General features: G+C 44.3%; 1 protein-coding gene across 2 annotated transcripts; it reads right to left on the bottom strand.

Annotated features, from left to right (window-relative positions):
• Nucleotides 1-20447: 20447 nt before the first annotated feature.
• Nucleotides 20448-59395, bottom strand: GAF1 (Polymerase/histidinol phosphatase-like protein). Of its 2 annotated transcripts, none has more exons than XM_086794044.1 (5): nt 58883-59390; nt 48668-48745; nt 48480-48560; nt 21035-21189; nt 20448-20957 (listed from the first exon to the last, which is right to left on the bottom strand). In XM_086794044.1, the coding sequence occupies exons 1-5, from the start codon at nt 59312-59314 to the stop codon at nt 20516-20518; spliced, it is 1188 nt and encodes a 395-aa protein (XP_086650170.1). In that variant the 5' UTR covers nt 59315-59390; the 3' UTR covers nt 20448-20515. The 2 variants fall into 2 exon arrangements, with proteins under 2 accessions (XP_086650170.1, XP_086650171.1); XM_086794045.1 differs by having other exon boundaries at nt 20733-20871; nt 58883-59395.
• Nucleotides 59396-72089: the final 12694 nt, after the last annotated feature.

Here is a 72089-nt window from a genome sequence, read left to right as displayed (position 1 = left end):
TTGGAATCACCCTTCGGAGCTAGAAATCTTTTGAAAGATGATGGTGCTAGCTTTGGTTGTGGGACCTTGACATCAAAGGCCTTGACGAAATCCTTCGCCATCCACACTGCTTCAGCTATGGAAACTGGCTTGGCATTCTTCACTAGGACATTCAAAGGTTCGTTCAGTCCTCGAATAAACCTGGCCATCAGCTGTTCTTCATCAAGCAGTAGTGGTGGCGAGTCGAGCACCGTATGGTCAGCACCCTCTAGGCTCCTTCGCAAGTCACTAGCGCTTCACTCATAGGCTGCTTCCTTAGTCCCTCATCCACTGTACCGGAAGCTCACCATTTAAATCGAACCGAGGCTGGTCAAGACCTCAGCCGACCTTGCTACGCGAGACGTCCTCCATTGACTCTTCGTCAACTGTTGCAACTTTGGTCTCCACGACCTCATTCACAAGATGGTCAAAATGCTTTCCCAGCACTCTTGACATAAAATAGTCATTTATTGAAAACAGGTTTCATAAATACAGTTTCTAATGAACTCTCATCTTTCCACATTGTGCGACATCATTTCTTGTTATTCCACATTCTTCTACATCAAGTCACATTGCTTATTCCACATCCAGTTATATGTATTCCCCATCCAGTTATATGTATTTCCCATCGCCCTTCATCCATTCTCATCCAATCACATCTCATCACATTGCTTATTCCACATCCAGTTATATGTATTCCCCATATCCCTTCATCCATTCTCATCCAATCACATCTCATCACATTGCTTATTCCACATCCAGTTATATGTATTGCCCATCTCCCTTCATCCATTCTCATCCAATCACAACATATTACATCTCATCACATCTATCCTCATCACATCACATCACAACATATCCACATTGCATCTCATCCATTCATATCACATCACATCCATCTACATTCATTCAGATCCACATCACATCCACATATCATCACATCACGTTCACATCTATTTACGTTACTTCACATCCATTCACATCTACCCAAGTCCACATCACATCTCATCTCATCTATCCACATCATATTTCATCCATTCATATCTAACCAGATCCACATCACATCACATCCATTCACATCTCATTACATCACATTCACATCTCACCACATCTCACCTCATCCATTTACATCCATCACACTCATTCACATCCCACATTCACATCTCACCTCATCCATTTACATCCATCACTCTCATTCACATCCCACATTCATTCACATGTATATCTATCACATCACATCTCATTCTCATCCATTTACATCACATCTCATTCTCATCCATTTACATCACATCACATCCTTTCACATTGCATTACCTCTTATTCACATCTACACACATCCACATCCACATCCATTTACATCACATCACATCTCATCCACATCTCATCACATCCACATCCTTATCCATTTACATCACATCACATGTCATCCACATCTCATCACATCCACATCCTCATCCATTTATATCACATCACATCTCATCACATCCACATCCACATCCATTTACATCACATCACATCTCATCACATCCACATCCACATCCACATCCACATCCATTTACAAACATCACATCTCATCACATCCACTCACATCGCATTCACATATTATTGACATCGCATTCACATTGAGTAACGTTTTCTACTTTCGTCGATACCGATAGGACTTTTCTAAGTTTCTGCCAATTGCTTGGCCTAGTTAAAGGTACTTTTCCTAGATGGATATTTTCATATTCTTTCTCAAATTTCTCAAGTGAAATATATTCAATATTCTTCTTTTGAGTAAAAGATTCATTAGATTTACAAAAATCAATTCTACCCATATTTTCCAATAAAATTAATAACGCTCAAAATTTCACTTTTGATAAATACTCATAATTTGAATTATTACTTGGATCTCAAATATCATGGGAATTCCTCTTTTTGCATAAAAATAAATTTACCAAAAAAAACTTCTTTTTGCATAAAAATAAATTTACCAAAAATTTCTCTTTTTGCATAAAAATAAATTTACCAAAATTTCTCTTTTACCATTTAATTACTTGGATCTCAAATATCATAGAAATTTCTCTGTTTGTATAAAAATAAATTTACCAGAATCTACTCTTTTTTTATAATCAATTAATTATGCATAATTACAAAAAAAAATTCTCATGAATATGATGAGAATCATTTTTTTTTTTTGCATAAGATGTCCAATCCTAGAATATGGTAGGAAGTCCTCTTTTAGCATTATGCATAAAAATAAGATATATGATTTTGTGAACCCATAGCTTTGTTTGCTATTACTGATAATTCTCAAAAAAAAAAATCTAAAGAATAAAAGCTTGTAATGAAAATATGATAGTAGTTCCTCTTTTATGCTTAAAATCAAACTATGAATTTAAATCATAATTTTGATCATAATCATAAACTTAATTATGATTATCTCATTAGATTAAGCTCATTTCATTATTTCTCTTTTCCTAAATTGATAGGATAGAATCAATCAAAGTAGTTTTTAACTACTTATAAATAATCTAAAAGAAATAATCGTTATTTTGTTAACACAAAATCAAAAAAATACCATTTTCTTAATCTCTAGCTTTGACAAGCCTAGAGTTTAGCTTTGAATTAAGAGACTATCATTGAGAAGCATCCTTTTTCAAGGGATTTAGCCATAAAGATGGCTATTCTTTCAGAGAGAGAGATTAAAAAAAGCATTATAAATAAGCATAAAGATTAACTTTATCTTAATTAAGCATTAAGACTTTAAGAAAAATCTTGATTTGAATTAAAACAATTATTTAGAAAGCTTCTCAAGCTTGAGAGGGATTGAGAAGAATAAAGTCATTGAGATAAATTGAAAAAAACCATAAAAATTAATTTTACCTCCAAGTTTGGCTTGATTCTCTATTAGCAGTGAAGCCCCCGACCAATCAATTGGTCCACCAAGTGGAGAAGAGCAACTCCGAGAGTTGTTGTAGAGAGAGAGAGAGCTCTAATATCTTAATAGAGAATATGATTATTTTAATAAAATACTGGCATAATATTACAAATGACTGAGGGTCTATTTATAGGTGAGGGAGGCCACTAACCAAATCCAATTGGGTTCTAGAATTTTTCAGGTTTAGTTTGACTCAATTTGGACTCAATTTGGACAAGATTTGGACCAGTTTGGCTCCCTTTTTATTTTGGTTTGATCCAGGAGAGATAAAAATATCATAATGTTTTTTGAATTAAAAACCCTTCCACACATGTGAAAGAGGCACCTTCCTCAAGAGTCTCCCTTTCCTTACCAAGGTGTCAAAAATGTATTATTATTTTAAAATATCTCATTTTATTAGTAATATCTCATAATTTTAAACTAATAAACCTTGTACTCAGTCAACTCTTCATCTTATGTGAGCATTTACTCATTTTTGGGGTTTTTTTGTTATTCTTTGGATTTATCTCATCCCAACACTTGGATTAATCCAATTGGCCCATTGGAACCTTAATTGAACCATAATCCAAAACTTTCTTAAAATGTAGACCCTTAGACTAGGGTCCCTTATACTATTTTCAATTAATTCCTAATGCACTTTAAAAAGTTCATTTTGAACTTCTGTTTCAAGGGAAACCATTTTAGACACTAGGAGGATTTTTATATCCAAAGATATCTTAATTTTGAATTATCTCTCTCTAGATATTTTCTCTCTCTAGGCCAAAACAGGGTAAAACAAGATCTTTCTTTTATTTCAGAGAGGGGAATAATTACAAGAACAGAAGGGGAGGTTCTTACACATTTACACCTCAAAAGCTGGAGGGAGGAATCTTACAAATAAGATGGGTTGAGTATTGCCAAAGCAATACCAGTTATATTACCACTTCGATCAAGGAGCTGGATAAGGACCCTAAAGGGAGAAATAAAGAAGTTCAGCAAAGAGACAAGGATAAAAGCCCCAAACCATAGGACTCAGTAATAACATTGTTCAGTTGGGTAGAAGGAAGAATCAAATACTCCCACATTGAACTAAAATGCATGCAGCAACACCTACCCAGAAGTGCCAAGGTGTCACCTTGGTTCCCATGGCAATAAAAGATGAAGGTATCCATTAGTCACACAATGGATACACGGTAAAATTGAGTATTATTCACTCATTCAATGCATGTTTGAATGATTAAGCATGAAGAGAAATAAAAGGTATCAATCTTGCACACTCATGATCCGAAAAAGTTCACGCCGTGAACTAATTCAAAACAGTTCACATCGTGAACCAATCCAAAACAGTTCACGCCGTGAACCAATCCAAAACAGTTCACGTCGTGAAGAAATAGTTACTACTTATAGGCCAATCGTAATATGCCATGTGGCATTCTTCATTAAGGCAGTCGCCCAGTCCAACGACTATGCTATAAATTCAAAAATCTTTCCTTTTTTTTTGTCATTTTGCATCGTGTTCTCTAACGCAAATCGCCTTCCATCGTGCGCTCCCGCAATCAATCTTGCATTGCATCCCCTCTTACTCCAACTCTAATCAACATTCACACATTAAGGTGGGAGCTTGGACCCTTCATTGTTTTTCTTTTCTTATTCTTTTTTCCTTTTTATCCTCTTTTTTGATTATGATCGACCAATGCCTTGCACAATAAAACCGTCTGCATTGTCATCACACGAGTTCCATGTTTTTCTAAACTCCGCTTGTGGATTCATCACTTGCATTAATTGATCCCTTAAAATAAAAACAAAACATAAAAACATAACCACCAAAAACCAGTAGTTTCATGAAACTACGAGAAACCTACAGTTTCATGGAACAGAACTTGCAGTCTCACGTCTTTAACTCTCACGAGATTCCGTCTCAAAAATCCTTCTCATGAGATTTTGTCTCACAGAAATCCCCTTCACGTTTTTAACTCTCACGTTTCTAACTCTCATGGGATTCTGTGTCACGAAAATCCTCTTCATGTTTTTAACTCTCATGTTTCTAACTCTCATGGGATTTCGTCTCATGAAAATCCCTCTTAGGATTTCGTCTCACGGAAATCCCCTTCACGTTTTTAACTCTCACGTTTCTAACTCTCATGGGATTCCGTCTCACAGGAATTCCTCTCATGGGATTCCATCTCACAGAAATTCCTTTCACATTTTTAACTCTCATGTTTCTAACTCTCACGGGATTCCGTCTCATGGAAATCCCCTTCACGTTTTTAACTCTCACGTTTCTAACTCTCATGGGATTCCGTCTCATGGAAATCCCCTTCACGTTTTTAACTCTCACGGAAATCCCTCTCACGGGATCCCTCCCCACGACCTGTAGTTTCACGGAACTACCAAAAACCTACACCTTCACGCTACATAATTCACCTGTTCAATTAACACACCTTGTTTATTGCTCCCACCACTAACATAGTTCTCATCTCGATTAACCATCTTGCCATTAAAATTAAAAAAAAAGGGAAAAAAAAAGAAAAAGAAAAGAAAAAGAAAAGAAAAGGAGTGGTACCTGTCCCACCAGTCTGGAGACTGATTTTCTTTACATGAACAAATTTTGACCTCAAACCCCGAAGAAGCGGTAGAGACCCCTGCAGTAACGTAGGCCAACACTACAGGCTCCCTGGTGAGTCACAAGAAGAAGCCGGCGTGGGGATGAAAGATGAATTACTTGGGTCCATCTGCCCAAGCCTTCCATGGTGCCATCATTAGCAAAAGGAGATCTGTACGGCCCATGGAAAGGTGGCGTTGCAGTATCACAGCCCCAGAGTGCCTCTAAATCTTGGAAGAGGTAGAAGTAAAAGAAAAGTTGGAGAAAGTGGGCCTCAGCATAATGGCATAGATTCTTCCCAAGAACATCGACACGGAGCTTTGTGCCGAGTACATTAAAACTTATGTGACAAAGCTACCAAGCGAGATGTAAGATTCCTCCCTCCAGCTTTTGAGGTGTACATGTATAAGAATCTCCCCTTCTGATCTTATAATTATTCCCTCTCTGAAATAAAAGAAAGATCATGTTTTACCCTATTTTGGCATGGAGAGAGAAAATGTCTAGAGGCATGTAATTCAAAATTGAGATATTTTTTGATATAAAAATCCTCCTAGTGTCTAAAATGGTTTTCCCTGAAACAAAAATTCAAAAAGAACTTTCCAATGTGCAATTGGAATTAGGTATAAAGGACCTTAGCCTAAGGGTCCATATTTCTAAAAAATTTTGAGCCCACCGTTTGTGCATTCTAAAAGAAATATTCTAATTTACTCCATGTACATATTCACCTATGAATATGCATGGATATCATTGATATTAAATATTAAAATTAATTTCTATGCATAGAAAGATGCATAATGGAAATTTTTATTATAAAAGTGTTGTTTTCATTGAATTTAATTTCTATGCATAGAAAGATGCATAAAGAATTTATTTTTATTTCAAAAGTGTTATTCTCATTAAAATTGGTTTTATGCATAGAAAGATGCATAAAGGATTTATTTTTATTTCAAAAGTGTTATTCTCATTAAAATTGGTTTTTATGCATAGAAAGATGCATAAAGGGTTTATTTTTATTTCAAAAGTGTTATTCCCATTAAAATTGATTTTATGCATAGAAAGATGCATAAAGGGTTTATTTTTATTTCAAAAGTGTTATTCCCATTAAAATTGATTTTATGCATAGAAAGATGCATAAAGGATTTATTTTTATTTGAAAAGTGTTATTCTCATCAAAGTTGATTTTTATGCATAAATAGATGTATAAAAGGATTTTTATAAAAGTATTATTCCCACTGAAATTGATTTTTATGCATAAATAGATGCGTAAAGAATCTTTATATCAAAACTAGAATTCTCTTAAATTCTATGAATAGATGTAATGAGATATGAGATGTGATGTTGTGAATCAGATGGATGTGATGTGAATAGAGGTGATGAGATGTGATGTGAATAGATGTGATGTGAATTAGGTAGATGTGAATGAATGGATGGATGGATGTGATGTGAATAGAGATGATGAGATGGATGGATGGATGGATGTGATGTGAATAGAGGTTATGAGATGTGAGGTGAATAGATGTGATGTGAATCAGATGGATGTGAATGAATGGATGGATGGATGTGATGTGAATAGAGGTGATGAGATGTGAGGTGAATAGATGTGGTGAGATGTGATGTGAATCAGGTAGATGTGAATGAATGGATGGATGCCCAGGAGTTGGATGCTCCACAGATGGTCCGCAAAATAGCCATATCAAACCTCCTTAGCATCGATGACTCACGTCAACAAGAATTGGAATGCTAATTAGCAATACAGGATTGCGGTCAAAGACGAGCCTACGAATGAGATGTGCCACTCCTTGAGTGAGCCTCGGAGATAGGTCAATTGCCAGTAACCTCTCAGGCCTCTCCTCAAACTCTTACTCTATTTTTGTCTACACACTAACCCTCTCCTTGCTTCAATACGATATAAATCTATCTGAGAACCTAGGCCTACGTGAACTAACCCTCATTAAACAAAATACTGAGCATGATACTGACCCCACTATCATAATGGGAATTTTGTGGGGGGAGACATAGTATTAACTAATTCACAAGATATCTACTTTTATCCATTACATCCTATTGTGTTAAACCTTCATAGTTGGTGTCAGGTACTACAAACTCTGAAATTCTGACAACAGTGTAAAAAAACTAGACCTGTTTGTTCCAGAGATGATATTCCCGAGACACCGGCCAACTACGAGGTGGTAGCACAAAGTTATCAATGGATTATAAGTCATGGGTGGCTAGAAGTCTACAATACTCACCAGCATTTAAACTTATGTGAGTCTTCTTTATATCACCCTTTTGGAATTCTAAAACTATACTCTAATATCTACAAACACTTAGACTCCATGTTAACACTGTACTTTACACTTTTGATGCCACCCATATTGAATATCCTAACATAAATCCAGAGGATATTCCTGACCTTCAAGATTTTATGAAATCTCACAAACTTAGCCACCCACCCCCTAGCTCAGGTCATAGTTAGGAAGAGACACCATCTTCATCTTCCATCTCCACTTTCCCAGTATATTCTAATGTTACTAGTAAACTACTTAATCCATATCCTAATGCCCCACCTACTAACAAGTCTCAAGATGACTGCATCTTTTCTACTCTCATTTCTCAACATATAGATTTTCCCACTAACCCTCTCACGTTGAGGAGATACTGGTGTCAGGCAAAAATCTGAGAAGTGTTTTGGGCTTGTGTACATATGGGATGCATGGCAGGTGAAAAAGCTTTGCCCTAAATGCCATGGCAAATGTACAGAGTGGGTGGTTTTATGTTTTTTTTTTAACGAGCTCTTGGTGATGCCTTTATGTGAAAGTATTACGGGAACCCCGAATGTGATGATGGTTGGTCAATCTGGGGCTGATTCTAGATGCAAAAATGGCGCTCCATTTTTAGCAAGCATGTGATGGTGATAGGCAGTGCATGGCACCGACTGCAATGGTTGTGTTTTGGTAATTATGATGCAGTTGATGGAGAGACGTGTGGGCAGTTCTTGCATTGTTTTGGAAAGTCGTGGGCGCTGCATATTCACCTGAAGCACAAGGTAATGAAGAGGAGTATTGTAGCCATCCTCTAGGCTTTAAAAAAAAGAATAAAATAAACATCAACGTGGCCAGCAATAAAAAGGTCCACATGGCCGTTTGCCTTGCTGCCAGCACAACACAGTTGTCCAAAAGGTTGGCGAAGGCAGAGGAAGCGAGGAGAGAGAAGCCGCTGCTGGTACCGAAGAAGGGAGGGTTGCTTTTGGGGTTTTAGGGTGGAAGGGTGTCAGAGCTAGTGAGGGAGCCGTGTCGACTGGATGCTGGAGAGAGGTTGGCTGTGAGACGGCCTCTGGTGTGTGCAGGCAAAGACCAGAGGAGCCTTGGGTTTTGGTTTCGTTTGCCAGAGCAGTAGTAGCTGGCAAAGGGCTGAGCGTGCAGGTGCTGACGAGTGGGGAGAGCCACCGAGGGGAGGCTTCTGTTTTTGGCGGCGAGAGGAGCTTCACCAAGAAAAGAGAGAGAGTGAAGCGGGTTGCTACGGGAGAAGCTGTCTGACGGGAGGCTGTTTAGCATGGAAGGATGGCACCGGGGATGCAGGGATGCGACTGGCGGGTAAGGCTGGCTATGGGCTGGCGACAAACAAAGACGGTAGCTGGTAGCTGGTAGCGAAGATGGCGCAGCTAGATGCACAAGTGAGGGAGGGTTGCCGGTGGGGCGCCCTCTGAAGAGAGAGAGAGAGTTGATGTAGGTGGCTAGGTTTTTTGCTTTGAGAATTGGCAGAGGCTGGTGGCAAAGCTGATTGAGAATTGGCAGAGGCTGGTGGCAAAGCTGATTGAGGAGGCTGGTGGCGACTGCAGGCAAGGCAGTAGAAGAGAAAGTTGGTGTCGGCTGTAAGCCGAAGACAGTAGAGAAGCACCAACTGCAGGGAAAGCTTTGGGGCTATTGTGGAGGACGAGCTGGTGGGCTGTTCTTAATGGCTACATTTACAGCTGTATGCATGGAGGTTTGGCTGCGTGTACAGGGGCTCAGGGATGTATCTTAGGAAAGATAGGAGACAGGCTTGTGTGGGTTTGTGAACTCGAGGCTGTTTGGTACTCCTTGTCTTGAGAATCAGGGACCTGGTCGGAACGCAGTGTTCATGTATTTACAGTTTGTGACAGCCTATGTAATTCAGCGAGGGCTCTTTGAGACTGTGTGTGTTGCAGGGTAATTATTTTGTTGTTGGTGCCCCTATTTTGGCTGTCTTTCTAGTGTGGGTGGTGTGGTGAACCGTGAGAAGTGTTCCAGCCGTCGGTGGTGGCTGGTGGTGCCCCCTTTTTGTAGTTGTTGTATCAAAGTTTGGGAGGTGAAGGGCTATAGAGGCATGGTCTTTTTTCTTGTTTTCACCTCACAACTAGCACCTCACCCATCTCCCCAACGGCAACCTTAGGAGGTACGCCATACTTTCCCCCAAGACAATATTGAAGCTTTTATTGATGATATAGTTTTGGAGTCATTTTCTGGTGCAAAATATGAAGGCTTCATTTGAGCTGGCAATCCATTGTTAAAGCCGAAGTTGATGTTTAAAGTGTTAATGCAAATAACACCATTTGAGTCAACTCGAAGAATTCTACCCGAGGCCTCCGAGGTCACGCCAACAAAATAGCATTATGTACCATACCTTCTATGAGCACCTCGCTCAGATTTAGAAGAACTACTCCCTATGGCTGGAGAGGGTACATTGTGGTCTAATGTGGCACGACATACAAAATTAGCCAATCCACAATTGGCCGACCTACTAGAAATCCGAATAGTTACCTTCATGATTAGTTATTACTTTCACAGGTGGAGAAAAGCTCATCCTATGAGATCCCACTACCCCCTCCGTGCACCGGATTCCCAGTTGCTTCTAGCAGCGGAAGTAGCTTCTTCTTACGTGGGGCAGGGTTTCCCACTCGGGGCCTCGCCCTCGAATGTCCGGACACGAGACTAATCTGGTGATCATTCCGAAACCAAAACTGGGAAAATTTCCCTTGCCCGAAAAATGGGGACCTTTTTGATTTCCTTAACGAATTTTCTAACGGGGTCAAGAGATTAAACTAACCTTCACCTGATTAAACCAGATAGAAGGAAAACTATTACAGACTTAACTTGAAGAAATCAATGCTTTTTTCCTAACTGAATCAGGCATAGCCGTTGTTGATCTATTCATTTGATTTATTCATTATTTGAGAAGTCTTCAGGTTTTTTATTTAACTACTCGAGTTCTAAGCGTATTCCTATTAATCAATTTCATTATTAAAACTCTACTAATTCCAGTCTATCCGGCTTATGGGTTAGCAACCACCCAACCACTAGAATTGGTAGAACCAAATTATTACTCACCCACCCATAATTGAATGCCTTTCTTATCTTTTGCTTTCGAATACAGATATACACACACTCCTCTTTAAAACTTTAACTTATAAAACAATCCATTGACAAACAATTATTGGTTACAGATGTCATAACTCAAAATTTCCATCCAATCCTTGTTTCTTAAAAAAAAATAGTATCACTTTGGACTCTCCGTTGAGACCAGCTGGTCAGCAAAACGAGATCTTAGTAATAGATTACAATAATCATTGGTCCATTATACAATCTTCCACAACATACGCATGGGTGTCCTAGGCACCACGAGCCTGTGCATCGCATGGTCAGAACCCTCCAGGATCCTCCTTAGGTGTCCTGGCACTTCACTCAGGGACCGCTTTGTCAGCCCTCATCCATCGTACCGAAAGCGCACCATTTTAACCGTGTCGAGGCTGGTCAAGACTTGGGCAGGCTTTGCCACCACGTGTGCTGTCCTTTGAACACTCCCCGCCAGCTGTTGCCAACCGAACTTCCCTTAGAAAAACACATATACCAAATGCTCCCTCTAGTATTCTGGCATAAGACAGTTCTTTAAGAAAACAGGGTTTCTATACAAGTTTTCAGTTATGAAATATCTCATTTTATTGATTTAAAATGGGAACCAATGATGAGAAAAAAGGCGCCTCCTTCATGAGGGGGAATCCCCACTCTGGTGTCAAAAATTCATTTTTTTAATGTTTCCTTTGGTCCTTAGTCCACTCTTCATCTTATGTGAGTATTTACTCATTTTTGGATGGTTTTTCTTTATTTTTTCAATTTATCTCCTCCCTACATTTGGATTAATCTTATTGGTCCCTCAGAACCTTAATCCAAAATTTTCAGAAAATCTGGATCCTTAGGCTAAGGTCTTTTGTGCAGATTATAATTTATTTCTAATGCACCTTAGGAAATTCTTTTTAAACTTCTGTTTTAGGGAAATTTATTTTAATAAGAAAGGATATTTTTCCATCCAAAGATATCTAAAAACTGAGTTACCTCTCTCTAGAATATTTTCTCTCTGTAGGCCAAAATAGGTAGAAAAAAGATCTTTTATTATTCTGAAAAGGTGATTGATTACAGGGAAAGAAACTGAAAATCTTGGGGGCTGGGGAGGAATCTTACATTCTCTCCCACTTGAAAAACGTGAGATGTCCTCATCTCGCAAACTGGGGGTAATCCCGCATCAGTTTGGCTTCTTTCTCCCAGGTGGCGTCTTCAAAAGGATAGAACTTCCATTTGACTAATAATTCTTTTAAAATTTTGTTCCTGAGAACCTTCTCTCAAACATCAAGGATTTCTTCAAGTTGGAGTTCCATCAGCCCTTGGGTTGAAGAAGTTAAGAGTTTATCATTAGGCACATGATTTGTGCTCGGTCGTCGGTACATACTTTTTAAGTAGGCTGACATGAAATACAATATGTACTTTGAGATGAGGAGGCAAAAGAAGTTCATAGGCTAAGTCACCTACTTTCTTTGTAATCAGATATAGCCCACAATATTTGGGGGATAACTTCTTGTACTTCCCAAGAGATAGAGAACTTCTTTTGGGGTTTACTCGAATGATCGCTTCTCTTATCCGCATATTGCTTCTGTCTATCCTGGGCAACTCTTGTATCCTTGCGGATTGATTGCATTTGCTGCTCCATGTCGTCAAGCATCTGTTTGGACATCTCGACCCTAATCAATGGGTCGGACCAAATTAATGGTGTTAGACAGTCTTGTCCATACAGAGCTTTGAAAGGGCTCATCCCGATGCTTCAGTGATAAGAGGCATTGTAGGCGAACTCGACTAGGTACAGATAGCTTAGCCACTTCTTTGGGTACCCTACCAGAGCATGACCGAAGTATATCTTTGATTACTTGGTTCATCCTTTCTGTTTGACCATCGATCTCGGGGTGGTAAGCTGTGCTGAGATCCCACTCTGGCCACATCCACTGCAGTGTAGGTTTCTTTTACTGGAATCACATGGGCAACTTTGGTTAGTCTATCAACTACCACGAAGATGGAGTTGTAACCTGATTGCACTGAAGGTAGTCCAGTAATAAAATCCATACTGATACATTTCCACTTCATCTGGGGGATGTCTAATGGATGTAACTTCCCAGGCATTTTTACTCTCTCAGCTTTGACTTTATGACAAATCAGGCATTGACGTACATGATTAAGTACATCCTTTTTTAGTCCAACCCAAAAGAAGCTTTTCTTTACAGGCATGTAGGTCTTGATGAAACCTGGATGTCCTGCAATAAGGCTGTCATGGGCTTCATGTAGGTCTTGATGAAACCTGGATGTCCTGCAATAAGGCTGTCATGGGCTTCATTTAGAATTTGACCCTTAGTTCCTTCATCATTGGGAATGCATAGCCTGCTATTATAATACATAATTCCACCATCTAGGCTGTACCCTTGAACTCGGTTCAACTCCTGGAGAGTTTTGCTTTCCTGCATAAGTAGGGTAGCAATAGGGCCAAAGAATCTATCCTGCATGATCTTCTCTCTTGCTTCATTAATCAATGGATTTGACACCACTGTGATTGCAAGCAAGGAAGCTTTTTTGATGAGGGCATCTGCTACCACATTTTCTTTGCCTGGGCGGTACTTGATTTCAAAATCAAATTCCTACAGGGTCTGCATCTACCTTCTTTGGCGTATGTTGAGATCCTTTTGAGTGAAGATCCACTTTAAGCTCAGATGATCTGTCATCAAAATGAATCTTTGACCCAGTAGGTAATGTCTCTATAACTTCAAGGCATATACTACTGAAAGTAGCTCCAGGTTGTGGACAGCTAATTTCTCTCATGAGTTCTGAGTTTTCGGGATTCATAGGCCACTGCATGACCTTCCTGCATGAGTGCACCTCCCAGGGCAAAACCACTGGCATCAGTTACTACCTCAAAGGGTAGAGAGAAATCTAGCAACTTCAGAATGGGATTGGTTACCAAAGCGGTCTTTAGCTTATCAAAAGCACTATGACACCTGGCAGACCATTGGAACGGGATATTCTTCTTGAGAAGATTAGTCAGGGGGGAAGCTATGAGAGCATACTTAGGTATACCATTCTATACCGACCAGTTAATCCCAAGAATCCTCTGACTTCTTTCATTGTCTTTGGTTCAGGCCAATCTATGACTGCTTGGACTTTTGCGAAATCTGGAGAAATTTCGTCTTTGGATACCAGAAAGCCCAAGTATTCAACATGGTCGACAGAGAAAGTGTATTTGCTCTTTTTTGCGAAGAGTTGGTGCTTCCTTAGAATCTCAAGAACTTTTTGGACGTGAGCTTCATGGTCAGCTGCATTCTTTGAGTAAATCAGAATATCATCAAAGAAAACAAGAACAAAATCATCCAAGTATTCTCTGAGAATGTCTTGCATTAGGCGATTGAATGTAGCTGGGGCATTTGTCAATCCAAACGGCATGATTGTAAATTCATAGTGCCCATATCGAGTATTGATGGCTGTCTTCGGGATATCTTGCTCATTAATCCTGATCTAGTAATACCCTAATTTGAGATCTAGCTTTGTGAAGATGTCAGCTCCACTTAGCTTGTCCAGAAGTTCATCAATTCTGGGGATAGGATACTTATTCTTAACTGTCAGCAGAGCTGATTGAGACCTCTGTAATCCACACAGAGTCTTAGCGCTCCATCCTTCTTTTTCTGAAAGCGCTCCCGAAAGGTGAAACACTGGGTCTTACAAACCCTTGTTCTAACAGCTGCCTAAGCTATTCCTTGAGTTCAATGGCTTCAGGGACTGGCATTTTGTACGTGCGCTGGGCTATTGGTTGAGCTCCGGGGGTCAATTCTATCACATGATCTACTTCCCGAATTAGAGGCATCTCTATTAGCTTTGCTGGGAATAAATCATCATACTCACTTAGCCATTTTGGTTCTTTAGCCTTTAACTTTGTGTCTACTGGATTCATTTTGACAACGTAAATGAGCTGCTTCTTTCTAAGTCCTTTCAATAACTTAGAAGCTTTTACTAATTGTAGATCTGGGGATCCTGAAATTCCGGTTTCTTGAACTTTGTTTCCATGAAGGTCACGGAAGGAAATGGTTCCATTGTGACAGTGAATCTCAGCTTGATTTTTGTGGAACCAATCCATTCCAAGAATCCCATCAAATACTCCCAAAGGTAGGACTCTAAAGAACTGACAGTCAGTTATATTCCCATCTAGATTAAACTGAATACGATTTGTCTCATGGTGAGTGAAAAGGATCTTCCCACTAGCCAATTCAACTTGCATAGGTTTCTCTGATTTCTGTTCTAAGACTAGCTTACGCAAGCATCCAGGGGAAATAAATGAATGAGTACTGCCTGGATCAATCAAAAGTTTGAATGACTTACCCTTATACTCAGTTGGAGTATGGAGAGAATTGACGATTTGGCCCTTGGTTTTCAATTGCGGCATAAATTTGACCTCTTTCCTCTTCCACTACATTTGCTATTGTAACTCGCTGCTGCTGCCTGTAGATTGGGGTGGAACTCTTTGTCTTTGGTTACCCCAGTTCTAGGAGGGAGTTTTGAGATTACTCTGAATAGAGGTAGATGGTTGAGCTGGATTCCTCCTGGGATTACCCTGATTTTATCGAGACGGACCCTGATTTGACTTATAAGAAGGGGCTGGTCTCTCCGTTCTGTGGGTCCTTGACTTCCCTGTCTCTAGATAGCACGCTATGAGATCCGAGTAACCTATGGCACGTCAAGACATCCCCGACTACCATCCAAACATGCAAATCATTACATACTGATCCTAGAGTTCATTCTGGGAATCATAGTGTCTCCATACTGTACATACCGCTTCTACCAACTACCTCATGATGATAAAAGATCCACACCACTTTCACAACCAACGGTGGCTTGACATAAGGAACCTCTATATCACCTATCACTATCCATGCTACCTTGACAAACTATTTGCCATTAGTCTACCCAAAGCTTCCCATCACTTTGCCATGTATCTCGCTATATATCTGTTAGGTACATACCTCTATGGTCGATCAGGGACACTTGTGATACCATTGTACCGTCTGATTGTATGAGCTCCCATAAGTATCAATGCAACTCAAATCACATCCACCTTTGACCAATGAAGTTCAAACATGCTAATTTTGGCTAATATCATGCTAAGCTCATGTAATTAACACTAATCCTAATGTGCAGAGATTATAAACAACTCCAAATCTAATCAGTTTTGCTGCTTGTGGATAAATCCATCTCATGGGCACCTTATCCTTCCTTTGGGCACTGAGATTAACTAGTATTCATGCCAATTTGATGGTCAACTCAGCTCATTTGAGCTTATTCACACTATATGTTTCTCTGCAGAAATCTGCGCTACCTGAATGTGCTCCAATTCCATTTTGTTTTTGTTGTTTGCAATCTTCACAACCTTGCCACAGCTCAATGGGATCTTTAGCAATCATCTTAAGTCTCTAATGAGGATGTCTAATGCTTGTATTCAACTCCGATACGCTCTATTACTCCATAGGAACTTTGCGCTACCCTACAGCGGGCTACTACAATTTTGATGATATAGGGGCCAAAACTACTAACTAGCTTCAAAGAGTGTTGATTAGAGCTTCCTAATGTTGCTAACAATGTCTCCAATGCATCACATACAACACATTCATGTATGCATAGCCATGGTGCAACTGCCTTCTTGTTGAGCTTCAAATTCCTGATTTTCTCTTCCACATGTGATTAATTTGTTGCTAGAGTTACAGATGCGAGTCCTCAAGTAATTGCTAATGAGTTATGCATCCCAACATCAAGCTCACACTGCCACATTCACTTTTGCAATGGCACAGCTTCCATGGAAAGCTTAAAAAATCTGATTTTTCCTTGTATGGGGAAGCCACCTCTTGGCTCCAATTTTCTTCAAATCACCTACAATCCACAAAGGAGAGATAGTACCACTCACCAATAGGGCCAAGCTCTCAGATCTGATTGATTTGGTGTGCTCCACAGAATTCAGCTTCTCTCCACACAGCTTCTTGTTCCTTTGCAGCTTCATCTTCTCTCTTTCTCACAAACCACTCTAATGAGCTACCTAGGCTCTGATACCATGAAAAGCGAGTAAAGGAGAACACAAGAGACACACCTAATCCATCATAGCTCTCGTTTTATTAACACACACTAAGTAGAGAAGCTCCATAGCTTTCCTTCATTGTTCACCACAAAACACAACACACAACCTAATGATAAGTTCACACTCAAAATAAACCTAATGCTAATGTCCACACACGGCGAGTTGGGCACAACCATTACTGTCTACACACACACACACTGCTAGGCTATTGTCCACACACTAATGTTATCCACCAATTCCTGATGAGCTTGCATTTTCAACGGAGAAGAGAAGAAAATTCAGCCATCCATCTCTCTCGTGTTTTGCTCTCTCTTGTGTGTGTGTGTGTGTGTGTGTGTGTGTGTGTGTGTGTGTGTTTGCTTGCAAGGAACTCAAGCTCTCCCTCTCCCTTGCATTCTCTTTATTCGTCTCCTCCTCTTGTTACCAACGATTCATGTTCCATATTGGCTTGCACCTTGGCTTCTAAAGATGTGTCTCTACCTCTACGTGTGTGAAATTTTCTTGAGTTCATATAGATGTCTGAAGTTGGTCATAGTCTTTTCCAAGCCCATTCAAAGTGATCAAGAACAAGCCATCACCATCGATTGGTGCTCCAATAGAGGCAAGGGCATCAACAAGCCCTTTAATCTTCAATATGTAATCATTGATACATCACTTATTCCTTTGCTCATTCTATAGCTCTTGCTTCTTCCTACTAGCCTTGGTACTTCTACTATACAACTTAACCAAAGTATCCCATATTCTTTGGTGTCACTGCATCCTATATATAATCAATCATAGAGTCGAACACAATAATAGAGAGCCAATACATAGCCTTACTTACCATCTCATGCCATGCCTTAAATACCTGTTGTGGAGTCATTTGCTATAAGAAAGTTTGTCATCTTGAACTTCCACGCTTGGAAGTTGTTTGTGTCCAGCTTCTTGCTCAAAATATGGGAGAGATTGTCTCACATTGTTAGTTGTAATAACTTACATGCACAAAAACATTGCACAACAAAAAATTATCACTGTCGACACTTCTGCAGAGTGTCTCCTACTACAAAAACCTTGCGAAGCTAAAACACGGTCCGAAATGACTCAAGATGGCTAAAATAGTATACATCACACTTTTGCTTCACCGAAGAGGGCTCACCAAGATATGACAATATCCCCTCCTCCTATGTCTACTATTGTTGTCCTTGACTAGTAGTATTCAAAGATTTGCTTCTAAATCAAAGGAAAAGAGATGGAGTTACCCTTACCCATGTGTTCTTGATCTCGTTACGCGAACTGATGCTCTAATACCATGAGAATAATGCGAGGGAGAGGATGAGCTTGAGTTCCTTTGCAACCAAACTTCTTTACACACACATAAAAAAGTAGACAAGTACATAAGAGAGAGATGGATGGCTGAATTTTCCTCTTTCTTCTTTCTTATGTATAACCTAATATAAAGACAAGAGTACATACTATAAGGAAAATCACTTTACTACTAAAACATACAAGGACGCAAGAGAGAGATGGATGGCTAAATTTTCTTCTTTCTTCTTATTTCTATACAACCTAACATAAAGATAAGAGTACATATTATAAGAAAAATTACTTTACTACGAAAACATAGAAGGTTTATAATGTGAACCAGACTATATGAGCTAGCACTATAACTATGCCATAACTCTAGTAAACCAAAATAGCTGCCACATAGCCTATAGATCACTAGCGAAATATTAACCATAATCTCCACAAAACTTGCTAGTGATATAAGTGTGGAGCTATTATCTAGGCGTCTTCTCAATATCTACACTAGTTGAGCTTGATATCTAAATAGAGACTACACCAAGGATGATGGTACTAACTTTAACCAAGAACCTACATGGTCATGTCATGGTTGCTCTGCATAGGTATGATAGATAGATTACCGATCTGCTTTCTACATGGTTCATTAGTCATCACTATCAATTTACTTCCTAGCTTCTACTACTATACAGCCTCCATCTCAACATTCCCACATCAACCATTGAAGCTATTTTCACAAGAGCACACGAGGGTGGGACTTTTCCACCTATTGTATGACATCAATAATATAGAATTGTTCTCTAACTTTATTATTGTGCAATTTGAGTCTTAAAGTTGTGTTATGAAAGATCCTACTTCTTGTGAGTGTTCTCTTCCATGCACCGTATGTGTATCCTCTTACAAGGATTATAATTATGGCCTTATGCACTCATAGCATCTGATTGCTCCTTTTTATGAGTTCACATGCAATCTTTAAAGTTCTTTTGAGACTATCAAATCTTGTATGAGCTATTTTGAGAGAAAATGAGCTCTTTACAACCTCCTTTGTGCTCAAAAGGCCTCATAAGAGCTATTTTGGAGCCCTAACTAGCTTTTATTGTGGGAAAGGTTGCAAAGGGGTTTTATGGGATCGAAATAAGAAGGCCAATATGTCTTGGCAAATTTATTAACTTCTTAAAAAGACTATAAGCCTAGGCATAATAGACCTCAAGTTTCAACTACATGAATATAAACTAATGTCCAATTTTTCTGCTCTATTGATTTTCCCTTTGGCAGTAATGTAAAAGACATTGCATTGTTATGTTTCAAAGTTGAAACAAATGCTAAAATTCAAAAACAGGTGAACAACATGGGTGGAGATTATAACCCAAATTAGTTGGTATGGAAGCAAAGGCTAGTTTGGAGCAAGTGCTAGAGCCTTTGCTTGTACTTGCCATATTTCTATGAGATGCAAAGAGTGTTGAGGTTCAAATAATAGCTATGGGACAAAGGGTCGTGGAAACCTTTCGTCCATGCCTTCTGTCACATAAAAGTAACTAATCGCTTTCATCTTGGAATAAATGGAGGACAATGATTTATTGTAGAATGCATTTAGTGGGATCTGTTGTTGAACCCTATCAGTCATAAGCAATGAAAAAGTGTGGTTGAACAATCTCTTCAGACCATTAGTCAACTAAACAAGAGACCTACATCCTCATTTATTTGATATAAGATGCTAGCGAGCTCCTTAATGTAAAATTTCAATCATACACATGCCGACCATGTTTGTCATGATACTATAAACCCAACCGGATAACAGATTGGCTATTAAGGAAAGAGATACTCTTTGACTTAATACTCACTATTAAAAACTTAGAAAAGAGCCAAAGCAACACTTAACATGAAAGAAATTTCTCAATCTGTGTTCCAAAAATTAATCCTTGAAATTGCAACCATGGCTGATACCTTATTTTAAGTCAACTATCAATCAACAGAATCTTATAATTGGAAAACCAGTTATGAGTAAAGCCTTTCTTTTATAAGAAAAAAAAATGTGCAAGGAGGTCAAAAATGATAACGTAAAGCCCTTGCATTAGGGCTTCATCAAGGTTCCTCACGGCCACGAGTGTCACCACCAGAAGGCGCTTGTATTCTGCCTTAAAAATGCTAAAGCTCTCTCTCTCTCTCTCTCTCTCTCTCTCTCTCTCTCTCCCCCCCCAACACACACAACTCTGAAAAAAGAAAACCATCCCCTCCCCTCCCCTCCCCTCCCAGTTGGTAGTGAGTAGAAAGTAGAGCTATCCCCTCTTCCTTTTTGATTGCTTTGCCTTAGGATTCTCTGTCTTGCCCTTGCCTCCTCTTCCTCTTTTGTGACTGCCCACAGCTGCTCCTTTTTTAGTCTCACCAAGATCAATGCTAAGAAAGCCTCCCTCTTCAATGTCTTCAAGCCCCTCTGAATCACCTACTTGAAACACTGATTTTGTACCATCTAACTGATGATGCCTTTCCCCACTAGTATGTACCTCCAACTCCTTTTGAATTTCAACTGCTAAATCCTTTTGCATCTTCTCAGGTAACAAAAATTCCTCACCCATCTTTATGTTGGACAGAGGATCCCAAACCTTAGGAATATCAAACCATGTTTCATCAGATCCTGCATGTCCCCATTCTGGAAGCGTGTCAACAATGATAGCAGATTTGTAGGTCTTTTTCCTCGCCAAGCCATGCAAAATTGCACCTCTGCAAATCTTAGACTACATGAATAACATGCCAAAATAAAATCATATAACACATGAGACGAAATGAGGAGAGATTACTCGCAATTCTTTGAAACTGAAGCCTTCGCAGCTTCCCTTGACAATCCAAACAAGGTGCCTATGTTGGCAATATCATTAGGCCCCCTCAGGTCCACAGATCGACGAGCTCCACTCGTAACAATGATATTCCGTCCTCGAGTCAAAACCTGCAACATCTGCCAACTATCCAAACAATTAGCATCGTTTGTGACGAGCAAGGCAAACCTGAACAACAAGCAGAAGCATGCTGTGCCGTGCATGTGTGCGCACACAACCGTTGAATAACTCTTTGAGGCATAACAATAGAGCTTGAATTATGTACTACAATTGTATGGCATAAAGGTGTGTATGTCAAAAAAGTAAAAGCAGAACTTAGAACACCCAGTGACCCTCTTGCAATGCTTCTTGAGTGCCAAGCTGGGGTACTTTCTCCAGTGTAACTCCTCGATGGCAAAGGCAGAAACCCTAAAAGTGCAGATGCGGTTCAGCCTAGCTCTGATACCATATTGGTTTCTACGATCACACACATGCAGCTATGGAGGATTAAAGATGTCCATGATAGGTGTGTAGGAGTAGAAACCCTAAAAATGCAAAAACCTGAAAAACACAGATGTGGTTCAGCCTAGCTCTGATACCAGATTGGTTTTCAGGATAACACATATGCAGCTATGAAGGATGAAAGATATCCATGATAGGTGTGTAGGAGTAGAGTGCAAGAAGAGAAAGGAGATAAAAGCTCAAGCCATGACAATGATATGGGCCTATGAGACAAAAGATGATTACAAGTATCCATGGAGTATCATCATCATGGGAAAATGAAACAAAACTGAAACTGAAACTGGAAACCTAGTAGCTGAAGATGAGTCCTAGGTAAATGCACAGAACAAATGGGGGAGCATGCTATAAAGTACATGAGAATGATCATAATGAACTCTATCCCAAATCATGGAGGGGATGGAGGAGATCCATCATCAAGCAAGAGAGGATGGCCGCAAGATCTGAAATAGTGAAGAGAGGCTAAGAAGAAGAGGCCTCCATGCCTCCATCGGGCGTAGTGTACACAGGGCTGGTAATAATTTATAAGTGAGTTTTGGCTGCCCAAACTTATTGAAGTGTGAATACGCTCACTTATAAATGAACACCAAGTCCTAAGAGATAAATTAACGCAATTTGACCAATACTTACCACCTGTCCACATGCAACATAACCATGTTAACAGACAGTTTCACATGCACGGTTCACGGGCAACATCCCTTGTCAGAATGTACAGCGGAAATGAAGACAAGTGCTGTAGAGAGCAAAACGCAAATGAAAGAGAGAGAGAGAGAGAGAGAGAGAGAGAGAGAGCTGTGTAACTCTGTTATATACACATAAGAAAATCCCAGAACTACAATTGGAGAGTGTGGGGGGCAAGGGGCCATTTTATATGGCCCCAGGCTGCTGGTCGGCCAGTCTAAAACAGGCCGACAGCAGCAAAAGCTCACGACCAGCAATATGTGTGCCCATGACCTGAAAAAGCCCTAGTTGGCCAGGTCAGCAAATGATAAGTCGGGTAGCAACACCCAGTCGGCCAGCAAAAAGAGACAGCCAACTGCCCAAACACACCTTAGAAAAATAGGAAAAAGGGCACACCCACAACAGAGGCCCTAGTGTAATATACAGACAGGAGGTGACTGCTAACACCTCCTCTCAGCTCCTAGATGTGGAACCAACCCCAGTGCCCTGGAGTGCCGCCAGAGCATAGCCTGAGGTAGAGACTTCGTGAAGAGGTCCACCGCATTGTCCTCCGTCGAACAATAAAGAAGCAAGCTGTCACCAGTGTAAACCGGCCTTCAGAAAGCAAAGGGTGGTGAAACAAACACTCGCACATAAAACACTTCAACACCATTGAGAACCTAGAAAAGGAAAACAAATAGGGGGAGCTAGAGTGCTCCTGCAAATAGTACACGGACACCGATTGGCCCCAAATCGCAGTGGCGCCCCTTGCGATATTTCTTTAATTGATTATAAGAGCTTTGATTACAATGTAAGGCTGGCAACTCAACCGTCCCAGTAGAACTCCTGAAGCCTGCAAAGAATTTGTATCTGGCTTCTAATCCACACGGCATCCACAAACAAGTCCAGCCATTGTTCACATCGAAAGACTCTTCTCACATTGAGTCTGCATACAGAAGCTTTCTCCCATGATCAAGGCTGCCACAACCATCCATAGCCCTCTCACACTATGAACAGCATCACACCCTAACACATCCAGTGCTTCTGCATCGCAACACAGACTCCCAAACTGTCTCTCAAAAGAGAACTCGCATCACAGCACAGCATACCATACAGTTGACACACCTGTACCAACCCTCTCTACCTTCCAAGGGTACTATCCATCTCTGTCATGGATTCCCTGTCCCTTGTCCTATCAGTAGCAAGGCTGTACCAAACATGTGTCCACTCCTGTACCTTCTGCCTGCATGTGACCTATCTCCTGGAAAAACCCAAAAACATGTCTCTTCGAGAAAACCTACGACCTGTTTCCACATGAAACCCTTAGGCCTGTTTCCCTTTGAAACTTCTGTCATGTTTCCCATACATCTAGTTACCTGTTCCCTCATGAAACATCTGGCAACATAGAGATGCCCATAACTGTAGGTCCCTCTGTTCCTTTCTGGCAGGAAGAAAGCAATCTGCTCCATGAGCACGCAGCCATGCGAGCTTGCATCACTCCCATGCCAAGAAACATAACCAAGTGACCTTGTACTTGCAGCCAAAAACCCAAGCACATAGCTGAATTTGCAGCCACACAAAAACAGCCCGTAAACTGTCCCAAAACAGTCCTGAATCCAAAGCAAAGAGAAGCTGAAAGTTCCATCAGATGAACGCCATCAACATGATGTCTATGTTCATGAATAACCAGCCTCTGTTCAGTCCAGTCCTCCGCTTTTGCACCAAGAAAAAGATAGAAAAGCGCCTGCAGCCATGCGCTTTTTCTCCTATCAATAGGTGCCCTGAAAACTGCCCAAGCAACACACAGTCCAGCCTCCTGTATGCTGCGCCTGAAATCCAACCCACCTGGTGGCAAGGAAAAGAGAGAGAGAGAGCACGCCCAGCTCTGTGCGCCTCAGCCGCCTGCAAGAAACACAGCCCTGCAGCCCCTGCCTGTATGCGCCTCTTTTTCAGAAGACTCCCCACGCACAGCAGCCTGTATGCGCCTGTTTTCTGTCTTGTCCGTACAGCTGTCCGTACAGTCGTACAGACCTGCAAGCAATCCCCTGTGCGCAGCCAGCATACAGTCCAGTTCTACGCAGCCAACATACATCTTCAAGCGACCAGCCCTCCTCAGCGAAAAAGCACTCACTTCCACCAGAGAGATAGGCGCCTCCTCCTTTTTCTGCCCAACAGCCCCTCTTTTACCAAAAAGCTCACACGTGGCCCCAAAAATAGGATAAGGGCCACGTTTCTTTAATGATAGGCTTTATAAATAATTTTTAAAGGTTTTTAAACCTTTTAAGCTAAAATCTCTTTGCCCCCTTTCACACATGGGGTTATCCACACATGGGCTTCCATCTTCACTCCCACCTGATGCCATTCACACTGTCCACCATGTCCCCGTGCACATCTGCATCTTGTCCAGAGAAAAACACAGGGTCGTGACATACCCCCCTCTTGAAAAATGGCAAGCGTCCTCGATTGCACTCAATGGCACAGTAAAGCATCTTATGAGCAAAGACACCCCATATGGCAAAAACAATGGCCTTCCAATGCATCTGGATGATAGAACAATCAGCCTGCACAATAAGCCACACTGTCCTCTTGCTTGTTCCTTCAGAACCTACAGCAAAAGTCTAAAACCAAATGGAAACACGTTACCCGTGTTAGCCAAAAACAAAACCATGCATCATTTTACATATGGCACACATATGCATGACACACATGCATTCGCAAACAATATGCTCCTCAAAATGCTCTACCTACTCCAAAGTAACAGTCTAAGGGCTGCTCGCAAGCCTTACGCCGCAGGACCCACGACTGAAGGTAAAACATGAGCATATGCAAGCACTCAATGCATCCAAACACTACATTCACTAAGTACTTTCCCACATATGTCTCATGGCCATCCCGCAGGAGTTACACCTAATGGTGCATCCATGACATAATAAAGCACTTGATGTATCATACCAACATACATGCAGCACATGACACAATGCAGAGTATTTCCCAATGTATTCTCAATGATACCAGGATCCAATGGCACCAGAATACAAAAATACCTCTACCTCAAAAAGTGTATGCATACATGCACAAATAGAGTTCGATCCATATAGCCATGAACCAAACCAACTCTAGGACTGCTCGCAAGACTCATGTCCTCCATAGAGTTATCCATAGTTGCAGTTATAGTTCCAGGTGCGCGCGACTGTGAACCATACTCAACCATCATCTCATGTGTCTAGAACACAAGATCTTAGAAGTCCCATAAGCAGATGTACTGTCAGCCTCAGTACCTTCGGGTGAATACAAAGATGTCACCAAGCGACTCCTAGATAACAACTGAGCCTATCTGAACAAGGAAGCGGAGGTGCTACCCCCCTCTTGAGCATCAGGCAATGCTCTAGACCTATGCTCTGCTGAACCTGAATGAGCCGTAACAAGAGTCGACTCCAACTCAGAGGCATCAAGATAAAGCTGCAAATCCTGAGGTGAATCTGCTAAGTCACCCTCCTCCATCCACTTCGCATCCATCAGTGAACCTCCTCCATCCACTTCGTATCCATCAGTGAACAGCTCTTGAACTTCACAGGATAGCGACGGGAAACCTTACCTTGTACCTTTCTTTCCTTATGTGCCAGTATATGCTCAGGAATAAGAACCTCGTCAAGTTCCTCCACTTCCATCTGAGCCTCATCTGATACATCCTCAGGCACCCAAAACCTGCTTGCACTCCACCCAAGTGATAAGCACAAGTCCTCGATGAAGCATAGTAGATCACCACTAACATAGAAAGAAACTGTCTTCCGAACCCATGAAGCCTCCGTGAAGATACCACCGGTGACAAACTGTCAAAAGCCATAGCCTTCAACGCATCTCCTGCACCATAACACTTCAACTGCTTCTTGTTCCTGGCCGACTACTTCTTGTCCTTGGTGTCTTTTCTCCTGAACTTCATCTTCAGCTCTTGCTCTTCACCTCATATAGGCAAAGACACAAAATCCTGTACTGTGTCCTGCACTTCCTTTTCACTTTCCTCATGTTGAAGCTTTTGATGTGACTCTCATGAGACAACCACGAGCTCGCCCCCTTAGGAAAGTTAGCGATTGTCCCGACCAAAGCAACCCCGGACTCGCCTCCTTGAGAAAGTCGACGATGTGTCCCAGCAAACGGAACCTTGTAAACCGGCCTTCACAAAGCAAAGGGCGGTGAAACAAACACTCGCACATAAAACACTTCAACACCATTGAGAACCTAGAAAAGGAAAACAAACAGGGGGAGCTAGAGTGCTCCTGCAAATAGTACACGGACACCGATTGGCCCCAAATCGCAGTGACGCCCCTTGCGGTATTTCTTTAATTGATTATAAGAGCTTTGATTACAATATAAGGCTGACAACTCAGCCGTCCCAGTAGAACTCCTGAAGCTTGCAAAGAACCTGCATCTGGCTTCTAATCCACACGACATCCACAAACAAGTCCAGCCATTGTTCACATCGAAAGACTCTTCTCACATTGAGTCTGCATACAGAAGCTTTCTCCCATGATCAAGGCTGCCACAACCATCCATAGCCTCTCACACTATGAACAGCATCACACCCTGACACATCCAGTGCTTTTGCATTGCAACACAGACTCCCAAGCTGTCTCTCAAAAGAGAACTCGCATCACAGCACAGCATACCATACAGTTGACACACCTGTACCAACCCTCTCTACCTTCCAAGGGTACTATCCATCTCTGTCATGGATTCCCTGTCCCTTGTCCTATCAGTAGCAAGGCTGTACCAAACATGTGTCCACTCCTGTACCTTCTCCCTGCATGTGACCTATCTCCTGGAAAAACCCAAAAACATGTCTCTTCGAGAAAACCTACGACCTGTTTCCACATGAAACCCTTAGGCCTGTTTCCCTTTGAAACTTCTGTCATGTTTCCCATACATCTAGTTACCTGTTCCCTCATGAAACATCTGGCAACATAGAGATGCCCATAACTGTAGGTCCCTCTGTTCCTTTCTGGCAGGAAGAAAGCAATCTGCTCCATGAGCACGCAGCCATGCGAGCTTGCATCACTCCCATGCCAAGAAACATAACCAAGTGACCTTGTACTTGCAGCCAAAAACCCAAGCACATAGCTGAATTTGCAGCCACACAAAAACAGCCCGTAAACTGTCCCAAAACAGTCCTGAATCCAAAGCAAAGAGAAGCTGAAAGTTCCATCAAATGAACGCCATCGACATGATGTCTATGTTCATGAATAACCAGCCTCTGTTCAGTCCAGTCCTCCGCTTTTGCACCAACAAAAAGATAGAAAAGCGCCTGCAGCCATGCGCTTTTTCTCCTATCAATAGGTGCCCTGAAAACTGCCCAAGCAACACACAGTCCAGCCTCCTGTATGCTGCGCCTGAAATCCAGCCCACCTGGTGGCAAGGAAAAGAGAGAGAGAGAGAGCACGCCCAGCTCTGTGCGCCTCAGCCGCCTGCAAGAAACACAGCCCTGCAGCCCCTGCCTGTATGCGCCTCTTTTTCAGAAGACTCCCCACGCACAGCAGCCTGTATGCGCCTGTTTTCTGTCCTGTCCGTACAGCTGTCCGTACAGTCGTACAGACCTACAAGCAATCCCCTGTGCGCAGCCAGCATACAGTCCAGTTCTACGCAGCCAACATACATCTTCAGGCGACCAGCCCTCCTCAGTGAAAAAGCACTCACTTCCACCAGAGAGATAGGCGCCTCCTCCTTTTTCTGCCCAACAGCCCCTCTTTTACCAAAAAGCTCACACGTGGCCCCAAAAATAGCATAAGGGCCACGTTTCTTTAATGAAAGGCTTTATAAATAATTTTTAAAGGTTTTTAAACCTTTTAAGCTAAAATCTCTTTGCCCCCTTTCACACATGGGTTTATCCACACATGGGCTTCCATCTTCACTCCCACCTGATGCCATTCACACTGTCCACCATGTCCCCGTGCACATCTGCATCTTGTCCAGAGAAAAACACAGGGTCGTGACAACCAGCCAAGATCTTCTCACAAAAAAAGCGATATTGTATCTCTATGTGCTTGGTCCGGGCATTGAAGACCGGGTTTCGAGCAATAGCGATACAGCTCTGGTTATCGCACTGGATGATCGTGGGCTTCTTCTGTGAAAACCTCGCAAGTAGCACCACAAGCAGCCCGGTACTCTGCCTCTGTAGACGACAAGGGCCTCTTGTTGCTCCTTGAAACAGCACCTGAGCCAAGGGTAGAACTGTAGCCTGATATAGATCTCCTCATCTCTGGATCTCCTCCCCAATCTGAGTCACTTCAACCTTGGAGTTGGCCTCGGTCCTTCGTTTCACCTCCAGTGTCGTAGAAGAGTCCAAGATCCTTCGTACCCTGTAGATACCGCAAGATCTGCAATCCTGCATCCCAATGAGACTTCAAAGTTGTCCGCATGAACGAGCTCAACAGCCCCTCAGGAAAGCTCAAGTCCAATCTGGTGTTCAGCAACCAGATCAATGAACCAACCAACTTCCGATACAGAGAGGCATCAACTGGCTCACAAGCATCATTCACTGTAAGCTTTGTGTTCGGGTCCATCGATGACGTAATAGGCTTGCAGTTCTCCATCCTTAAGGCCTCAAGCAACTCATGGACATACCGCTGCCGAGAGACAAAGAACCCCTCTAGGTCTGCCAGATCTCCAATCCTAAGAAGAAGTGGAGTAAGCCTAAGTTGGTCATCTCAAACTCCTTTGACAAGGCAGCCTTCGTCACTACAATGTGCTCCACATGACCGCCAGTGAAAATGAGGTCATCCACATAAAGGATGATCAACGTGACCATGCCGCGTTCCCGAAAGAGATATAAGTTGGGATCTGCAATTGATCTCTGAAATCCAATCCGTAGAAAGAAGGAATCAATCTTCTGATTCCAAGCCCTGGGAGCATGCTTAAGACCATACAAGGCCTTCCGCAACCTATAAACCATCCCCTTTGATCCTGGAACCTCAAAGCCTCGAGGCTCCTCAACATACACCTCCTCCTGCAAGTCACCATTAAGGAACGTGGATTTTACATCCATCTGATATATGGGCCACCACTGAGAAGAGGCAAGGACAAGAACGGTCCGAATCATGGTCATCCTCGCTGTCGATGCAAAGGTATCCTCATAGTTGATGCCAGGCCGCTGAGCATAACCCTTAGCCACAAGTCTGGCTTTGTGTTTTGTCCATCGACCCGTCTGACGTATACTTGGTCTCTCTTAAGATCTGCTTGACACCAATGATTTTGATAGCGTAGGAACCAACTCCCAAGTTTTATTCTTCTCTATGACATCCAATTCCACCTGCATGGCTTTCCTCCAAATATCCTGTGAAAGGGCTTCATTTACGGAAGTGGGCTCTTTGTTCCGCATGATACGAGAAATCAAAGCATAGTTTACCTGTAAGAGCTCCGCTGAATGATTTTTTGTCACGAACTCTATGCAATCTTCAAGGTTCATCCTTTGTAGTCCACTCAGAGGGAAGCTCCATAACACCTGATTCCCGAAGGGTGTCTAACAACCACCTGATTCCCGAAGGGTGTCTAACAACCACCTGGGTACTCGAACAGAACGCGGAGCCTCCTACTGCCGCGGGGGCTCATCTCCAGCCGCGGGCTCAACCTCCTCAACTGGCTGAGGCTGTCCAGCTAGAACAATCGACTACGAATCATCATATCAGACTCATCTGGATCTCCAAGAAGTGACGGCTCATCAACAATGGAAGACGGAACATGCTCATCAAAAACCACATCTCTGCTAACGACAACCTTGTTCCGCTTTGGGTCATACAACCTGTATCCTTTGGAAAGAGAGTTATATCCCACAAAAACAAGCTTCTAGGACTTCGAGTCAAGCTTTCTCCTTTGCTTCTTTGGAGTGTGAACATAGGCATCACTCCCAAACACACGGAAATGGGAGATATCTGGTTTCCTGCCAATAATAAGCCTCAAAGGAAGTCGTGTTTGGTACTAAAGTCGTCGAAGATCGGTTGAGGATATGGACAGCCGTAGCCACAACCTCTCCCCATAGCGGATGAGGAAGATCACGATGCTCCAACATCATCCTCGCCATGTCCACCACAGTCCGGTTCTTACGCTCAACTACTCCATTCTCTCTTGTACTTTCCAAATATTTAGACATCCTGGAGTCCATCAGACCCCTTTCATACTAGGAAATGTCAAGGCTGGTGACACAGCCTCTCCCCAAAGTGGACGAGGAAGATCGCGATACTCCAACATCGTCCTCGCCATCTCCACCACAGTCCTGTTTGTACGTTCAACTACTCCTTTCTCTGACGGCAAACCTGTATTGGCCAACTCCCGCTTGATGCCAAGTTCTGCACAAAATCTCACAAAAGCATTGGAAGAAAATTCTCCTCCTTTGTTAGCCCGAAGAGTCTTCACCTGCAAGCTAGATTCTTTCTCCACCATCACATGCCACTCCTAGAACCGAGCAAAAGCTTGGTCCTTCTGTGAAATAAACCCATGTGAATCTGGAACAATCATCAACAAGCAGCATAAAGTACAAGAACCTCCCAAGGATATAGTCTGCATATGTCCACACAAGTCAGTGTGTACCAACTCCAAAGATTTCGAAGCTTGCCTGGAAGCCTGCTCCAGAAAAGATTCCCTGTGCTGCTTACCCCACGAATGCAAGAACTATAGCGTCCTTGCTTGCTGCCAACATCTGGCAAGCCAACCACCATTTGGTCCCGGAAAGCTCGCCGCAACGCATCCACATTCAAGTGGCCAAACCGAAAGTGCCACAAATCACCAATCTAAGAACCTGTCAAAGAGGAGAGTGCGGAGAGTTCGTATATACCATTCTCCACGCCGCCTTCCCAAACAACCTGGCCAGTCTCGCGGTCCCGTAGAGCAACAGAATGCTCCTCAAACTCCACCTGGAAGCCAGTCTTGCACACCTCATGCACTGACAACAGATGAAAACCAAGTGCTGGGACGTAAAGAACCTAAGAGGAATGCTTCCCCCCTTTGCCATCGGGAATGATCTCCATCCGGCCCTCACTATGTATTGGTATGGTGGAATTGTCGCCAATGAAAATGCGACCTAATTGCCGTTTTAGATCTAGAAAGAAGTCACGGGAAGGAGTCATGTGCAAGGAAGCACCACTATCAAGAATCCATTCTCGAGTATCCTTTGCGGTGAAGCCAACTGCCTCCTCGCTCGAAGAAGATGAAGCATCCGTGTCCAGCATCTCCGAGTGCACAAAGGCTGGAGTCTTTGCAGCTCAAGCTGCAGAATCAACACTCTTCCCAGTCCGCTTGGGACACTTTCTCCAATAGTGGCCTTTCTCGCCACAATCATTACAGGTCTTCTCGGCCTTCAATTTCTCTCGGTCTGAGTCAAGCTTCTTCTCAAAAGACTTCTCCGATGAAGCCTTCCCTTTGCCCTTGTTGTTATTACGGCCTTTCGACCGTTGGCCAGTTAAGGCCTCGAAACCTCCGCCCTGTGGAGGGTTCGTGAATCGCCCCCCTGGTCAAAGGCCATGGGCACAAGCTCCTCCCATGTGATGTTGCTGAGCCTGCCACTAGTGATCAACGAAGAGTAAAAGGCTTGAGTACTGAGAGGGCAAATGTGACAGCAACGTTATGGCCATATCCTCTGATGATATCTCTTTCCCTACCTAGAGAACTTCCTGCTGAAGAGCCTGCAGTTTGTTGATGTACTCCCGCATCGTCGACGACTTTGCAGGATTCATCACCCGCATCTGAACTTCCAAGGAGATTCTCTTCATGGGTGATACCCTATTATAGAGAGAAGCCAAATGCTGCCAAATACCTCTGGCCAGCGTCATATGCTTTATGTGATTGATCACCTGTGGTGTGCAATTGAGAAAGATGAAAGAACGAACTCTGGCATTGACACGATCCCATAACTGTGCCTGTGCCCCCCCCCCCCCCCCCCCGGCCGTTCCTTACGAATAGAGGGTAACTCCCCGTCCTCTAACTCTGGCCGTGGAACCCCAACAACAATGAAATCAGCCAAGTCATAAGACTCCAAAACAGATTCCATCATTACCTTCCATATGCCGTAGTTGTTCCCGTCCAACTGGCGGTCCACCGGGAACGTGGGGAGTGTCGCGATCTTCACGTGCTTCTCAGCCATCTCAAGCAAATCTGCCCTCTCAAGGGTTCACAAGGTCTTGTGAAGGAGGGTGGGGGGGAAAAAAGAAGAAGAGGTTGCAAATAGACTACAAGGTGGCTGTCCAACGATGATGGCCGCCTTCTACCCGATCTCCAAGTCCCATACAGGCCAAAACAGTCTCCAATCAGCACCTAAATCAGCAAGCCCTTGACGTCCCACTGTCTCCAAGCTTCAAGCCACCTGGGGCTCTGATACCATGTCAAAATGCACAGCGAAAATGAAGACAGCTGCTGTAGAGAGCAATACACAGATGCAAGAGAGAAAGAAGCTAGTGTAACTCTGCTATATACACCAATGAAATCCTGAAATATACAATGAACAGTGTGGGGGGGGCAAGGGGCCATTTTATATGACCCCAGGTTGCTAGTCGGTCAGCACTAACACAGCCAACAGCAGCCCACGACTTGTCCTAGCCAGGTCGGCCAGCAAATGGCCAATCGGCCAAGGCAGTTGTAATATGCGGAAGCTTCGGAGAAGAATCGGTAACTTCAATACTCAAAATTCAGCACTCTTTTCGCAACGGAAATTAACGCACAAACTGAAAGGAGAAGTGCAGAAAATAGAGAGAGAGAGAGAGAGAGGGAGAGGTGGAGAGGACAGTATTGGGTCCCACTTACCCTCTGTAGGGCCCCTACCACGGATGGTGTATTTGCTTTATTAGAATGATGAGAAATCTGAAAGAAAATACAGCAATCTTGGACCTTTTCTTGGCTGGGAATACCCTGCCCTTGACCTGAATTCTTCACCCCTTAGCTTAGCACCCTCTTGGCTTTGTCTAGCCTCTTATGCTTGAGCTCTTGGTGGAGAATGAGATGAATGAATGGGATTGTGGGCTCTCCCTTATTTAGTACTCAAACTGCAGCAGTCGGCTAGCACAAAGCCAGGCGGCCAGCATTTAATGTCCCACGACTGTGAATATTCAGCAATAAATGCTGAATAAAATCCCATAAAATGCTGCGTTTTTCCCTATCCAGCTGAAAGGTGATGCGCCTGCTTCCAGAGGGCTGGGCACAGCTTTTGCCCACAATCCAAGGGCTAGGCAGCCCGTATGGGCTGCCCCATACCTGCCCTGCAACCATGCAAAGGCTGTAAACTCTTGGAATCTGCCTTTTGCTTGCCCTAGGGCTGTCCTACAGCCCCTTCATGGCTGGTGGGTTCAGCCTGGGCCTTCCTGGCCCTCATGGGGGTGGTTCCACACCATTCCCATGCCCACACTAAGATCTGGGGTAGCCCTATGGGCTGGCCCCTTGTCTTAACACTAACTACTCAGTGATCTAACATCTAGTACCATACCAGATACACAGAATCACTGACATCATTCTAGAGGGAGACTCACAGCGCCGACTGGCACTGTTTCATGTGCAGGACAATGCACACCTGACCTTGGACTCATGTGCACGACAATGCACACCTCACCTCGGACGTCTGAGATGGATCCCTGGCTAACTTGTCCCGTACTGGGCTCACATGGGACCAGTTCACCATCCCAGGTCCTGCACCTTCTGTACAGAAATGTCTACGTGGCATCCAAGTGCGGGATGCACGTGACATCCCTTTCTGCTTAACTTGACGGAAGCTGCATAGCCTCCAAATAACCCGTCAATAATGCCGGATAGTCTTCGAAAAACTCTTTGTCAAGCCATACCGCTTCATGGGTTCCTCGGTCCTGAAACTTCGTGAGGAACTGTCGTAGTCTTCGGCTGAAGCCATGCTTGAAACAGTGCAGAAGGATCTGTTCTGGAACCATAACTTCTGCTTCATCCACAATGTCTGGTTCCGCTTCGTCTTTGATCTCTGAAGGGGGTGGACCTGCATATGGCTTTAACCAACTGACATGAAATACATCGTGCATAGTCCAACTCGGAGGTAGCTTTAATTGCATAGACACCTCATTAATCTTTTTCCTGATGGGAAAAGGTCCGAAGCTCCTGAAAGACAACTTTGGGCATCGCTTGCCCACCTGCTTCAATCTTTGCTTCATAATCCGAAGATAAACCCAATCCCCTTCTGAAAACTTCATATCCCTTCGGTCTTTATTGGCCTGTCGAGTGTAGGCCTCTTGCGCTTTAGCCAATCTGTCTTTTACTAACTCTAAGATGGTAAGACTCTGTCACTCTGTTCGCCTCCGGTATTGAAGACGAAGTCCTGGTTAACAACGACTGGAAAGGTCTTCCAAACGCTGCCTCATATGGAGTCCTGCCAATAGCTGAAGAAAAAGAATCATTCAAAACAGCTTGAACTAAAGGCAAATACGATTCCCACTTACCTTGCTGATCGTGGACATAACACTTCAGCACATCAAAGGCCAACTGGTTGTATATCTCTGTCTCGCCGTCCATCTGTGGGTGGAATGCACTGAAAAAATTCAACTTAGTACCAAAATTATCAAACAATGCCCTCCAAAAATGACTGGTAAACTTGGCATCTCGATTTGACACTATGGTCCTAGGAATCCCGCCAATCGGGTACCAATGCCGAATGAACAACTGGGCAACATCCTCGGCGGTCACATTGGCCCTGCAAGGAATAAGCATTACAAATTTGCTAAACCTATCAACAATAGTTAAGCACTGCGTATTACGCTTACTCGGACTGGGAGGCAGATTCGTGACAAAGTCCATGGAAATGTCTTGGAAAGGACTCTCAGGAATTCGCAAGGGCTGTAACAACCCTATCTTCTTTCCACGAGGAGCTTTCACCTTCTCACAAATGTCACAGCGTTGTACATATGTAAACACATCACGCCTCATCTTTGGCCAATAGTATTGCCGTTCTAATTTTTCTCCAGAGTCGAATTCATGCCCCTATGACCACCTGTAATGGCATCATGGGCATCATGGAGAAGAGCTGCCCGGAATGACTTCATGACACATAGTCGGCCTTTGTAGAAAAGCAAACCATCGCGTATCAGAAAACGGCATGGTCCTGTGGCATCCAATGCTTGTTCCCACTGTGTACCAAATTCCTCGGAATCCAAGACGTGTGCTTCATGTCCTCTAGTCCTGTACCAACAAGATCAAGTCTAGTGGTTTGAATCGTAGACACTTGTCCCTTCCTGCTCAAAGCATCGGCCACTGGGTTGGCCTTTCCTAGAAGGTACTCAATCATATCACCGAATTGCTGGAATATCCGACTCCAGCGGTGTTGTCGATCACTCCACTGTGCACTTGGCATCGTCTGAATCCAGCGTAATGCCTGATGGTCAGTGCAAACCTCAAAGTCACGGCCATATAGAAAATGTTTCCAATGTTTCAAGGCTTGTATAACCGCTAGGAGTTCACGATCATAGACTGAGTAGTTCTTCTCGGCGGGCAGTAACTTACGTTACGAGAGCTACTGGATGACCATTTTGTTGTAATACACCTCCAATTGCGATGTTACTCGCATCGGTGATCACCTGAAATGGGTCTTTCCACGAGGCAAGTGCTAAACAAGGCGCTTCTGACAAAGCCACCTTGAGGTTCTGGAATGCCTCCAACGCTCGTGGAGTCATTCGAATCTTTTGCCTTCTTGTCTTCGCTCCCTTTAGCAGATCGGTGAGATCTGCCGAGAGGTCAGAAAACTTATCGATGTGGGTGGAATATACCTGGCATATACCCACAAATGATCTAATATCATAGGCTGTCTGAGGTACTTCCCAGTTGACAATCTCAACCACTTTAGCCGGATCAAGTCGAATGCCTTCAGCACTAATTATATATCCCAAGTAATGCACCTGGAACAGATAAAATTCCGACTTCTTTTCATTGACGTAGAGCTCGTTGCTTTCCATCAACTTAAGGACTTGCTCCACATCAACGTCATGCTGCTCAACCGTAGCTAAAAATATTAGTATGTCGTCCAGAAATATAAACACACACTTTCCAATCAAATCCCGGAAAACACGCATCATCATGCAGTTAAATGTAGCTGGGACGTTCGTCAAGCCAAATGGCATGACCACAAATTCATAGTGGGCCCGTTCCGTACGAAAGGCTATGTTCGGGACGTCCCCCTCCACAATCTGCACCTAGTGGTACCCACTCTTTAAATCCAGTTTCGAGAACACCTTTGCTCCATTCAGCCTCTCGAGAATATAGTCAATTCGAGGCATCGGGAATCTGCTCTTGATAGTCAGCTTGTTGAGTGCACGATAATCGACACACAAACGGAAAGACCCATCCTTTTTCTTGACAAATAAGATCGGTGCTGCAAATGGCGACATAGGATGAGCCAAGCCGAGGAAGATGAGTTGGCTAAATAACTCGAAGATTATTTGAGGATGGGCCAGATCCGTCCAAGTAAATCACCTTGGGGTGCACCTGTGTTGCTTAGGAGAAAGAAGGACAATACTTGGAGAATGTGTATAGATTACAAGAGATTGAACAAGCTGACCATTAAGAACCGTTATCCTCTCCCTAGATCAGATGACCTGATTGACCGGTTAGCAGGAGCGAAATATTTCACGAAGATAGATTTACGTACTGGCTATCACCAGATACGTATTCATGAAAGGCATGTCGAAAGAACCGCCTTTCGGACTAGGTATGGCCATTATGAGTTTCTCGTATTACCTTTTGGGTTAACCAATGCTCCAGCCGCTTTCCAGCAAATGATGAACGATCTTTTTCGTGAATATTTGGGGAAATTTGTGGTGGTGTTCCTGGATGATAATTTGATATATAGTCGTACCCTTGAGGATCATGTCAGACACCTCACGATTGTCTTATCTATTTTGAGACAGAATCGACTATATGCTAAGTTGAGTAAATGTGAGTTCTTTATGACCGACATCATTTACTTGGGACACAAGATCACTAGAGATGGATTGAGCATTGACTATGACCAAGTTCAGAAGGTTCTGGACTGGCCTATACCGCGAACAGTGAAACAACTTCGTTCTTTTCTCGGTTTTGTTGTTTTTCTTCGAAAATCTGTACGGGAGTACTCTCAGCTCACACTACCGATGACCGACTTATTGAAAGGTCGGGGACGTAAGTCGAATCAGCCTATCACTTAGAATAACGATTTGGATATGGCCTTCAGACTTTTGAAAGATAAAGTCAAGGAAGCACCTATCTTAGCATTACCTGATCCTAGTCGGCCTTATGTTCTTGAAACTGATGCCAATGACTATGCTATCGGGGCTGCTTTATTTCAGGATGGTAGACCGGTTGCTTTTGAAAGTAAAAAGCTAGACGACACTCAATCTCGTTGGCCAACCCTTGAGAAGGAGCTTTATGCTGTGATTCATGCTCTCAAGGTTTGGAGACATTATTTATATGGCTCCAAGTTTGTGGTATTGACTGATCATCAGTCAATCAAGTATGTGTGTGATGCGGATGATTTGAGAGGCAGGAAAGCTCGTTGGGCAGAGTTAATGCAAGATTTTGATTTTGAGATCCGTTATCGATAAGGGTCCATGAATAGTATCGCAGATGCGCTTAGTCAGATTATAGAGGTGAATTCTTTGTCGTTCACCGAGATTTCTACTGACTTATTTCAGTCATTGAGAGGGCCAGGACTGATAGTTATTTTGGTCCATTTTGGCAGAAGATCCAAGACGGAAGCTCATTGATTGACCAAGACTCGGTGACTGAGCAGTCTACTATTCAGGCTGCAGGAGGCCAGTGGATGATTCGGAATGGTTTACTATTCCGTAATGGCAAAATTTGTGTACCACACATCCCGGACATTAGGTCCAAGATTCTTAAGAAGTGTCACGACGCCCCTTCTGCTCGACACCCTGGGGTACACAGGACACTATCATTAGTGAAACACACTTTTTATTGGCCAAAGATGAAAGGGTATGTAGAAGATTATGTTCTCAAGTGTCAAATTTGTCAGGCAAATAAAGCTGAACGCTTTAGACAGGCTGGGTTGTTGCATCCTTTGCAAATCCCAGGTAATAAATGCGAAAGTATTTCCATGGATTTTATTACCGGATTGCCAAGAACACATCAAGGCCATGATTCTATTTGGGTTGTGGTAGATCGCTTGACAAAAATGGCTAGATTTTTACCGACCCGGAAGACTATTACAGCTATGCAATTAGCTCGGCAGTTTATCGAGCAATTGTTTAGACTGTACGGGTTACCGCATGACATAGTCAGTGATAGGGACTCTAAGTTTACGAGTGATTTTTGGAAACTTGTTTTTGAGAAGTTGGAAACCAACTTTGAATTTGAGTTCCTCTGATCATCCTCAATCTGATGGCCAGACTGAAAGAGTGAATCAGATTTTGGAGGATAGGCTTCGGGCATATGTATCCAAAAGACAGAGTTCATGGGAGGATTATCTTCCTATGTTAGAATTTGCATATAACAGTACTAAGCATACGAGTACAAGGTTTAGTCCTTTCATGCTTATGTATGGTTTTCAACCAAGATCACCTGTTACAGTAGGATTCTCATGACTTCAGCATGATGCAGCTCGTAATTTTTTGCAAGATATGCAAGAAATGTTACAAGTTGCGAAGGAATCTATTACAAGTGCTCAAGACCGCGACAGGTTTTATTCTAATAGACATAGTTCACCTAGAGAGTTCTCTGAAGGAACGATGGTGTATTTGCGAGTTCCGAAAGATTCCGAGACTTTACGGACAGGTAGATCTCCGAAATTATCCCCTAGATACTGTGGACCATTTCGTGTTACACGACGGATTGGTTCAGTTGCATATGAATTGGGTTTGCCTTCTCATGTGAAAGTTCATCCTGTATTTCATGTCAGTAGACTTAAGGAAGTACTGGGTGGAGCAGATCAGTTAGTTACTCCTCAAGAAATTATAGATGTCGAGGACATGACATTTGTTCCGCACGAACCTGAAAAGATTCTTGGATTTCGTGAACGAAGATTGCGTAGTACGCTTATCACGGAATACAAGATCAAGTGGAAGGATCGTGTTGAGGAGGACGCTACATGGGAGACATTGACTACTCTTCAGAGAGATTACCCTGGCTTTTTAGTGAGCTTAGGAGTAAGCTCTTAGAGGAAGGGGAGTATGTCATGTGCACAGTGCGTATCTACCGTGTGCTACACGCATGCAAGACTAGTTTTGAGGCTTGGGAAAGCTTGGAACTAGGCAGGCTGATTGACGAGCTGAGTTAGGGATATACTAACGGGCGGGCACCCAAGTATGGACGGACGGGCGCCCAAGTGTGGATGCCCGATGACCGGCCAAGAGCCTATAAAAGAAGGTTAGTTATTGTAGTATAGAGAGTCTCGCGAGTTTGTGAGAGCTCTATGGTCTTGGAGCCTGGATCTAGTGTAGACGTGCACCTGCTTTGTGCAGTCGAGGCCAGCAGCACTCTCGAGGCCCGCGAGGGCAGCTTCGTGGCGGTGTGGGACGTCTCGCGAGGGGGAGATTGGTCGGTACGTCAACCTAGTTAGCTCAGCTCGTGGCTCGGTGGGGACAGCCAAGACTGTGGGCTTGCCCACGGCTGTCATGGTTGGGAGGTGAGTCAGGCCTGCACCCCCTTTGTTTGTTTGTTTGTTCGTTTGTTTGCAGGATTCGAGTTTCGAACCAAGATCGATCACGAGGGGATCTGTGGGGATTTGACAAGGAGGTCAATCTTGTGGTCCTCCGGTCTGGACGGGGGGAGCTAGGGAGGGAGACTGTCCCGAAGAAAAATCTTCTGGAACTTTTCATGGAGAACCGAGTACTTCTCGGAAGCACTGGCCACCGTCTGGGCTGTCTGGATGTAAATCATGGCACACTGTGCGCCTTTCTTGACTGGTCGCTTAGCTTGCAAGTGGCTTATGAGCGGAAAGTTCGGAATTCCTGGCTCACACTTAATGGTCACCGGGGCGTTCAACACATTCCGATTGATCTGGAACGTGTGCTTGTCCCACTTGACATCAGGAAGAAACTTGTGAAACCACTGAATACCCAAAATTATGTCTGCTCCGACAAGAGGGGCAACCATAAAGTCACGCACAAACTCTATGCCCTGAATCACTAACTTAGCACCTAGAGCTTCATACTTGACGCTCGTTGTCGTGCCTGTGCTAAAACCCTCAACCTGTTTGTCCACCGAAGTCAGCTCGAAACGGGCACGCCTAGCGACCTGTTCCGTGACCACATCCTCCGTGCTGCCGCTGTCAAACAAGACAACGACTCTCTGGCCACCTGTGTAGCCAAAGGACTTGCGCAATTCGTTGCGCTCATACTCCTGGTCATGGGCGCCCTTCTGCTTATCTTCGAGCTCCCGGCTAATAATTGCTCCAACTGAAGCACCGGAGTTTGAAGAACTAGGGATAGCCGCTGGGGTCTATGTGGGAGCTAAGCTCACCACGGAAGCTGTGGAGCAGAGGCTCCCAGGCTCTGTCCTGGGAAAGACCATGTCTGGTTCTGGCTTTTGCCCCCCGAGACATTAGCCATGGAAGAAGCCGACTGGGAAGTCTTGGGCTTGCCACCATTATGTTTCATTTCTGCACTCTACGCAAGTGAGAGTGCGTCTTCAAAGGTGGCTGGCCTAAACATACACACCTCCCATTGGATTTGCGTGTCCAGGCCATACAAAAACTGCCCTTTCTTGTCCGTATCAGATAAGCCTAATTGCAGACATAAAGTCGAAATTCTATTGGCAAACTGAAGGACTGGTTGCGTGTTCTGACGCGCTCCCCTGAACTCGTCTTTGAGTCGCTCAAGGTAGTGAGAAACCGCTACTTAAGGTCGCGGACAAACTCGTCCCACACATAAGCTGCCATACCTGCTCTGGTGTGGGCATGAGCCCACTAAGTCCACCAAGGAATAGCCTCACCTTCCAAGTACCAACTGGCTAAGATCACTCTGTCAGTATCTGTTTTCCTAATTGCGGCAAAGTAAGCTTCAAATTGATGTAACCATGAATAAAGAGTTGTGGGATCGAGTTTACCATTACACTTACTAAAGTTCATTTTCTCGGGAAAATGATTCGAGAGCGCCACCAGTGTCATTCTAGCGTCCAAGGCTCTGAGGTAACGCTCGTGTTCCACGCGTCACATGGCGTCGTCTTCTCGTTGTCGGATCTCCAAAGCACGCATCTGCAACTCAAGCAAGGAGCTTGGCTGCGGCGGCTGTGACCCTGCGAGAGGGTCCCTGTGTGTCGAGGATATGGTATCTGGGATACGGAAGGAGAGGGAGGAGGAGATGGAAAACGCGACGCTAGAGAGCGGATACGCTCCTCCAGAGCCAAGATTGTCAGAATATGCAGCGGAGATGATGACCAAATCTGGGAACACAAGAGCAAAAGCAAAAACGCAGGCAGAAAAAACAGCACAAGAGAGAGACAGATGTAGGCGTGTAACTCTGCTCTATATACACAAGAAGATCCCGAGGAATGATACAAATGAGGTATGGGGGCTGAGGACCTATATATACCCCCCTAGAGGGCAGTCGGCCAGCATAAGGAAAAGGCCCACGACTGATAAAAAGGTCCACGACTGCATAAATGCAGTCAGCCAGCAATCTGGTGCCCAAAACTGATCAAAACCAGTCGGCCAGCAGCAAGAGTGCCCACGACTGATAAACACCCAGTCAGCCAGCACTGTACTGCTCTTGGCACCCTCTGGCAGCCCTCCCAAGCCTCAGAAAAAATGGGAAAAATAGGGGAAAAATACGGAGAGTGAGGAAAAATGGGAAAACACCTCATAAGGGCGGGCACACCCACAACAAAGGCCCTGGTGTATAAATCTAGACAGGAGATGACTTCTAACACCCCCTCTCAGCTCCTGGCTGTGTAACCAACCATTGGGAGCTGGGGTGCCGCCTGAGCAAATCCTGAGAGCGACTTCGTGAAGAGGTCCACCGTACTGTCCTCCGTCGAACAGAACTCCAGCAAGATGTCATCAGCAACGATCTGTTCACGAACAAAGTGCCTCTGGATGACCATGGGTTCCTCCAATGGAAGCCCAAACCTGCAATGTAACCTCCCCCTGCTGCTCCGTAAAACTGCTCCTGGGCCTGAAGTAGATCCCCTCGTGTCCGGATCTCCTCCCCAAACTGAGTCACTCCATCCGCGGAGTCGGACTCCATCCAACAATCCCCCTCCTGTGTACAAGAGTCCATGATCCTTCGCATGCTGCAGAAACCGCAGGAAACGCAATCCTGCCTCACAAAGAGACATGTGCAACCAAGAGCTCAACTGCCTCATCAGGAAGCTCCCGTCCAATCCGGTGTCCATCAACCAGATCCATGAACCATACAGCTTCTGAATCTCAGAGACATCACACTGCTCACAAGGATCAACACCTGTTACGGTGCACAAGCAAGTCCTGGAAACCTGATGAAACCTGTCAACCACCCCCTCTGAATCTGGAACCACAAAGCCTGGAGAAACCACCTCCTTCTGCAAGTAAGCACCTGTCACCTGCCTGGCTTTCCGAAAGGTCCCCGTGGAAAGAACATCCTCAACTACTGGAAGTTCTATGTCCCAAACACGACGAGACATCAGAGCATAAGTGACCTGTTCAGCTTCCTCTGACTCACGAACACAAGAACTACCAACCTCAGTACTAGAAAGTTCCTGCCAACTGCTGCCATCTACTGGCAAGCTATCCACCACCTGGTCTCGGAAAGCTTGTACCTGCAGCGTATCCACACTTGAGTAGCCATTACCAGACTGCCACTCATCACAATCCTGAGGACCTGGGAGAGAGAGTGCTGAAAGCCTGTAAACTCCATTCTCCACTCCACCTTCCCAAACCACTTGGCCTGTTGCTTTGTCCCGGAGAGCAACAAAATGCTCATCAAACTCCACCCGTACGCCAGTCTTGCAAACCTGATGCACTGATAACAGATGAAAACCAAGTGCCCGAACATACAACACCTGGGAGGAATGCTTCCCCCCTTTGCCATCGGGAACTATCTCCATCCTGCCCTCACTGTGAACTGGGATAGTGGACGTATCCCCAGTAAGAATATGACCAGAAAGCCTGCAGAGATCCTGTAAACCGGAACGGGAAGGAGTCATGTGCCTGGAAGCACCACTATCGAGAATCCACTCCCGAGTATCCGTTGCGGAGAATCCTCCAATCTCCTCCCTGCCTGAAGAAAATGAAGCATCGGTGTCCATCACCTCCAGGTGCACAAAAGCCGGAGTCTTCATGATTGCTGCTGAGGAGTCTTCACCCTTCTCGGTCTTCCGCTTGGGACACTGCCTCCAATAGTGGCCTTTCTCGCCACAATCATTACAGGTCCTCTCTGCCTTCAGTTTCTCGCGGTCACTAACGGACATCTTCTCAAAAGACTTCTCCGACGAAGCCTTCCCCTTGCCCGTGTTACGGCCTTTCGACCGTTGGCCAGTTAAGGCCTCCGAACCTCCACCCTAAGGAGGGTTCGTGAATCGTTCCTCCTGGTCCAGGACCATGGGCACAAGCTCCTCCCACGTGATGGTGCTGAGCCTGCCAACTGGTAATCAAAGAGGAGTAGAATGCTGAGTACGAAGAGGGCAAATGTGACAACAACGTTATGGCCATGTCCTCTGACGATATCTCCTTCCCAGCCTGAAGAACTTCTTGCTGAAGAGCCTGCAGCTTGTTAATATGCTCCCGCATCGTCGACGACTTTGCAGGGCTCATAACCCGCATCTGTACTTCCAAGGAAATCTTCATGGGCGATACCCTGTTGTAAAGTGAGGCCAAATGCTGCCATATACCTCTGGCCAGCGTCATGTGCTTGACATGATTGATTACCTGCGGTGTGCAGTTGAGGAAAATAAACGAACGGACCCTGGCGTTGACACGATCCCACATCTGTGTCTGGGCCTCCCGGTCCTTTCGGATCGACGGTAACTCCCCTTCCTCTACTTCCGGTCGTGGAACACCAACAATGACGAAATCGGCGAGGTCGTACGACTCCAAAACAGATTCCATCATCACCTTCCATATGCCGTAGTTGCTCCCATCCAACTGACGGTCCACCGGGAACGTGGGGAGTGTCGGGATCTTCACATGTCTCTCGGCCATCTCAAACAGATCTGCCAGGTGGGTGGGTGGGAACAAAGAAGAACTAAAATCTGCAAGTGGCTGTCCAGCAAATCAGCCCGCCTTCCTCTTGCACCTTCTCTTCCCGATCAGCCCAAAACAGTCCACCAATCAGCCACAAAACAGTCCCCCTCTTGCTCACACAAATCCCAAGACCTATCTAGAGCCTAGGGCTCTGATACCATGTCAGAATATGCAGCGGAGATGATGATCAAATCTGGGAACACAAGAGCAAAAGCAAAAACGCAAGCAAAAAAAACAGCACAAGAGAGAGACAGATGTAGGCGTGTAACTCTGCTCTATATACACAAGAAGATCCCGAGGAATGATACAAATGAGGTATGGGGACTGAGGACCTATATATACCCCCCTAGAGGGCAGTCGGCCAGCATAAGGAAAAGGCCCACGACTGATAAAAAGGTCCACGACTGCATAAATGCAGTCGGCCAGCAATCTAGTGCCCAAAACTGATCAAAACCAGTCGGCCAGCAGCAAGAGTGCCCACGACTGATAAACACCCAGTCGGCCAGCACTGTACTGCTCTTGGCACCCTCTAGCAGCCCTCCCAAGCCTCAGAAAAAATGGAAAAAATAGGGGAAAAATACGGAGAGTGAGGAAAAATGGGAAAACACCTCATAAGGGTGGGCACACCCACAACAAAGGCCCTGGTGTATAAATCTAGACACGAGATGACTTCTAACAAAGATCTGCGCCTTCTGCTCATCCATCTTGGCTGTCTGTTCTGCGATTGCTCACATCATCTGCTGGAACATGTCTGTGACACTCAAGCCTGGTGCCCTAGCTGGGCTGCCTGGTGCCCTAGCTGGGCTGCCTGGTGCACTCTGGTCCCATGGTTCTTGGTCTCTCTCGTCATCCAAGCTCGCCATAGCAGGAAAATGCAATTCCTTTCTGGAACGCAATCTGACCATCCACTATCTGTGTGGGAGACTTCCGGAGGCTTCCGGAGGCTAAAAACCAACCGTTCTTCGAGGGACAGGAGTCACTCCGAAAGGGGTAGTCCACCGGCGTCTAAAAACCAACCACACGAGCGAGAAAAAATTCTGGTTTCTTTGCTGAATCTTTGTACTTGAAGTAGGCTCTGACACCACTGTAATATGCGGAAGCTTCGGAGAAGAATCGGTAACTTCAATACTCAGAATTCAGCACTCTTTTCGCGACGGAAATTAACGCACAAACTAAAAGGAGAAGTGCAGAAAATAGAGAGAGAGAGAGGGAGAGGTGGAGAGGACACAGTATTGGGTCCAATTACCCTCTGTAGGGCCCCCACCACGGATGGTGTATTTGCTTTATTAGAATGATGAGAAATCTGAAAGAAAATACAACAATCTTGGACCTTTTCTTGGCTGGGAATACCCTGCCTTTGACCTGAATTCTTCACCCCTTAGCTTAGCACCCTCTTGGCTTTGTCTAGCCTCTTATGCTTGAGCTCTTGGTGGAGAATGAGATGAATGAATGGGATTGTGGGCTCTCCCTTATTTAGTACTCAAACTGCAGCAGTCGGCCAGCACAAAACCAGGCGGCCAGCATTTAATGTCCCACGACTGTGAATATTCAGCAATAAATGCTGAATAAAATCCCATAAAATGCTGCGTTTTTCCCTATCCAGCTGAAAGGTGATGCGCCTGCTTCCAGAGAGCTGGGCACAGCTTTTGCCCACAATCCAAGGGATGGGCAGCCTGTATGGGCTGGCCCTACAGCCATGCAAAGGCTGTAAACTCTTGGAATCTGCCTTTTGCTTGCCCTAGGGCTGTCCTACAGCCCCTTCATGGCTGGTGGGTTCAGCCTGGGCCTTCCTGGCCCTCATGGGGGTGGTTCCACACCATTCCCATGCCCACACTAAGATATGGGGTAGCCCTATGGGCTGGTCCCTTGTCCTAAACACTAACTACTCAGTGATCTGGCATTTGGTACCATACCAGATACACAGAATCACTGACATCATTCTAGAGGGAGACTCACAGCGCGGACTAGCACTGTTTCATGTGCAGGACAGTGCACACCTGACCTTTGACTCATGTGCAGGACAATGCACACCTGACCTCGAACGACTGAGATGAACCCCTGGCTGACTCGTCCCGGACTGGGCTCACATGGGACCAATTCACCATCCCAGGTCTTGCACCTTCTGTACAGAAATGTCTACGTGGTATCCAAGTGCGGGATGCACATGACAGCAGCATATCAAGTCGGGTAGCAGTGTCCAGTCGGCCAACATCTGATACAGCCGACAGGCACAAAACAACCTCCCACACCAGGCAAAAAATGGAAAAAAATACATGGAAGTGAGGAAAAATGGGGACACACCAAAACTGGGCGAGCACACCTACAACAGAGGCCCTGACATAGTGTACAGACAGGAGATGACTGCTAACAAAGTAGCTCAGCTACAAGCTAGCAATATGGTGCCCAGCACCCTTCACTAAGATTGCCCAGCAATCCCGATTTTTGCAAATGTAGATTAACTTCAATGAGATCAACCATCTAGTGGTTGAAAATCAGCCTTAGGAAAAAGCCCAGCACTTTCCAAGGGTTCTCCCGCATAGAACTTGTAGCAACCAGAGACAAGATGATTCTTCCACAGCTTCAATCTTTAGAATTTGTCTTCTTCTTCTTCTTCTAACTTGAATAGAGACATTCAATTCTGAAAATCAAAATTCAGCCAGATTCTAAGTGTTTTGGAGAGGTAAAAACACTATGGTATGGCTGGAAAAATACTCTACAATAATTGTATTAGATATAGCAATAAACAAAGGCCAAGAAGTACTCTTGAATGAGGCTAGAAATCTGAATTTATAGAGTTCTATTCAGCCTAGAAGGAGGCGCCTACAAGAAGAGAAGGAGTGGAGGTTATTGATCATGAAAAGATGTGGTAGGGAGAGGTTTGTGCAAGACTTTTGGATCAAAGAATGGCTATTAGCAAAGTAGCAACTCGTGTAGCTAAAAGAGGAGGAAAAGCTTACTTTTTATCTTTTTCTTTTGAGTTAACTAGCTTGCATGACTCTTTTGGAGAAAAGTGAGCTTGCATAGGGCCCGGCCTGTCCATCTGCTGGCTGACCTGCACGGCCATCAACCTGCATTGTCCGGCCTGCCTAAATGCAACTTGCTGCCTGAAACAATCAAACCTTGCATATTACATGGTTTGACCTGATCTTGTGATGTCTAGTGCCCAGCACATGGTCTCATAACCTGCAAGACATATATATGTACATACACAAATCCCGAGTGACTACAAAACTGTGCGGGTTTCATTGACTAGGAATTGCCTCAATACCTAAACCTACCTTGATGGCGACTAGCCTAACATTTCCCTAGACTAGTGATCACAATGGGGCATAGTGCACATCACAAACCCAAAACTGGCACATAATGGTGATTAATATGCCAAATGGCACCCAAATGTGGGGTGCACGTGACTATTGTCTAAGCAACAAAAGTGGGCTCTGCACTCCTCTACGAGGAGGTCGCACTTCAGCTCGCACATTTGAATCACAAATATCACTGCCGCGGCCCCAATGGCACCTTAGACCCCCAGACCCACACTGCACACAGCAGTGGGAGCTCGTCAGTAACGCAATCTAGCACATCTAGGGAGCGCGGTGCAATGAGGCCATTGGGGACACAGTCACCCCATCAACAGAGACTACCCGCTCTACCTGCACAGAGCTCACTCTCTGGGAGCAATGGAGCGCCTGAAGGCCTGAAGGATGATTTGGAGAGCATGCAACTGCCCCAGGCAGCCTTCTTTTGCACTTGGATCCCGGGTCTGTTCCATAACCGAGGGCACAGCGACATCACTTGGCATTGTCTTCTGTTTTTTCTATTTTTTACATTTTACCTCGTTAGAAGGTTGTACTTCGTTCGTCAACAAGCGTTCTGATTTTTACTAATAAATAAATGGATCAGAAAAAAGGTTATGGAAGGTGGTAATCATGAGTGCGGAACCCTTTTTTTAACAAGCTCTAACAAACTACACTGAATACAAGAATACTTACCTCCACAGAAAAAAAAAAACATCTCAACCTCTACATCATTGTTTAAAGAGAGTGTGATGGTTTAACTAGCACATGGATTCATTAAAGTGTTTAACGAGCATTTTAAGGATTTGCATCAAAAATAATGTTCTACCTGTGCATTGGCAAACAACTCTCTCCGTGCTTTCAAATCTTGAAATGCTCCCGAGAAGCTTACTTCAAAAAACACACCCCGCTGCATTTGAAAGGACAATAGGAGAACATCAAAATGGGTGTACTTCAAAACAATGGAAAAGCATTCCTCTAGGGAATAAGACCAAACAGCTGTATAAAGAAGCATACCTCAATTGCTGCCTTAACAGAGGGCGCTTTCAATCGGATAGGCAATCTATGGAGAAAATCCAAAGATATTACATCTACCTGGAAATATCAACTTTGTTACAGACAATAAGAGTGCAAAACCAGCTGGTAAATCCATGCAGACATCATCTAGAATATGAGCCATCTTCAGTTTACACTGTTGTTTGGATACGAAATTCTGTTGGATTCTCACATTTGAGTATGCACAAAACAATACATCCTTGAGATCCAAAACATGTCCATGTTTGGGTCGGAGAAGCCGAGCCTCATGCCGAGGTCCCCAAACTCAGCCGCCCAGCCACTTGGAAGTTAGCACCCCTTAAAAGCATGCACGAGGGATGCTAGCCTCTTCGCTTTGCAGATTTTCCAGAGCTTCTGAAGGCCAATTTGGAAGCTTTTCAGTTGTGTTCAACTGCTTAGAAGCCGGGGGAATGTCACAAAATTCCTTTGTAACATGCGGAAGCTTCGGGGGAGATCGGTAATTTCAATGCTCAGAAATCGGAACACTTGTTGCGACGAAATTAACGCACAAAATTGAATGTAGATGTGCAGAAAAATATATATATATATATATATAGAGAGAGAGAGAGAGAGAGAGAGAGGAGGAGGGAGAAGAGGACACAGTATTGGGTCCCGAATACCCTCTATAGGGCCCCCACCACGGATGGTGTATTTGCTTTTATTAGAATGATGCAACTCTCAAAATAAAAGACTGAACCTGAACCTTCTTGGCTGAGGAAAATCCTATGCCCTTGACCTTCAATCCTTCACCCCTTTGCATTAGCTTCTCCTTGGCTGTCCTGGCCCTTTGATTGGCTTCAGCACTTGGTGAAATATGAGATGATTGGAACTGATTTATGCAAAGCGTATTTATACCCCTACTGGAGGCTGGTCGGCTGGTATAAATCTAGGCGGCTGGTTAATAAAGCCTCACGACTGCAGAAAATAGCATTTAATGCTATTAAATCTTACACATTCAGACCTGGCTGGCTGGCCAGCATGCGTATCTGCCTTGGGCTGCTGGGCAGCCTGTGTGGGCTGCCCCACACCTGGCCGACAAGCCTCTAAGGGCTGGATGCCCTGTCGGCTGCCTGTCCAGGGCCCTAGGGCTGGGCTACAGCCCGAACTAGGGCAAGTGGACACAACATGGGGCCCTCCTGGCCCCTTGGGGTGGTTCTAAACCTCCCCATGCCCACTACATGAGCCTTAGGCTTGGCTCTGGGGTAGCCCTATGGGCTGGCCCCTATCCTACATGCAAACCTACATGTCTACACAGAGGTCTGGCATCCAATATCATACTAGATACACAGAACCACTGACATCATTCCAGAGGGAGACTCACAGCGCGGACTAGCACTATTTCATGTGCAGGACAGTGCACACCTGACCTTGGACGCATGTGTAGGACAATGCACAACTGACCTTGGACGCATGTGCAGGACAATGCACACCTGACCTCGGACGACAAAATCCATCGAAATATCTTGGAAAGGTCCCTTAGGAATTGGCAAGGGTTGTAACAACCCTATCTTCTTCCCACGAAGAGCTTTCACGTTTTGACAAATATCACAGTGTTGTACATATGAAAACACATCTCGCCTCATCTTTGGCCGATAATATTGCCGTTCCAATTTCTCCAAAGTCAAATTTATGCCCCTATGACCACCAGTAATGGCGTCATGGGCGTCGTGGAGAAGAGCTGCCTTGAACGACTTCATGACACACAGTCGGCTTTTGTAGAAAAACCAACCATCGCGTATCAAAAAGTGACATGGTCCTATGGCATCCAATGCTTGTTCCCCCTGTGTAACACCCGGAAGCTCTGGGAGTCTTCTTTCAGCCCTAAATACTCTTGGAAACCTTCTGATGCAAAAACGCACCATCTGATGCAAAAACGCAGGTAGAGAGAGAGTAGAGAGAGAGTGAGAAGTGCTGGAAATTCAGTATATACTATGGTACAAAAAGGATACATATCTGCAGCCATGGGCTGCCTTCTAAAAAGGTGGTAAAACACCCAAAATTCTGCCCTAGACTAGGACCCTACTGATCCAAACCCCTAGTGGGCTGAATGCATAGAATGATGGGCACTTGGGCTATTTATAGCCCCTTGATATTCATGGGGAACTGGCCGACTGCTGGTCGGCCAGTTCATATATTCATAAATCCCTTTTTACTTCAGCCGACTGGTTATACTGCTTGCTCATGATGCGCCTGATGCTGCCCATGTCCTCTGATTCAGCCGACTGGTTCTGTGAGCAGCCGACAGCATCCCTTTGGTTCTTCTTGCTTCAGTCTACACTGCAAAGGTGCTCTGTGCTCTGTGCTCCATCATCCTGGTTCTTCTACTGGGTTCATACTCTTTATCTGGTTGCCTTTTCTGGATCTAGCCCTGAGAATGTCCATGGCATCTATGATGCACATGACATCCCCCTCTGCTAAACTTGATGACGGGAATCCAACCTGCTCTTGGATGACTGTCATCATCCCAATCCTGTCCCGAAGTCCCTCTATCATCATCCATTCCTGGCAACCCTTTTTCTCTGAAAATCCGGTCTGTTCTCCAAACCACTCCGTCTCTGATGAAGATCTATGCATCTGGTCTTCCTCTAGTCCAGAATCCATTCCTGCCCTGACTCTGAACACCGTCTTGGTCTTCATTCCTGGAACTGAGTCTGGCACTCTCACATCACCCTTGGAGGATCAACCTCCCTTGGGACCGTTACCTGAGAACCTATCTGGCTCACGGAACTGCCATCCCCATCTGGCACTGTGGAACACCACCAACAAACCTCCTGGGAGTTCTTCCCGATCTGTGTTCCCGCCTTGGACTTCTAATCCGTGTACTTTCCTGTACCTTGGACCTGTACACCATCATCTGGGACTGATTCAGTGTTTAGCTTTGCTGAGCCTGATAACACCCGAAAGCTCTGGGAGTCTTCTTTCAGCCCTAAACACTCTTGGAAACCTTCTGATGCAAAAACGCACCATCTGATGCAAAAACGCAGGTAGAGAGAGAGTAGAGAGAGAGAGTGAGAAGTGCTGGAAATTCAGTATATACTATGGTACAAAAAGGGTACATATCTGCAGCCATGGGCTGCCTTCATAAAAAGGTGGTAAAACACCCAAAATTCTGCCCTAGACTAGGACCCTACTGATCCAAACCCCTAGTGGGCTGAATGCATAGAATGATGGGCACTTGGGCTATTTATAGCCCCTTGATATTCATGGGGAACTGGCCGACTGCTGGTCGGCCAGTTCATATATTCATAAATCCCTTTTTACTTCAGCCGACTGGTTATATTGCTTGCTCATGATGCACCTGATGCTGCCCATGTCCTCTGATTCAGCCGACTGGTTCTGTGAGCAGCCGACAGCATCCCTTTGGTTCTTCTTGCTTCAGTCTACACTGCAAAGGTGCTCTGTGCTCTGTGCTCCATCATCTTGGTTCTTCTACTGGGTTCATACTCTTTATCTAGTTGCCTTTTCTGGATCTAGCCCTGAGAATGTCCATGGCATCTATGATGTACATGACACACTGTGTACCGAATTCCTCGGAATCCGCGTACGTGTGCTTCATGTCGTCTAGTTCCGTACCAACAAGGTCGAATCTAGTGGTCTGAATCAAAGTTACTTGTCTCTTCCTGCTCAAAGCATCAGCCACTGAATTAGCCTTTCCTGGAAGGTACTCAATCATACCACCAAATTGCTGGAATATCTAGCTCCAGCGGTGCTGTCGTCACTCCATTATGCACTTGGCATTGCTTGAATCCAGCGTAATGCCTGATGGTCAATGCAAACCTCAAAGTCACGGCCATAAAGAAAATGTTTCAAGGCCTGTATAACTGCGAGGAGTTCACGATCGTAGACTGAGTAATTCTTTTTTGCGAGCAGTAACGTACGAGACATGTAAGCTACTGGATGACCATTCTGTTGCAATACACCTTCAATTGCGATGTTACTGGCATCGGTGATCACCTGAAATGGCTAGTCCCACAAGGCAAGTGCTAAACAAGGCGGTTCTGATAAAGCCACCATGAGGTTCTTGAATGCCTCCAACGCTCGTGGAGTCATTCTAATTCGTTACCTTCTTGTCTTGACACCCTTTAGCAGATTGGTGAGATCCGCCGAGAGGTCAGAAAACTTGTCTATGTGGGTGGAGTATGCCTAGCATATACCCACAAAGAATCTGATGTCATAAGCAGTTTGAGGTACTTCCCAATTGACAATCTCGGCCACCTTGGCCGGATCAAGTCGGATGCCTTCTGCACTAATTATATATCCAAGGTAATTAACCTCGAACAAATAAAATTCTGACTTCTTCTCATTGACGTAGAGCTCGTTGCTTTCCAACAACTTCAGGACTTTCTCCACATCAATGTCATGCTGCTCAACCGTAGCTGAAAATACTAGTATGTTCTCCAGAAATATGAACACACTTTCCAATTAATTCCCGGAACACACGCATCATCATCCGGTTAAATGTTGCTGGGGCGTTCGTCAAGCCAAAAGGCATGACCACAAATTCATAGTGGGCCCGTTCTGTATGGAAGACTGTCTTGGGAATGTCCCCCACCACAATCCTCACCTGGTGGTACCCACTCTTTAAATGGAGTTTCGAGAACACCTTAGCTCCATTCAGCCTCTCAAGAATATAATCTATTCGAGGCATCAGGAATCTACTCTTGATAGTCAGCTTATTGAGTGTATGATAATCGACACACAAACGAGAAGACCCATCTTTCTTCTTGACAAACAAGATCGGTGCTGCAAATGGCGACACGCTCATCACATCAGCAGCCAGCTAGAGATAGAGGCTGGGAGAGCGGCACGGGTTCCAGAGCTGAGCGGATATGCGGATTGTGCCGCGAGGAGGTGGAGACTGAGGATCACTTTGTATGTAGATGTAGAGCCCACCAGGGGGTTAGAGATAGATATGCAGGATCACTTTGTATGTAGATGTAGAGCCCACCAGGGGGTCAGAGATAGATATGCAGGATTGTTTGAGGAGCACTCTTCATTCACTACATCAGTTGATGGAGGCCTCGGACTAGCGACAGCTTGGCAGACTACTACTAGAGCTTCATAGTTCTCGAGAGAGACTCCTCCAAACACCCGCTTCCACTAGGGGTGGGAGACAGTCCCAGCTCACAGATTTCTTCCAGAGAGCTATGCCAGCGCCAACTGATGTACCACGTGGGGTGACCGCATAGAGAGCAGAGGAATTGAGAGCTAGGAGGAGACCTAGACAGACTGGACATAGAGCACCCCAACTCCGTCACCGAGAGATAGCAGCTATCCAGATGAGACACCACATGGAGACACAAGAGAGGCTAGCTCGCTTTCATTCAGACTCAGGGTACATGTTCACGCCACTCACAGCCTCAGCATCGGCGATGTATGATATCTTATATCCCTCTTATGGCACTGGGGATGGAGTTAGACATAGATCTACATAGCATGCTTGTACTACCCCTTCAGCATATAGAGATGCATCTTGCCTTAGCACTCCATCCACATCCCCACTCCCCTTTATATTGTTTGTATATGGGCTCCACCGATCCATGATGATTCACAGTTGTATCCAGACACATGCACACTTTTTCTTTTCTTTCTTTTCCTTTTCTTTCTTTTCCTTTTCTTCCGATGACCGGAAGAACACAGTTGTATTATTTTTTGTCTCATAGGCCGACTTTGGCCTCTCGTAGACGTTAATATATCTTTCTTCTCGCAAGTCTCTCTCTCTCTCTCTCTCTCTCTCTCTCTCTCTCTCTCTCTCTCTCTCTCTCGCAAGGCTCTCTCTCGCTCTCCGACAAGTCTCTCTCTCTCTCTCTCATTGCAAGTCTCTCTCTCTCTCTCTTTCTCTCTCTCTCTCTCTCTCTCTCTCTCTCTCCCCCACAAGGCTCTCTCTCTTGCACATCCCCGGACCCCTACACAAGCTGAAATTTTATTCGTATTGTGCTTGAATTTTGAAATATAAAGTTTGTATAGCATTAGTAAGTGCTTTAATGTTCATTGATGAATCTTCAAACTCCATATTTCAAAAGTTTATAAGTAAACTATAAATTTTGTATACATATATATGGGGGGCAGCGTTCACTACGTTTGGAATCTTTTCAGCACGTTTTCCAAACGTACTAAACATATCGTTCACTACGTTTGGAACCACCTTGATTATGTTGCAAGACTGCTCCAATAGCGATATTACTCGCATCGATAATCACCTCGAGGCAAGAACGGGTCATCCCAAGAAGCAAGTGCTCAACAAGGCGCCTTAGATAATGTAACCTTAAGGTCCTTGAAAACCTGTAATCCACACTGCCTTCGAGTCTTGACATCTTTTAGCCAATCAGTGAGAGCTATCAAGAAGTCTGTAAGCTTGTCGACGTGGGTGGAATATGCCTAGCCCACAAAAACGACCGAATATCACAAGCATTTTCCAAGATCTCCCAATTTAGGATTTCCACCACGTTTGTGGGACCGGCACTGATTATATATCCAAGGTAATGTACCTCGTTCAGATAAAACTCCAATTTTTTCTCATTGACATATAGCTCATTGCTTTCCAGCAATTTCATCACTTTCTCTACATCAATGTCGTGTTGCTCCTCCGTAGCTAAAAAAATCACACTGTCAACCAAGAAGATGAAGACACACTTGCCAATCAAGTCCCGAAACACATGCATCATCATGCAATGTAGCTGGGGCGTTTGTCAGACTGAAGGGCATGACCACTACGAACTCATAGTGGGCCCGTTCAGTTCAGAATGCGGTTTTGGGAACCCCCCCCATCCACAATCCGTGTCTGATGCTACCCACATTTTAGGTCAATCTTCGAAAACGCCTTAGCTCCATTCAGCCTCTCTAATAAGCAATCAATTCGAGGCATTGGGAACTTGCTTTTGATCGTCAGCTTGTTGAAAGCACGGTAGTCTACGCAAAGTCGGAAGGATCCATCCTTCTTTTAACAAAAAGGATCGGAGCTGCGAATGGAGACATGCTATAGCGTTGCTCAGGGATTCGGAACTTGAAAGGAGTTAAATTTTATGGTCCTTCTGCCTAGGTGGGGGGAGCTTAGAAGGAAGGTTGTCCCAAAGAAAAATCTTATGGAACCGGTCATCATGCAAGGCCTTGTACTTCTCAGAAGCACTAGTAACCGTCTGGGTGGTCTAAACATGGATCAACCACACACTACACCTTTTCGAATTTCTCGTTTAGCCTAGATATGGCTAATGACCGGAAAGTTAGATATCCAAAACATGTGATGCTCCTAGTCAACGTATGGGGTAAACTTGTGAAACCATTGGATCCCTTAGATAATGTCTACACCTACAAGTGGGGCAACCATAAAATCTCACACAAATTTTGTGCCCTGGGTGACTAACTTAGCATGACAAGCTTCAAACTTGATGCTCGTTGTCATGCATGTGCTAAATCCTTCCACTTGCTTATCCACCGAGCTCAACAGGAAACAAGCTCGACGAGCAGCCAGTTCCGTGACCATGTCCTTTGTCCTGCCACCGTTGTCAAACAAGATGTGACATGCAAGGGATTGATCGTAGTAAAACAACCTTAGGCTTAACTAAACTTCACTTAATTATACTTAAAGAGATAGACAATGGTGTCAATGCAATGCAGCTATATTAAATGCAGTGGTTACAATGAAGATCTATAAATAGATCTATGCATGTCCTGGATAAATATCCTTCTCGGGAGGAGAGAGAGATGCTGAATGATGATGATGATGAATGTTCCTTTCTCCAATGCTGAGGTCCACCCTTTGGGATGCTGGCTTTCCTCTATGTAGGAGAAGGAGACGGACTGAATGCTGACTTCTGACTGAATGCTGACTATGATGCGGATTCCACTGCTGCTTAGGCTGGAAGCGCTGAGAAGACTGGAGATGCTCGACTGAATGACGCAATGTCTACTTGTATGGATGTTTATGCTGTTGGTTGGCCAGGTACTGCTGTCGGCCTGCTGTCTATATCTTCCACGACTCATAAATGCTTAAGATGCTGCTGTCGGCTTGTTATACCTCTGTCAGCTGGTTGTAGATGCTGAGTCGGCTGGTGCTAAAGTGCTATGAATGCCTTATGTAATGCTGTAGGTGCTATAACAGCCCCATACACATGCTGTAACTATTGTGAATAACTGCTGTAAATGCCTGGATAATGCTTGAATGCCTTTGCTTAATGCTCATGAATGCTCTGATTAATGCTTAGGAATGCCTAGAATGCCATGCCACCTGTACACCAATTGGGTGTGCATGTGACACAAGACGACCACTCCCACCACCTATGCAGCCTAACGTCGTGAGCAACTCATTTCGCTCATACTCATGGTCATGGAACGCGAGGTGCGGCTCGAAGAAGAGCCCTGGAAAACAAGTTAGCTATGACTGAACGACAGTGGCAAATTGAGCAGATTTGTGAAGAACGACTTTAAAAAGAAGTTGTAGGAGGCATTCCTCTGCAAAATGGGAAGAAGCCAAGGAGCCCCATCAAAGACTGTCGGGAAGAAGATGTAAAGCCGGCAAATGATACTCAGGCCATGTTGGGCATAATTGCAATGGTTCTAGGGGGGATCCACCGGTAGACAAAGCTCCATGCAAGGTGGCCTTTAACAGGTGTTCCACTATAGCCACTCACATTGAAGTGATTGCTGTTTGATTCCTATTTCGAGGTGATGTTTTAGAGCCTATCTGTCGAAAGTGCAGGTGAACAGCAAAGCAAAGATAACAATGGAATACTCTAGTAAATGCATTTGAAAAAAAAAAAAAACAAATTCTACTAACGGACATCAGCTAGGAGCACAAGCCTGCTGAACCATAGCCAAGGTTTTACTAAAAGAAACTACTGACGAATTGATCTCCTACAAATCTCAAAAGGCCTCCACTTGCTAAAGAACGTTGGCTGCTATGCTATTCCAGACTAATTTCCTGATGGTCACCACCACTGCTACAGGCCACTTTTAAACTCGGGAGAGAAGCCGACTGCATGGGCCGGATAAAAATGAGGAAGATGGAGAATGAGAGGAGTGGGAAAGGCTTTGTACAGGCCCCACGATTGCAAGTTCATTACTTTAAGGCTGCTCATGTGGACCTGTCTGCTGCTCCTGTGGCCATGTCTGCTGCCGAGAGGCGGCACCCCCACCCAACAGTCCCAGGCTATTTGCCATCAATCATCACTTTTTCTTCTAGCCGGCTGTGCCAGGAAGCCCGTCCTTGACGAAGTCTGCTCACCTAGAGTGAGGTATCACTCTCCCCCACTGTCCTCAGCTGTGTTGCTTCCAAATGAACACTCAACAAAAGAAATGACAAACTCAAGCCTACTCTCACCAAAGATACTAGATGCCCTAAGAACTTTGAAGCTTCTCTTGTTCTGAAGCTAACATTGCGCCCTCATCTTGTCAAGACAAGAACATGCAAATCTCTCTCTCATTATGAAGCCTCTGATCAAAGAAGTACCTGCCCCTGGTCAAGCACCTTCTCCTAAAATACCCGCCACTGATGAGAATAGTCTTGTGAAAGCAACAATTGAGAAACCTCTTGCTCAGAACTATCCTAGTAGACTTCCTTCCAAAAGACATTAAAGCATGCCCATCCACTAGTGCACCTGCTCAGATGAATCATTAGAACTCTCTTTGTAAAATCCAACGCAATTATCCACATGAAAGAGTAAAAAAGGTAGATGTTGCTCAAAATCTCTCAGAAGAACCTGTATCCATGTGTACTTCCTTGCCTATGCTCTAGAGCCAGGGACCCTTTCTCACTGAGGCGTTATACGGAATGTCCGTCTCTTCATGCATTATTTCTCCTATGTAGAGGGTTGGCATCGGCTTGCATTCAGATGTACACTTTTCCCTACTATTAGAAGGATCTCCTTCTTTGGGGGGTAGGAAGGAAGTCCCTTATCACTAACCATACCTATATTTCATCTTATTGAGCTATAAGTAGATGTGTGTTCCTCTAAATGAGTGCAAGCTTGATCGAACACTCTCTGACTATAGCCACCAGCTCATAAGAACGGAGTATTGGGTTTGCTGCATTAAGGGCTGCCGCTTGAATAGCACTTTCTACGACAACATTGAGCCGGTCGTACTTGGAAAGTGCGACTTCCAGCAGGGACTCCCAGAACGTCCTTTATCACTAACCATACCTATATTTCATCTTATTGAGCTATAAGTAGATGTGCGTACCTCTAAATGAGTGCAAGCTTGATCGAACACTCTCTGACTCGTGGGTCGAATAGCCACCAGGTCATAAGAACGGAGTATTGGGTTTGCTGCATTAAGGGCTGCCGCTTGAATAGCACTTTCTACTACAACAGTAAGCCGGTCGTACTGCCGGAAAGTGCGACTTCCAGCAGGAACTCCCAGAACGTCTCGGTGGAACTGAGCCAACTGCGCCATTTCCGTCCCCGCAGATGCAATTTCCGACAAGTCCACGGCCCGGTTCTTGCAAACGTCCGCGTTGGACATGGGCCCCTTGACCACGTGATTGAGGGCCACGCCAGAATAGCCTAGCTGCAAGGCGGTGGTGATGACAGGCGTTCGTTCCGTCAGAGACAATCCATCCGTCGGGATGTTGAAGTCGTAGAAAGCGGCAGCTTTTCGTCGCTTCCTGCCCATGGCTCACCTATGGATTCTATGGAAACCTCCCCAGTCTCCCTATGTGAAATGAGGGTGTTTATAGACAGCGCCCGCCGCCGGTATACTTCCTCAGTACTATCTTCACGGAGTCTTTAATGCTTGCAATGAAGGGATCGATCGTGCACAAGTGGGGTGCCGAAAAAGGTGGAATCGTATGCATACACGTGGCATTAGGCCTGCGTTTACGTTTTTTGTATACCCGGGCATGCGGAGCTCACTGAAAAAGGCCAACGTCGGAAAGTGGGGTTGGGCCCACCGTATTACTGGCGATGGGTGGCGATGCGCGGGCATAATTTGAAATAGAATTTATATCATGGGCACTAATTTGAAAGGTGGTGCCAGGGTGTCTCCTCCTAGAGGCTATAAGCGTTGCCAAGCACAAATTAATGTCTCTCCTCCTAGAGGCTATAAGCGTTGCCAACAAACACACACCAAAAACGCATTGGTGCCTGCGCGGCGGATAGGTGCCCCAAACGTAAACCTAGGCACATCGGGTATCAACACCTCAATCAAGGGCTGGTGTGAGTGCGCAAGATTCACGCATCCGAGCAGGGTCTCATGGCAGGTTCGTAAGAAGGGGGAGTGATTGAAAGAAGGGCACATACTCAGCTATGTGTAAGCATACCGATCAATCAAGCATGCGGATAGGCTTACTCATGATGAGCGACCAGGACAAGGCAGAAAATGTAGCAAGCTACTATGATTGGGATTTGACCTCATATGACTGCTTTTGATCCGGTAAGGCCCCTTTCTTCAAACTTGTACTATCTTTATATGCTTTGTGTCACCTGTTCTTGGTTTCTGCTTCTATGCAGGGGGCATTGGTGTTTATTTGCATTGCATAACAACTCACATAAGAGGGTGCCTGGCTTCCCAAGGTAAACCCTAGGATACTCTTCTTTGACTCTCTCTACCTTGTTGATCCAAAAGATTGCCTTCCAAAGCTGTATCGGTAAGTGTCCCCGTCGTGCCCAGGTTGATGTATCTGCCTGGTTTTACATTTAAAGCGCCCAATCTTGTTATGGTACAGAGTGATGGAAAGCATGGCCAAGACGTGTTCAGAGCCATCACTTGCACCTTATTGGCATCCCCATCGGTAGGCTTCGAGTTTGTGACCATTAAGGGACCCCAAACAACCTAATGCCATTGACTGTGGCTCTACACCATGATGTGTGTGAAGCGTTTGATAGAGGACGCCAAACACTAAGAAGATGCCAAGAGTTGGGTAAACATTCATATTACAAATCCTTTTACAAATCATTCTCTAAATCTTATCCTTCACTTGCCTTGCCTTGCTTTGTAGCTTGCTCGTGATTGGTTTTCAAATGATGATGTGGTGAGACTGTGTGCAAATATCCAAGTTTGGTGTTTGGAAATGCTGGAGCAGTGAGCCTCGCTATTGTGCCTCGGTTTATGTTTTTGCCTGGGTTTACATTTCACATAAAGTCTCATAGATGTGAACACGGTTGCACTTTGTAATTGTACTTTGTCTTGAAATACAAATCAAATTTTTACACCTTGGCTGTGGCCGAGCACTTTGGCACATTATGATGTGTTATGTGACTTGAATCCTTGTTCCCTTTTTCCATGGCCCCTTCATGGTGTTTCATTTGGGTATGTTTCATGATGTATTATATGGTATGTCTAGGTTTACACACATCTTCATGGTTTCCCCTTGGGTTTGTTTGTGTTTCATTTACCATGCAAAAGTTGTGATTTCTGAGGCTGAGTAGGTATTTCCATGGACGTTGCAAAATTTCATGTCTCATGCATACATATATAACCTAAAAAAGAACCCATCCCCACTTACGATCTAATGGGGCCGTTTGTAGAAGTTCTTCCCCCTTTACACGTTGGTGTGGAAATAGTGTAGCCTCCTTGATCATACGTGGATGACAAAACACAACCATCCAGGAGGATGTCAAGGCAAGGCTTCTAAGGGTGGAGGGTGATCAATCAAATCTCAAGCACCTAATAAGTGTGGTTTACCGCAAAATATTGCAAAAGGCTAAGAAGTGGGGCAATTTTAAATTGTTTTGAGGTACTCTTCAGTTATGCAATGTGGAAGGCGGCCCCATATTCATTGTTTGGCAAGAGGACAAGTTATATTTCCTTGTAAAGAGGTTTCTAGGACGATGTGTAAAGGACCTAAGATTGGTTACATATAAATTACCACTACACCTATGAGCGAGGGGCCCATCCATGCCACCCATCAAGAATGAAACTATGGAAGGGTAATTTTGTCACTCCAACTTTCATGAGTTCCATGGGCAAGGAATGTTTTATGCTTAAGTCAAATGTAGCTATCCCAAAAACAAAGGTCTTGAGAAAGGCCACCTTCCTTGGTAAAACGCAGATTCATGCCAGGTTTACTCAAAAAATTTTCCCCAACACGTGGATAGATTGAGGAGTTATTATTATTTTGATTGGTTAAAGAAAAATGTTTGTATGAGTAGTGAGCACTGTGTAGGTGTTTTATAAACATCACTTTAAATAACGCATAGTGACTCATGAGTTGTTCTTATTTTGATTGGTTGAAAAAAAAAAGCTTGTATGAGTAGTGAGCACTCTATAGGTGTTTTATAAACATCACTTTAAATAACACATAGTGGTGAACTGTGTGGCATGCGCAAAGAAGTAGTAACAAAGGAATCTTGATCGGTGATCTTGTGGCAAACCCCCCCACCAATGCTCGAAAAAACATATTTTTCAACTAATCAAAATAAGGATAACTCTTAAATCTATCCAGTTTTTGTTTCCAAAATCTCTACTAAATGCCGGTTTTATAACTAAAATATACGAAAAATCATTCCTTAAAATAAAGGCTACTTAAAATCTTAGCTAGTTTTCTTTTAATCCTAGCCGGTAAAAACACACTTGATTTCCTTTTTTTTCAAGCACTAGGGCCCCGGCCCACACAAGCCAAAATAAATAAATATCCAAATGTGTGAATAGTTCGGGTATATGTTCAAGTGTCAAGAACAAACTTTTTTTCTAGGCTTACAGTTTGTCCAACCCATTGTCACACATTGTTCTCATCTACAACATTTTTGCTATTCTCCCAAGATTACTTGTGCCTACTCGTATGTAATGAACAAAGGATTGCTTGCTTTGTTCTGGTCGTATATGTATGCATGATACATGAAATTTTGCAACATATTGCAACGTCCATGAAAATATCTACTCAGCCTCAGAAATCACAACTTCTCCATGGCAAGTTGTAAGGTTCCTCCTTCTAAAATAGGAGAAACACTTAAGATAGTCCACTAAGTCTTAACTTGGAGAAAGTTTCCTATTTATCGACACCTTGACCATGTAGAGATTTAAGGATACGATTCATAGGTAAGACCTAGTCCTATCCCATAGGGGAAGCGTCATCTTCTAAAAGTCAAATCACCCATAGGGTAATTTATCATAAATTGGGCAACTACTAGACTTGATTTCTAGAGGCAACCCTTTTTTCTTCATCCATGCAAGGCACAGCCGCTGACCTAGTCTTCTAGAATAGAGTTGCCCAAGAACCTAATTATCTAGCGTAGGGCTTTCACTTAATCTGTTGGAAAGCTACCCGACTAATCGGGTCCACCCGTCCGTAGGATGGTGCTATCGGGGCATTCCATCCTCCCACTTTCCACCCTACTCACGCGTCAATTTGTTTTCTAATTAATCCTACCACACTGTTTGACATAAATAAACATGTTCCTTAATTACGACCCTTTTCACAAGGTTTGTTAAAACAGCCTTTTACACAATACAATCATGCCAAAGACAAGATATATATATAAAAAGTTGATACATGAATCAATTCCATACAAGCCAAATCGGCTCTCTTATTCTTTTTCCTGTATTCTGCCGATGATCTAGAATTCGGCCTTCCAGCCTCTACATGCTAGGCAAAACCCCACGGGACCATACACCTCATCGTCGGCCGCTGGCGAGGACTCAAGCCGGCCTATCGCCCTCTCAGGCTCCATCGCTCGATCCTCCCGCCCCTCAGAGAGATGTCTGTACACTAGGGTGGGCTTATTTACCGCACTAGCCCGGGCCCTCAGAACTAGGCAGCATCATAACCTCTCACCTCAATCGGTGAACCTTATTCTCCCAATGGTATGAGGGATACCTTGGGCCATTCCTCGGCTTTGCTAATGACGCCGCCCGGCTACACAAGCACGGAAACAGAGTCAGCGTTGAAGCCAGGAAAAACTTGCACTCTTTAAAGATAACACTTTCAATGCAATTTATTGAATACAGCATCACACAATTCATAACTTCATACAATTTTATGTCATTATTTTTTAAAAGGAAAAGATACACATTTATTAGCACTAATAAAAAAATACTCTTTTATAAAATATAACCGAGCTAACCTGGCCACCATTTCCTTGAGGAGCTTGTAAAGGGAGGGAGCCGCATTGGGAGCATCTTCCCTAATTTCGTTGTTGCGTGCTCCTCTCGGGGAAATATTCTGACGTTTCCGGGATGGGGCCATCTTGGATGGCGTCTTGTAAGGCTCGCTGTCGCCATTGAAACGCTTCAGTCGGATCTCAATTTTGAGATCGTTTGCTCATTGTATGAGCAAAAGACTATAGTGCACGAACCCTTTCTTACTCTTATTAAAGTCTACGCAAATGGGTGGGGGGGGATTGTGAGATGTCCTTAAGACCAAAAACGTGGAGGAGGGCTGTGAGGGCTGCTCTAAGTCTATTCACACGGCGGGGGGGGGGGGGGGGGGAGAAGAGTTAAGAACACTGCCTCCTAGCAAGAGGGAGATGGAGGAAAATTGGCTTATCTGAAAAGAGGCAAATGAGGGGGTGTGGGAGGGGCGGCTACAAGGGGCGGCTGTACTGCAGCAAGTACACTACGCAAGGACGGACGTCGGTACGACGGGGCATACGCTGCGCAGAAATGCGTGTAGCCTGTGGAGCACCCCGGCGGGGGTTTATATAGCTGAGGGGTACGGGTACGGACACTGCGCAAAGCAAGGATGAAAGGACGGTGTACCATCAAAGGACGAAAGGACGGTGTACCATCAAAGGCTATGGATCAGTGGCCTGCATGGGTCTAGGGGAAAGGTACGGTGTCGGTTGCCAGGGAAAGGAGTGGTACACATGTACCTTATCTGGTCTGGAGCAGCATGGGTGTCCACGTAGGGGTACGTGTGGACCACACAGTGGGCGGTCGTCCTTTGGTTCTTGGGCGGCCATCGTACGGGCACCCTAGTAAATGTGTACGGTCCAAATTTTGGTGCGGGGTACCCCAATTTGGGACGCCCGCCTCGATTTGCATGTCGGACCGCCCCGGGGGACGAATTTTTTTTTGTCCGGGAGGTTCTCCTGGTCGTTGGGGTTCAAACCGTTCGTCAATCGGACGCCCGGTCGTGCATTTATTAAGGTTTAAAGGTCGTCGCTTTTTAACTGAAATGACTAAAATTTATGTATAAGCTTGATCCGGTGTCCGTTTTGGATATTGTAAAATCCTATATTACGGTAAAATCACGCGCAAATTCCAAATTTGGGCTCAAAATTTGAAGATTCTAAGTAGAAATGACTCAAATAATAAAATCATTGATTTTTATACCATAAAACTCATAAATTTATCTATTACATGAACATTTCTTTATTAGTGAAGATGGGTATGTTACATCCTTCTCCCCTTAAAGAAATCGAGATGTCCTCATCTCGTCATGAATTGGGGATAATCCCTTAAGAGTGTAGCTTCATCTTCCCAAGTTGCATCTTCTTCAGGGTAATCTTTCCACTGTACTAGATGTTCTACAGGAGTCCTATTTCGGAGTTGCCTTTCCCTAGAATCTATGATGCTACTGGGCTGCAATTCAAGGACTCCTTGAGTAGGGATTACAACTTGTTCATCATCAAGAATACGATCGAGACTGGGTACATATGGTTTTAATAAACTTACATGAAATACATTGTGGACTTTGATATGGGCTGGGAGCTGGAGTTTATAGGCACTTTTACCTAGACACTTGATAACTGTATAGGGACCACAATACCTAGGGCTGAGTTTCTTATATTTCCCAAGTGATAGAGAACTTCGTTTGGGTCGCACTCGTAGAAGAACTCTGTCTCCTTCCTTGAAGATCCTTAAAGACCTCTTGGTGTCAGCATAATGCTTTTGTCGATCTTGGGCAACTTTAATATCCTTTTGGATTGCCTTGGTTTGTTCCTCCATCTCTTCGAGCATTTTCCTGGATGCCTCAACTCTTATGGTCGGATCAGAGAAATTTAGAGGAGACAAGCATTCTTGCCCATAGAGTGCTTTGAATGGTAACATTCCTATGCTATGATGATAAGATGTATTGTAGGCAAATTCTACCAGAGGAAGGTATTGAATCCACCTTCTTGGTTCCCATCCACAATATACTCTGAGAATGTCTTCAATTACTTGATTGACTCTCTCAGTTTGGCCATCGGTCTTTGGATGATAAGCTGTGCTAAAGCAAAGTTGAGTTCCCAGGGCTTGAAATAAGGACTGCCAGAACTTTGAAGTGAAGTCAGAATCCCGATCACTTACTATCCTTTTTGGGAGACCATGAAGTTTGAGGACTTCCTTGATGAATATTCGAGCAACATCAGAAGCTTTGAGAAGGTCTTTGCTGGTATAAGGTGAGCTACTTTGGTAAGTAAGTCCACTACTACCAGAATGGAGTCGTATCCTCCTTGAACAGTGGGGAGACTTGTGACAAAATCCATACTAATGCACTCCCACTTCATAATAAATTCATAGTGGCCATAACGGGTATTGAAGGCTGTCTTGGGTATATCTGGTTCCTTGACTTTGATTTGATACTAACCAGACCTCAAACCTATTTTTGAGAAGACTTTGGCCCCATGAAGTCTGTCAAGAAGTTCGTCGATGCGAGGGATAGGATACTTATTCTTGACAGTGACTTGATTTAGCCCTCGATAATCTATGTAGAGGCGGAGAGTTCCGTCCTTATTTTTTTGGAAAAGAACAGGTTCTCCCTAAGGAGAGCTACTGGGGCGTACGAATCCTTGCTCAATGAGTTGGGAAAGTTGCTCTTTAAGTTCAATGGCTTCAGGAAGGGACATTTTATAGGACATTTTTGAGACGGGTTGAGCTCTAGGGATCACCTCGATTTCACGATCGACTTCTCGAGGAGGCGGTAGCCCTGTAAGCTCGTCAGGGAAGATGTCAAAGAATTCTTGGAGCCAAGAGGGTTCTGTCTCCATACTAGGTTTAATGGCTTTGTTGAGTTTGACTAAGAAAACTTGCTGACCCTTACGTGTTCTCTTGAGAAGATGTTTTGCCTTGACTACCCTAGATTTAGGTTTTCCTGTTATCCCCTGAACAGATGAACAGATATTACTTGGCCATGCTCATTTTCAAAAGTGATACTCCCCTCGTTACAATGAATGCTAGCTTTGTTTACAATTAACCAATCCATCCCAAGGATTCCATCATAAATTCCTAATGGCAAGACTCTAAAGTGGCCATGAGTTTGCTCATTACCGAGCTCAAAATCAAGGTTTCCTATAGAGTGGCGAGATACTACTTCTTTCCCACTGGCTAACTCTATAATCATTCTTCTAGCTGTTTTTTGACCCAAGTTTAATTTTTGCAAACACCTAGGAGAAAGGAATGAATGGGTACTACCACAATCAATCAAAAGCTGAAATGGCTTACCGTGATGAGTGGCTGGGGTTTGGATTACACCAAATTGTTTATTCGGACCTTGGTGTTCTACTGCTGCATGGACGGTGGTGCGCTCTTCTTCAGCCATTTCTAAGGTCGATTCTTGACTTATAATACAGGCGGTTCTAGCAACTGCTCCTCCACGGCCTCTATCACGCCCACCGCCTCTTGCACCTTGGTGGATAGGGGTTCCACGGCCTTGATTTCCTCTATTACCTTGGGGAAATGATGTTGCCATCTTGGGACAGTTGGCTCTAAAGTGTCCCGGCTCATTGCACTCAAAACACAGAGGGGCTTCTTTGGAAGAAGCAGCATACGAGCGGGGGACAAAAGAGTTGCCTTGTCGCCCTCTGTTGTAGTAGGGGAAATTCTGTTGGGGTTTCTTGTAGGGTTGATCTTTAAGATTTGCCTCAGGGTAAGATCTCTTTTGATGCTTAGGTTTGTCAGTCTTCATTTCTTTCACAAGGGACTTTGCTCGTATGAGAGCATCCTGTAATGTGCTTGGCCTCATTGCTTCAAGGCGGGAATCTAAGGGTTCATTTAACCCTTGGCAGAAACGAGCCACTTGCTGGGAAGTAGTCATAGCTGGGGCATATTTTCGAAGAGTGATAAATTTGGAATAGTAGTCCTCAAGAGTTAAGTTGCACTACCTAAGACTAAAAAACTCATTCATCTTTATGGATTCATGTGATGGGGGAAGATATCTTTCCTTTACTGCCTGCTTGATGTCTTTCCACGTTTGAGAATGCTCAGTGACTTCCTTGTCATGGCACCACTGTTTCCACCAGAGTTTAGCATCTCCAATGAGGCGAAACCGTGCAAGTATAGACTGATTTGCTACTCCAATACCGGCGGCAGAGAAATAATCGTCCATCGCCTCAATCCAGACTTCAGCATCCTTCTCAACCTTTGAACCTTCTCCTTTAAAGGAGGGAGGTTGCATTTGCTTGAGCAGGAGCTTCTTCTCCTGGGTATCAGTGTATCCCTCAGAGGGATGTTTGCACACTAGGGTGGGCTTATTTACCGCACTAGCCTGGGCCCTCAGAACTAGTCAGCATCATAACATCTCACCTCAATTGGCGAACCTTATTCTCCCAATGGTATGAGGGATACCTTGGGCCATTTCCCGGGCTTTGCTAACGATGCCGCCCGGTTACACAAGCACAGAACGGAGTTAGCGTTGAAGCCAGGAAAAACTTGCACTCTTTAAAGATAACACTTTCAATGCAATTTATTGAATATAGCATCACACAATTCATAACTTCATACAATTTTATGTCATTATTTTTTAAAAGGAAAAGATACACATTTATTAGCACTAATAAAAAAATACTCTTCTTTAAAATATAATCGAGCTAACTTGGCCACCATTTCCTTGAGGAGCTTGTAAAGGGAGGGTTGGAGCCGCATCGAGAGCATCTTCCCTAATTTCGTTGTTACGTGCTCCTCTCGGGGCAATATTTTGACATTTCTGGGATGGGGCTATCTTGGATGGCATCTTGTAGGGCTCGCTGCCGTGGTCAAAACGCTTCAGTCGGATCTCAATTCTGAGATCGTTTGCTCACCGTATGAGCAAAAGACTATGGCGCACAAACCCTTTCTTACCCTTATTAAAGTCTACGCAAATGGGGGGGGGACTGTGAGATGTCCTTAAGACCAAAAACGTGGAGGAGGGCTGTGAGGGCTGCTGTAAGTCTATTCACACGGGGGGGAGGGGGGGAGAAGAGTTAAGGACACTGCCTCCTAGCAAGAGGGGGATGGAGGAAAATTGGCTTATCTGAAAAGAGGCAAATGAGGGGGTGTGAGAGGGGTGGCTCCAAGCGGCGGCTGTGCCGCATGGACAGTGGCACGCTCTTCTTCGGCCATTTCTAACGTCGGTTCTTCACTTATAATACAGGCGGTTCTAGCAACTGCTCCTCCGCGGCCTCTGCCACGCCCACCACCTCTTGCACCTTGGTGGATAGGGGTTCCACGGCCTTGATTTCCTCTATTACCTTGGGGAAATGATGTTGCCATCTTGGGACAGTTGGCTCTAAAGTGTCCCAGCTCATTGCACTCAAAACACAGAGGGCCTTCTCTGGAAGAAGCAGCATACGAGCGGGGGACAAAAGAGTTGCCTTGTCGCCCTCTGTTGTAGTAGGGGAAATTCTGTTGGGGTTTCTTGTAGGGTTGATCTTTAGGATTTGCCTCAGGGTAAGATCTCTTTTAATGCTTAGGTTTGTCAGTCTTCATTTCTTTCACAAGGGGCTTTGCTCGTATGAGATCATCCTGTAATGTGCTTGGCCTCATTGCTTCAAGGCAGGAATCTAAGGGTTCATTTAGCCCTTGGTAGAAACGAGCCACTTGCTGGGAAGTAGTCATAGCTGGGGCATACTTCCGAAGAGTGATAAATTTGGAATAGTAGCCCTCAAGAGTTAAGTTGCACTGCCTAAGACTAAAAAACTCATTCATCTTTATGGATTCATGGGATGGGGGAAGATATCTTTCCTAAACTGCCTGCTTGATGTCTTCCCAGGTTTGAGAATGCTCGGTGACTTCCTTGTCACGGCACCACTGTTTCCACCAGAGTTTAGCATCTCCAATGAGGCGAAACCGTGCAAGCATAGACTGATTTGCTACTCCAATACCGGCGGCAGAGAAATAATCGTCCATCGCCTCAATCCAGACTTCAGCATCCTTCTCAACCTTTGAACCTTCTCCTTTAAAGGAGGGAGGTTGCATTTGCTTGAGCAGGAGCTTCTTCTCCTGGGTATCAGTGTAAAGCGCATTGGGAAGTGGAGGGTGATCGTCCTGGCCATCATTGTAAAAACAATTTTAAGATTACAATATTCATATTTGCACAACGCTTATTTTTGGAGAGTAAGACATTGAAATTATTTTTTTTTCAAATATTTATAAGGACGAGTTTTATTACAAAGATCTGAGACTAATATAATTAGTCTTATTTGCCATCAAGGGAAATTTCTAAGCTTGACTATGACATAAGGGTAGAGCGGTCCACATAGGTGAAATATGGGGGTTCCGCTGTAGATTCTAAGACTCTAAAAACTGATGGTAAGGGTGGTAGACTCTGGATTGGGGTAGACCCCAACACAGCTATTCTATCAGCAGGTAAGATCCGCATCACTTGGTCATACACCCAGCGATCCTGAGGTATGCGAATCCCATCTATAGTCACAGAGGTGTCGGCCCTGGGGGTACCGACGAACCAAAATAAACGGATCATCTTCAACTTTTCAATCCAACGAAACCGCTTTAGGTCGGTGGTGAGGTTCCCAATTCGATCTGCTCAGATGAAGAAATATCTCGGTCCACGACTCTAGAAATCTCTACCCCATCCTCTTTCAATAATACGATTGTTCTTATATAGATATTAGATAGGCAAGAGAGAGAGGCAAGGGCAAGAGAGAAATGAAATGAAATGACTGCACCATGGTGTCACGGAACTCGAAATTTGAGGAGTGACTAGCAGTCTCGAAGATGCATTGGAAGACTAGAAACTTCGAGTAGGCATCTTCCTCTTCCTACAATCATTCAAACATCAATTCAACTTGTTTGTTTTAGTAGGATGCTTTTATTAATTAGCATTATGTTAGGTAAAACATTCATTGCAAAACAGTCCTTAAATGGCAATTCCTAGCAGCCAACTTGGCTCTGATACCAATTGTAAGGTTCCCCCTTCTGAAATAGGAGAAACACTTAAGATAGGTCTTAACTTGGAGAAAGTTTCCTATTTATCGACACCTTGACCATGTAGAGATTCAAGGATACGATTCATAGGTAAGACCTAGTCCTATCCCACTGGGGAAGCGTGATCTTCTAAAAGTCAAATCACCCATAGGGTAATTTATCATAAATTGGGCAACTACTAGACTTGATTTCTAGAGGCAACGCTTTTTTCCTCATCCATGCAAGGCACAGCCGCGCTGACCTAGTCTTCTAGAATAGAGTTGCCCACCAAGAACCTAATTATCTAGTATAGGGCTTTCACTTAATCTGTTGGAAAGCTACCCGACTAATCGGGTCCACCCGTCCGTAGGATGGTGCTATCGGGGCATTCCATCCTCCCACTTTCTACCCTACTCACGCGTCAATTTGTTTTCTAATTAATCCTACCACACTGTTTGACATAAACAAACATGTTCCTTAATTACGACCCTTTTCACAAGGTTTGTTAAAACAGCCTTTTTACACAATACAATCATGCCAAAGACAAGATATATATATAAAAAGTTGATACATGAATCAATTCCATACAAGCCAAACCGACTCTCTTATTCTTTTTCCTTTATTCTGCCGATGATCTAGAATTCGGCCTTCAAGCCTCTACATGCTGGGCAAAACCCCACGGGACTATACACCTCATCGTCGGCCCCGCTGGTTGGCGAGGACTCAAGCCGACCTGTCGCCCTCTCAGGCTCCATCGCTCGATCCTCCCGCTCCTTAAAGGGATGTTTGCACACTAGGGTGGGCTTATTTACCACACTAGCCTAGGTCCTTAGAACTAGGCAGCATCATAACCTCTCACCTCAATCGGCAAACCTTATTCTCCTAATGGTATGAGGGATACCTTGGGCCATTCCCGGGCTTTGCTAACGACGCCGCCCGGCTACACAAGCACGGAACGGAGTTAGCGTTGAAGCCAAGAAAAACTTGCACTCTTTAAAGATAACACTTTCAATGCAATTTATTGAATACAGCATCACATAATTTATAACTTTATACAATTTTATGTCATTATTTTTTAAAAGGAAAAGATACACATTTATTAGCATTAATAAAAAAAACCTCTTCTATAAAATATAACCGAGCTAACCTGGCCACCATTTCTTTGAGAAGCTTGTAAAGGGAGGGTTGGAGCCGCATCGGGAGCATCTTCCCTAATTTCGTAGTACAATGAAAAATCCTCTAAAAAAATATCCATGTATATGAATATACCTATTTTGAATTATGACCAAAATTCCTCTTTTAATATTTAAAATATTTGTACATAATATATCGTGAAAATTCCTCTTTTTGTATCTAAATTTTATGCATGTACATATGTAAAGATAAATATAACAAAAATTCATATTTT

This window comes from Cibotium barometz, chromosome 60 (genome assembly GCF_041138505.1).
Source record: "Cibotium barometz isolate CiBa-2024 chromosome 60, ASM4113850v1, whole genome shotgun sequence".
NCBI classification, from domain to species: Eukaryota; Viridiplantae; Streptophyta; class Polypodiopsida; order Cyatheales; family Cibotiaceae; genus Cibotium; species Cibotium barometz.
Note: the sequence above shows the minus strand (reverse complement) of the source record. Positions and strands in the feature narration are given on the sequence as shown.

Excerpts from the sequence above, each read along its gene's own strand:
- GAF1 (XM_086794044.1), bottom strand. The coding sequence starts at position 59,314 with ATGGGCAGGAAGCGACGAAAAGCTGCCGCTTTCTACGACTTCAACATC. Across the intron at positions 48,561-48,667 it reads CTGTTAAGGCAGCAATTGAG|CGGGGTGTGTTTTTTGAAGT; the intron begins GTATGCTTCTTT and ends TTTCAAATGCAG. Across the intron at positions 20,958-21,034 it reads TCAGTTTCAAAGAATTGCGA|AGGTGCAATTTTGCATGGCT; the intron begins GTAATCTCTCCT and ends TAAGATTTGCAG.